Here is a 58,178-nt window from a genome sequence, read left to right as displayed (position 1 = left end):
AATGGGAAATGAAATTGTCCTAGAACATTCGTTAATGAATCGGTCGAATTCTCAGAACTTTCCTTTGAACTGGATCCTTTTAACAATTGCCCCCTTCCCCTTGCGGGTCTATTCTTGAATAGAATTTAAGCGAACAATTTATTTACGACAAATAACACTCACCGTATGCGCAGACTATGTTAGATTGAGTAGAACGCCATGCTATGTTAATTAGCCGAATTAGAATACCAAGAAAAATTAATTTGCGACTGGCGGGTCGGTGGGCGCTTGGGTCGAGACCGAATGGTTAGCTTGTAAGAATTTGCAACTTTCTTGCAAAAGATGGTTAACTTGTAAGAACTTGCAAGTTTCTTGCAAAAGATGGTTGAAAGAACTTGCAAGACGAATGATTAACTTGTAAGGACTTACAAGTCGAATGGCTAACTTGTAAGATTCTTGCACGTTCGTTCCGGTTGAGCTCGTCTCTTATTGGTTAATTCGATTTAACACTCAGTCATTTACCGTAGAAAGCGCATGAGAGTTAGTTGCTCAATTTGGATAACATATTACAATGCAACAAAAGTTGATAAAATGTTTACTTCTTAATTTTATCAACTCAAAAGGCCCTTTTGCAATTCAATTAAGGAAAAGTAGATCTCAATTGGCTTCCATATGTTAGAATTTTCTCAAAATTATGTCGTGGCCCTTCATTTTTTATATCAATTTTTTTATAATTTCAATTCACACTTTTCCAGATTCTATATTTTTGAAGCATCTGTTTGCACTCATTTCTTGCAACGTTTATTGTTTTTTGCTACAATAAAGACCGTAAAGTTATCTGGTAACAACTTATATTCACAGAATTTATGAAAGAAAATATCTAAGTCAAATGGTTAACTTGAAAGAAACCTCTGAGTTGAATGGTTAACTTTCAAGAGCCTTTTAAGTCAAGTGGTCAACTTGTAAGAACTTGCAAGTCGAATGGTAAACTTGTAAGATCTTACAAGTCGAATGGTAAACTTGTAAGAACTTGCAAGTTTTTGGAAGATGCATCGCCTTGTAAGTTTCTGCAGAAACTTGCAAGTTCTTACAAGTTAACCATTCGGCCTCGACCCAGGCGAGCTCCGCCGCGATAACTGACTCGCGATTTCCGGATTACATCCCCCAGCGCACGAGGGGCGTGGCCATGAACAGCGGTCCGGAATTTCGCTCACTAATATTCGGTTATGGCCTAAACTGTAGGCCACCCCTAGTCTAATACCAACGGCTATCTTGCAAGATCTTGCAAGAATCTTGCAAGAGTCTTGTAAGATTACGCACCATCTTGCAAGATCTTGCAAGATTCTTGCAAGATCTTTCAAGATAGCCGTCGGATATGCAAGAATCTTGCAAGATAAGCGTCGATCTTGTAAGATTCTTGCAAGATAGGCGTCGAACTCTTGCAAGACTCTTGCAAGATAAGCGTCGCAGTCTTGCAAGAATCTTGCAAGATAAGCGTCTGATTTTTGCAAGGGTCTTGCAAGATAAGCGACGAATTCTTGCAAGACCCTTGCAAAATGGGTGTCCGGAAATTTAGTCTTAGCTTGAGCGCGGGCCTTTTTGGCTTCTTTGCTGTCTAGACTCTAGACTCGGTGCATTACTATGCTTCAGAAGGAGCGCACCTGATCTCTAGCCACCAAAGAAAAAAATGCCCTAAAGAGCTAAGACTAATGCGCGAAGAGGTCACAAACAAGGGCGGGGGGTTATCGCGCTGTGCAAAAGGGGTCACAAACAGGGGCGGAAATGTAGCCTTAGCTCGATTGTGGGCCTCTTTGGTTTCTTTGATGTCTAGAGTCGGTGTATTACTATGCTCCAGAAGGAGCCACCGAAAAAAAGACCCTAGAGAGCTAAGACTAATGCGCGAAGGGTCACAAACAAGGGCGGGGGTTATCGCGCTGATGAAAGAAAGAGACAAACATATAAATGAACATCTAAATGCACCAGAAAGGGGGCACAGAGAGGGATGATGTTATAGCACTGAAAGAAAGAAACATAAATGAACGTCTAAATGCACAAGAAAGGGGGCAGAGAGAAGGGTGGGGGTTCAAGCGAACGAAAAACGAGCGAGCAAAACAAAAACGAACGAGCGGGAAAGCGAGCGAACACAAAACGAGCGAGCCCAAAGCGAGCGCAACACAGACGAACGAGCGTGAATGCAGGCGAACGAAAAACCAGCGAGCCCAAAGCGAGCGAAACTAAGACGAACGAGCGTGAAAGCAAGTCTCATTTACAGAACAAAAAGTCGATTATAACATTATATAGCATAAGCAGGAACGCTCTGGATGCTTTCTTATGACACTTTTTAGTGCTTACCAAGTGATTCACACTTAGTTTGAACAGAATGAACCATTGAAACGATCATTTATCTTTTTTTGTGGAAACGAGTATTTCAAACACGTTATCGACGGTAAAGTTGATGTGAAACTTTCCGATTAGGCACGAGAGAAAAATAATTTTTAGGCAAAAAAATTTTGGACCCTATTTTTCCTCCTTATTCCATGTGTCAGCTTCAGTAGGAGTGCCTTTAAGCTATAGGAATACTTTAAAAGTGATTAGAAGGTTGATAAAAGTTACCGTTTACGTTTTTCGCCAGGTACATGTTCAATCATTGAAAAACGTTCTAACATCGTAACACAAAACGTATGATTGACTATATTGGAGGGACTATATGTTTTTTCTCTCTCAGTTGAATACTGACAATTGGTTTTTTGTGTCCTTGCTACCTATTAACGATTCAAAAAGAATGGACACACAGAAAAGTCTCATTTACAGAACAAAAAGTCGATTATAACCTTATATAGCATAAGCAGGAATGCTCTGGATGCTTTTTTATGACTCTTTTTAGTGCTTACCAAGTGATTCACACTTAGTGTGAACAGAATGAACCATTGAAACGATCATTGAACTTTTTCTGTGGAAACGAGTATTTCAAACACGTTATCGACGGTAAAGTTGATGTGAAACTTTCCGATTAGGCCCGAGAGAAAAATAATTTTTAAGCAAAAATATTTTGGACCCTATTTTTCTTCCTTATTCCATGTGTTAGCTTCAGTAGGAGTGCCTTTAAGCTATAGGATTTCTCTACAAGTGATTAGAAGGTTGATAAAAGTTACCGTTTACGTTTTTCGCCAGGTAAATGTTCAATCATTGAAAAACGTTATAACATCGTAACACAAAACGTATGATTGACTATATTGGGGGGACTATAAGTTTTTTCTCTCTCAGTTGAATACTGACAATTGGTTTTTTGTTTCCTTGCTACCTATTAACGATTCAGAAAGAATGGACTCACAGAAAAGTCTCATTTACAGAACAAAAAGTCGATTATAACATTATATCGCATAAGCAGGAATGCTCTGGATGCTTTTTTATGACTTTTTTTAGTGCTTACCAAGTGATTCACACTTAGTGTAAACAGAATGAACCATTGAAACGATCATTGATTTTTTTTTGTGGAAACGAGTATTTCAAACACGTTATCGACGGTAAAGTTGATAAGAAACTTTCCGATTAGGCCCGAGAGAAAAATAATTTTTAGGCAAAAAAATTTGGACCCTATTTTTCTTCCTTAATTCGAGTGTTAGCTTCAGTAGGAGTGCCTTTAAGCTAAAGAGTTACTTTACAAGTGAATAGAAGGTTGATAAAAGTGACCGTTTACGTTTTTCGCCAGGTACATGTTCAATCATTGAAAAACGTTCTAACATCGAACACAAAACGTATGATTGACTATATTGGGGGGACTATATGTTTTTTCTCTCTCAGTTGATTACTGACAATTGGTTTTTTGTGTCCTTGCTACCTATTAATGATTCAAAGTGAATGAACTCACAGAAAAGTCTCATTTACAGAACAAAAGTCGATTATAACATTATATAGCATAAGCAGGAACGCTCTGGATGCTTTTTTATGACCCTTTTTAGTGCTTACCAAGGGATTCACACTTAGTGTAAACAGAATGAACCATTGAAACGATCATTGATTTTTTTTTGTGGAAACGAGTATTTCAAACACGTTATCGACGGTAAAGTTGATAAGAAACTTTCCGATTAGGCCCGAGAGAAAAATAATTTTTAGGCAAAAAAATTTGGACCCTATTTTTCTTCCTTAATTCGAGTGTTAGCTTCAGTAGGAGTGCCTTTAAGCTAAAGAGTTACTTTACAAGTGAATAGAAGGTTGATAAAAGTGACCGTTTACGTTTTTCGCCAGGTACATGTTCAATCATTGAAAAACGTTCTAACATCGAACACAAAACGTATGATTGACTATATTGGGGGGACTATATGTTTTTTCTCTCTCAGTTGAATACTGACAATTGGTTTTTTGTGTCCTTGCTACCTATTAATGATTCAAAGTGAATGAACTCACAGAAAAGTCTCATTTACAGAAAAAAAGTCGATTATAACATTATATAGCATAAGCAGGAACGCTCTGGATGCTTTTTTATGACCCTTTTTAGTGCTTACCAAGGGATTCACACTTAGTGTGATCAGAATGAACCATTGAAACGATCATTGAACTTTTCGCCAACCCTTTGACGTCTGCAAACCCTTTTCGCCAACCCTTTTCTCCCTTTGACGTCTGAACTCATATGAGAAGATGATCTTTGAGTTAATGCGACTTTAAAATTTCACTTTTTTGAACATTTTTCGACGTCTATCTTGCAAGATCTTGCAAGTTTTTTGCAAGATGGGCGTCCGGATCTTGCATCTTGCAAGATAAGCGTCATTTGCAAGAATCTTGCAAGATCTTGCAAGATAAGCGTCGGAGTTCGACTAGGGACGTAATATTGTGGTAAAGTGTAGCACTGAAGTGGGGACGATTCTGTACATACACAAAAGGGGGGAGCATTTTCCTTCTATGACAACATTTTCCTTCTATGACAACATTTTCCTTCTATGACATCAAAGATCTTCAAGAGGTAAAGCTATCAGAAAATGTTCAACATATTGCGACACTTTTACATTTAGAATAAAATTATCTATAGTTGTTTTCGACTCGTGAATGTCAAGGCTGTTACAGTAGTGGTCTTTGTAATCTCCACAAGTGGTGGAGAAACCAAAATCATCTGAAAATTAACATACTGATCATTGTAAAAAGTGACATGAACAGAACTACCTTTATACCTACCGGGGTTAAATGGGACCAACAAGTATGGATTATGCTTTTTGTTTCACAAAGTCGTTGAACGAAATTTTAGAGAAGAAACTTTATTTGGTTTCTTAATAACGAAGCTAAGATAGAAACAGCACCTCATTCAACCGCCATTAAGTATTCTAATCAATTTGGTTGTATTTATCGCATGACTATATTATAACTAGTTAGCTGCGGTGTTTACATTTTGCTTACATATACTTGTTCACAAATTGCTCGATAGAGGGCCTACAAATGCTGTTTTAAAACAACTTGCTACTCCTTGTTGAATTGTGCAGAAAAATCTCGCTAACTGCTAGCTCCCTAATCTAACCTAACTAGCCGACATACAAATCAACAGAACAAAAATAAAAACATAGCAGGACAAAACCTGAAATACAATACGAATTGAATGAAAAACTTAGAACTACTGTACCTGACCAGCAGATCAATTGTACAAAGCTTTTTGTTCCAAAAAGAAAAACAATTGGAAATTGGGAAACTGAAATATCCAAACTAAAGAAAAATATAAACACTGCTGAAACTCGTGCATTTTCAATCTTAAGGCTAAAGTTCATTCATGTAAATGTACCCATTTACCCAAGCAGAAGCTTTGAAAGAAGTTTATCGGCCAATAGATATAGAAAAAATTGCAAAATATGAAAAATACTTCAAAAGAATGCAAAAAAAGTTTCTGAATTTCGCTCCAAACCACTGAAATCTTTCACTGGAATCTTCCAATAGCCCCATCTGCAAGAGGTAAAAAATTTTCATTGGCCCATAAAGATCGATAAAACGGTCGATTTTCGGTAAGGAAACCACATCAACATACAAAAAGCGCTCTGGTATGTAAATTAGAAGTTAGCCTCAACGAGAACAGTCTAAAGGCACATAAAAAAAAGCAAATTAGCCAAAATCAATTTACAAAAAAAACAAAAAAAACACTAAGCAACGAGAGACATAAACCAAAATCGGATCTTTTCAACCTTCCCCCCCCCCCCCCTGGTACCTAGTAGAGAATCGCCTCCCCTTCTGTGCTATACTTTACCACGATATTACTTTGCCTACAGTTTATATAGCCGAATAATAGTTTAAGCGCAATTGCGGACCGCTGTTCAAGGCCAAGCCTCTCATGCGCTATGGGATGTAATCTGGAAATCGCGGGTCGCCCGGGTCACCACTTCTTAGTAGTCATACGAGGATCATATATGATATCATACAAATCATAACGTATTTTCTAGTACGATCCTTGCATGACTACTAAGAAATCATATATGACTACTAGGAAATCATATATGAGCCTTGTATGACTACACAGAAATCATATATGATCCTAGTATGAATACCAAGAATCATACATCTATTTTTCATAAAATTCTAACCAGTTATTTCTTCTAAAAATTCATTCGGCAAGGACTCACTTATGTGATCCACCGGCATCACTTTGTGATCCGACAATATCATTTGCAAAGTTGGGCACTAACTAAAAGATTAAGTCCAAATACAAAAATAGATCTGATATTCTCTGAAGCCAGCTTATACCTTTAAAAGTTCATTTATAAAATATTTGAAAAAAAAATTGCAGATAACCTCAAACTCGTTTTCTGAATGTATTTAACGTGGAAATTTAATCAAATATGGTATGTAAATGCAATTTAATAAATTATTTTGTCCTCTGACTACATTATACTGGAATTTGTGGAACCAATCAATATTTTATGTGTCATATATGACCTTGTATGATTTCCAAGAAATTTTTTCAACATCAAAAGAAAATGAAAAATGTACAGTTTTTAGGCTTTGAATTTTTTATATGATCCCTGTATGATTTCTAGGAAATCATATATGCTCCTTGTATGATGTCTAAGAAATCATGCAAAACATATATGACCTTGTATGAATACTAGGAATCATATATGACCTAGTATGACTACTAGGAATTTTGTATGATGAGCAACCCGGGCGGTTATCGCGAAGCCAGTCGGAAATTCTTTTCGCTTTGTATTCCGGTTCGGCTAGTTGCCATACCACGGTGAATTTTATTCTATTCAATTTAACATAGTATGTGCATGCGTGGAAAGTTATTAGTCGTCTCTGATTGGTTAATAAATGGCTCGCTTAAATTCTATTCAAGAATAGCCACCCCTTTTGCAAAAGGGGGGCAATTGTTGAAAAGATCCCCAAAATCTATCATTAATTCGACACAGCGTCATAAACAACGACGTGAGATAGAAATGGATCGGCTAACTTTGAAAATAAAAACTATTGACAAAAGTAACCCTCAATAAAGAACATTAATGGACCAGTTTTAGTCCGCCTGCAACCTTATGCTTTCGCAATGATGGACTTCTTTCGCTCATCTTTGCAATTTTCGAGGGGACTTGTTTTCCATAAACATAAAGTCATCGGCATTGAAACACAGTTACCTCCATTTAAATGTAAACAAAATTCGAGGCAAAGCGCAAGGCAAACGCTATTTCTATTACACTTTTTCCAACAGCTCGCTAATTCACTCATACAATGTGTGAACTGACTCGCTCATTGATAGTACCTTCAAGAAAAAAATAATCGTTAAAAACCATTTCATAAAAACAAACATGTGAATCATCCAGTGTAGACAAAAAAGACTTCCGAAGAAGGGTACTCATTATAAAAACGCTCAAATATTTTGTATTGGTTGAATAAATTGTTGATTTTAAGATGAACTACCCCGCTCATTAGGCACTACACGTCCAATAATACTGATCAATAAATGCCACTTTATACAGAAAAAACGCTCTCCATCACTGAGTACAGACAGATAATGACCTCGAAATAAATATACGCAGTGTCAGTACGCTAGGCTAGTTCTGTATTGTGGGCATAATTGACGGATATTAAGTATGGACTGCCCCGCTCAATGGGTTTAGCACTTTTAAGAAAATTAATCCAAAAATTCTGCTTTACAAGGATAAGACTATCCCGCTCACTGATTTCAGCCACGAAAAAATCCTTATAATGAACTACCAAACTCATTGCCTGTAGTACCACCAAGAACATTTAATCCTAAAATACTACTTCATGAAGATAAGTCTATCCCAATCATTGAGCAGCCACCAAATAACTGTACGCAGCGTCAATGCGTTAAACTATTTCTCAATGGTGTGTATAATTCACAGATAATAAGTATCAGCCATGCCCATCTCATTGGGATTTCTACCTCCAAAATTATTAAACTAACAATCTGCTTCAGAAAGAGAACCCGGGCGTAGACCTGAACTTATGGAAAAGACTTTAAAAGTCTAGTAGGGGGCGGGGGGCAATATTGACTATAATTACACGGTGGAGCTTCCTAGTTAAAGTCGAGCTAATTTCTTTTCATGGGTCGAGCTTAAGTCTTTTCATAACAAAGAAAGTCCAGGTAAGGTCTTTTCATGGGTCCACCATTAGTCACTTCATAACCAACAAAGTCGAGTGAAGGTCTTTTCATGGGTCCACCATTAGTCTTTTCAAAAGTCTATTTTTTTATTAAAATCCGATAATTTTTTTTCTGCTTCTGTACATACAGAAGCAGAGCCGGAGCAAGACTAAATGGCTTTAAACCAGAGCAGTCGCACTTCAGAAACAGTTGGAAAACTGCCAAAACATTAAAATTTTCAGCAAATCTTAAGATAAGGAGATATGGCAGCTCGAGTATATTACCACATTACTTGATTCAATGAAACCAGCTAGCTTAAGTGTATTGGTCCTAATCTCATTAGCCATAACAAAATTTCGGCGTTATTCAGTTTGTTTTCCCCTCCAAATTTATGAAGTATTTAAAAAAAAATAATGCAGGTTTTTTAGGGATTTGTGGTTCTTCTGAATCGTAAAAAGTGAAGTAGTATACACGCTGACTACAGTATATGCAATATTGCACGGAAAATTTGAATGGCAAAAAAGCAGACTTATGAAAAGACCAAAGATGGGCCCATGAAAAGACTTTAACTCGACTTTGTTTGCAAACATTGTGTCGAGCATAAGTCCAGCCCAAATGTTAAGTCGAGCCAAAGTCTTTTGTAAAAATTTGGGTCCAGCTAAAGTCGTTTGCAAAAAGTTGAGTCGAGCTTAAGTCCAGAATGTCTTAAAGTCCAGCTAAACTCTTTTCATAGCTCAAATGAGTGAAGTATGGTCTTTTCATAGTGCATTTTGGTCGAGCATTGTCTTTTCATAAGTCTCTACCTAGACCTGGGAAGACTTTCTCGCTCACCTATTATAGCCTTTAAGAACACCAATAATGTGCAAGAAATGCAATTTCAACTGCTAGTCTTCTATCGGATTCAAGACCCATAAATATTATGTATTAACTGCTCGCTCTCATTAACTGTAGTACATTCAAACTTAAACATGAATAAACACTTTATAGCAAAAAAAGACTATGTCAATCATTGAGATTAGACACTAGAAGGAACACTGCAAATTATGCGTTGGTTGGATAATGCACTGATGTTAGGTTGTACTAACCCGCTCAATGGGTGTAGTACTTTCAAGGAAACTAATCCTAAAATTCTGCTTTACAAACTCAAGATTCTTTCGCTCATTGAGAATAGCCAATAATGTAAAAGCTCCCTTTAAATGTATGAAGGCCAAGTGCTGGTTCTCAAAATATTTGGCAAGCAGTAATTAAATATACTGATAGTTAATTTGGTCTACACTGATCATTCCGTGTAGTATTTTCTGAATTCAATGTTGAGATAAATGAAAAAATTGTTTAAAAAGAATATTTACAAGGATCTCTTTTGCTACGTACATTAGAAATCAAAGCAAACGAGCATTCGCCTAATTGACACTGGACACATTTTGTCCCTTATTAAATGCTCGATTGCCACTTTTCTCTTGAACTGAACATCAAAACTTACAAGAGGTTTTTTTACAAGATGCGTACCAGATATTCGTGGCATTCTTCGAGTAGCCTTTTTATTCAATAACAACATTTTGAAGAAATGATCAGAATTTTCTTCTTCAGGGTGAAAAATTGCAAAATTGTTTAAAACAAGCTATCCCAAAGCCGCTCTCACGCCAGTGTTTCCTCTTTTTTAAAAAAATCAAAAACCTTCCGTATGCCCAATCACATAATCATTTGTCCTTTTTATGCAAAAAAGTGTTTTGAACATCGAGTTGTCACTGGAGTATAACCAGAAACACGAAAATTATGAAACGTTACGAAAATTTGGGATCATATGAAATTTTCGATACAGAAATTCTAAAACTGTGAAATTTTGCAGAAAAACTAGAGCACGTAGTAGGATATGTCAGTTTATTGGAATTTTAAAGTACCCCGGGCAGAGACTTCTTGAAACCCAAAACAGGTTAGAGACTGACTCCCAAAAACACTTCTCTCATGTGCAGCAGAAACTCATGCCAATAGAAAGTTGTTTTAGTTCGAAACAATTGTAATCACAAGCTACAATGCTTCATCAATGGTAAATAATAATTAGGGGGAGACAGTAATTGATATTTAAGAAGTAAACAATCCCGTGTCGAGATATTAGCGCTGTTTCAGCGCATTAATATGTAAAAAGGCACTGGATGTGCTGAAATTGCGTAAAAAATGAGCTGAAATGCGCTGATTTTTCTTAACATTAAAGTTTCAAGCCTAACCATTTATACTATTTGACCAAGCAATTTCAAACAAAATTTTTTTTATTTTAGTTTTTCTCATAATTATTAATAAAAGATTTTTTCATCCGTCTTGCTTTTTTCTGCGGTTTCTCTATATTAATCAAATTTTTAGCAAAATAAGACATCAGGCACTTTAGAGCTCTCAAAATAGCGAAAAAGAATGATAAGGTAAAACTTAAAGCATAAAAACTTATTTTTTTTCTAAATTTTAGACGTGTTTTGCAAATACTTTTTATTATTTTAGCAGAACTAACTATTTCAATATCTTCATGACCGCTGAGATGTAAAAGAACCGGTACAGAAAGAACATCAAATCAACCAAATATATAAACAAAGAGAAAAATTCGAAATCTTATTTTTTATTTTTTTTACGTGTATTCCTTATATTGTCAGAGCAAATCGTTTCAACTTGTTAGAATATTGGTCAAACTATAGTCTTAAACTTAGTGAGAATTAGAAAGAAAGTTTGACTTACCAGATTAGAAAGACAAGCAATATGGTTTTGATCAAAGAAATTATATAAATGAATCGTCAAGAAATGGTGCTGAGAATCAATATTCGGTTCAAATTGGTGAATCTAGATAACTATTATTAGAGTTAGATTAAGTGATGTAAAATCTTCCCAGCATGTATTAAATGATGATGATATCTCCCGAAGTGTGAATGAATTCTCAGAAAAGTGCAAATGCATTCCATTTATGGTTCCCTTTGCGACTGATTTGCAGAAGCAAACCATATTGGGTAACCTTTGCGACCCCCACTATAAATCACGGTGCTAAGATTAGTTTTGTATCTTGACTTTTTCACACTGATAATGGGTATATATACAGCTGATTTTTGAGTCCTTTTTCATCCCCAAATTCAAATCACCATCTTGATCTAATAATCAGATCTCTCCTGTAAATCTCTAAATTCTACTGTAAAATATCATTTTGTTATTCTCTCATATTTGAGAAATTAATTCTTTTACTTAGTTAAAAACGCCTTTTATTCCGCTTGCGAAAGTCCATAACCCAACAGGTTATGGGCCCAGCAATTTTTTAAGTCATAAAATTAATTTCCAAAACAAAACTAATTTGTTGTTGACAGTCATAATCCTTTTCTGCTTAGTACCTTTTTCTTTTCACAACCGTTTTGCCTGCTCAAACTTCAATGGATCAACAGACAGTGAAGCTGCTGACCTACACAGGAAAGGCACAGGACTTTCCAATCTGGAGCACAAGATTTGTGGCGATGATGCAGACGAAGGGACTCTACAAATCACTACTGGGGACAGAGGAGCAACCCAATGAGCCTGCGCCACTGGCCAATGGGGCAAACAATGATGAGAAGAAGAACCACAAGGTGCTGAAGGATGCATATGAGAAGGAAGTTGCAGACATCAAGGAGAAACGGAACAATGTGTGGTGCCATCTGGCACTGACTCTAGATGCAACAACCTCATGCTGATGAGACATGACTGTGTGGGAGATGATGGCATTGGAGATGGAGCAAAGGCTTGGAAGCTTTTGCAAGAGAGATTTCAGAGTGTGGAGACGCCGACAGTGGTGACTTTAGTGGCACAGCTTGCTCGACTGCAGCTCGAGGATTCTGAGGATTTGGACAGCTTCTTCATCAGAGGACAGGAGTTGCTCACAAGGCTACAAGAAGCAGGGGAAGCAGTCTCAGAGACCCTCTTCAACGCCTTGGTCCTCAATGGTCTGCCAATGAGGTATGAAAGTTTTGTAATACAGGAAAGCTTCAACCCGGCAACGAACTTCACAGAGTTGAGGAAAAGGCTGCAGAACTTTCATGAGAGCACGGTGCAGAGACACAAGGGACAAAGTGGTTCAGTGGCACTGGCAGTGAAGCGTGACTTCAAGAAGGGACCCAAGAAAGGAAACTGCTTTGTGTGTGGGATCCCTGGACACTTTGCCAAGGACTGCAGGAAGAAGGAGACAGCACAATGCAGCAAGTGTGGTGAGAAGGGTCACCTAGACAGGGCATGCAAGAGACAAAGAGATGGAGGCAAACATGAGTCAGTGGCAATGGTCCAACATTGGCTACACCAGACGAGGAATGCTGGGCAGTTCTTACCCAGTGGAAGACAGCAGGCATGCTAGTGGACAGTGGTTGTGCAGATCACATAGTGACGAACATCGATGCGTTTCTGGACTTTGTGCCCATTCAATCAGTGGTCAGAAATCCCAACGGAGAGGCTTCCAGAGTGGTAGGCAGAGGCTGTGTGAGGATCAGCATACGCTCAAACAAAGGGGAATTCCAATGCGAACTCAAAAATGATCTGTGTGTGCCGGACTATTCTTCAAACCTCCTATCAGTCTCAAGATGCACGGAGTGGGGACATAGCTTCACTTTCGAGAGAGGAAACAGCTGCATGAAACTCCAGAAGGGAACTCGGGTAAAACTAACACAAGAAAATAATTTGTTTTACTTACCCTGCAGCGTTCTAGAATTCAAGATGAGTTCCAACAGCGTGAAACTTGACAGTGCAAGGAAGTGGCACAGACGATTGGGTCATTTGAATCAAGCAGATGTGGTCAGGAATGCACCAGAGACAGTGGGGGAACTCGATGATGTATGCAATGTGTGTGCATTGGCCAAGATCACAAAGACTCCAGTACCAAGAGTGGCAGAGACCCAAGCAGAAGAGAAGCTGGAGAGGGTGTTCACAGACGTGATGGGACCTTTCAGAGTAGAGTCACTGTCAGGGTTCCGGTTCTGCATTGTGTTTGCAGACCAGTACACGAAGTTTGTGTTTGTGGACTTGCTTAAGCCAAAGAGTGAAGCACTGGCCAGCCTGAAGAAATTTGTTCTCAGTGTGGGGACGCCCAAGAAGCTGAGGCAAGACAATGCGAAGGAGTTTCTCTCAGAGCAGTTCGAGACGTACTGCTTAGATGCAGGCATTCTACAGGAGAAGACCATACCAGAGACGCCACAACAGAATGGGTTAGCTGAGAGGTGCAACAGGACACTGCTGGAGATGGCAAGATGTTTGCTCATTGACTCAGGACTTCCAAAGATGATGTGGGGAGCAGCAATTCTTCACGCAGCAAGGATCAGAAACTTGGTTGTGAGACGAGGAGAAGAAAAATGCCCAGCAGAGCTGATGAGAGGTATAAAACCTAAGCTTTCAATTATTAAATTATCTATTTTTGGTTGCACAGTCTTCATGAGGAAGAGGGACAGAGAAGTCAGCAAACTTGAACCCAAGGCACTGGAAGGAAAGTTTGTGGGTTACACTGAAGGAGAAAACGGATACCTGGTGTACATACCCAACACACGCAAGGTGATGGCAGTTCGAGATGTGATCATCAAGGAGTCTGAAGTGGGCTCAATCCCTGACAACAAAGAAACGGCGGACCTACTAGATGATGGGTTGGAACTGGGAATCTGGCACCCAGATGATGGTCATCAAGACGATGACAACAGAGAACGACAGGACACATCTACTGCAATAAAGGAGGAGTGGCATGACGCAGGGAGCGTGAATACACAAGAAACAACACTGAGACAAGAGGCCTCGGATGTTGAAGAAACAGCACTAGATGAAGGATATAATGCAACAAGAGGGAGTCACAGAGACTCAGAGTCACTAGAAGACAGTGACACAGAAGACTTCTCACAGTTAGAGACAGTTGGCTTCAATGAAGATTCACTGGAACACGCGGACAGAGCAGAGCCCAGACGAGGGACACGAGCAAGGAATGTTCCGCAATTTTTTGGAGAAGTCAGGACCCATCTTGCTGTGACTGAGGGCGACTATGTGGAACCCAAAACAGTCTACGAAGCCAAGCAAGGTGACGATTGGGACCAGTGGCACCGGGCAATGAAGGACGAGGTCAAGGCACTCCAAGACAACGAGACTTGGAACCTAGTGAGACCACCCACAGACAGGGACGTCATACCGGGCAAATGGGTTTACAAAGTGAAATTGGGACCCAGTGGTCAAGTGGACAAATACAAAGCGCGCTATGTGGCGAAAGGCTTCAAACAAGTGGAAGGACTGGACTACTTTGAGACTTTTGCGCCTACCTGCAAACCAGAGACATTCAGGATTCTACTTCAACTATCAGCGAAGCAGGGCCATGTGATGCACCAATTTGATGTCAAGACTGCTTTCCTGCACTCACCAATCGAGGAAGAAGTGTATCTGGAACAGCCACAGGAGTTTGTAAAACGCGGATCAGATGGGGAGAAGTTAGTATGTCGACTAAATAAATCAATTTATGGTTTGAAACAGGCTGCTAACAACTGGTACAAAGAGCTGGCAAACTTCCTACTGAGACAGGGGTTCACCAGAAGCAGGAACGATCACTGCTTGTTCGTAAGATCAGAAGCAGAGTATCACACCTTCATCTTGGTCTGGGTTGACGACATCATAGTAGCATCAGGAAGTATGACAGTGGTCTCTGATGTCAAGAAGGTACTAGAAGCAACCCTTCACATGGAAGACAGAGGGAGACTACACTGGTTTCTGGGTCTAAGATTCAGACGAGAAGAGGGCAAAGTCACAGTCGACCAAGAACGCTACATAGAAACAATGCTTGAGCGGTTTCAAATTGATCAATGCAAACCCTCAAGAACTCCAGCTGATTTGAATTTGAAACTTCAGACAGCACAGAACGGAGACGAAGAAGTGGACCAGAGGATCTGCAGAAGTTTGGTTCGATCACTTCTGTATCTGGCCAAACAGACGAGGCCAGATATCATGTTCACAGTCAACATTCTGTCCAGACACATGAATGCACCTACCAATCAACACTGGATGTGCGGAAAACGACTTCTGCGATATCTTCAAGGTTCAAAAGGTTTAAAACTTACCTACACAAAAGAGGCTAGTTATGATTTAGTGGGGGAAAGTGATGCAGACTGGTCTGGAGACGTGAACGACAGAAAATCAACAACGGGCTATTACTTCAAGCTCAACGGACGTGGCGCAGCACTCAGCTGGGGTGTCAAGAAGCAGGCCACAGTTGCTCTTTCTTCATCAGAAGCAGAATATCAGGGCATGGCAGCAGCAGTTCAAGAAGCACTCTACCTGAAACAACTTCTAGAGGATTTTGGCATCCAACAGAAACGTCCAATAGCAATTGGAGAAGACAACCAAAGTTGTATCAGACTCTGCCAAAACCCAGTCATGCACAAAAGGAGCAAGCACATCGAAACAAAGTTTCACTTCATCCGGGACAAGACGGAGGATGGGACTATTTCAATTCATTACGTCCCTACAGACAAAATGGCAGCGGACATCTTCACAAAGTCCTTACCCGTTTCGAAAGTGGAAACATTCAGAGCAGTTTTGATGGGAACAGACTCTACGCAATCAGCTCAAGTCTGAGTGGGGGTGTTAGAATATTGTTCAAACTATAGTCTTAAACTTAGTGAGAATTAGAAAGAAAGTTTGACTTACCAGATTAGAAAGACAAGCAATATGATTTTGATCAAAGAAATTATATAAATGAATCGTCAAGAAATGGTGCTGAGAATCAATATTCGGTTCAAATTGGTGAATCTAGATAACTATTATTAGAGTTAGATTAAGTGATGTAAAATCTTCCCAGCATGTATTAAATGATGATGATATCTCCCGAAGTGTGAATGAATTCTCAGAAAAGTGCAAATGCATTCCATTTATGGTTCCCTTTGCGACTGATTTGCAGAAGCAAACCATATTGGGTAACCTTTGCGACCCCCACTATAAATCACGGTGCTAAGATTAGTTTTGTATCTTGACTTTTTCACACTGATAATGGGTATATATACAGCTGATTTTTGAGTCCTTTTTCATCCCCAAATTCAAATCACCATCTTGATCTAATAATCAGATCTCTCCTGTAAATCTCTAAATTCTACTGTAAAATATCATTTTGTTATTCTCTCATATTTGAGAAATTAATTCTTTTACTTAGTTAAAAACGCCTTTTATTCCGCTTGCGAAAGTCCATAACCCAACACAACTAATCCCAACTAGTATAATGAAATACACAAGAATTTGAGCGCTAGAAAGTTCATGGATCGCAAAAGTTGGCAAACATAATACAAATGTTCATATTTTTTTAGAAAATTTGAGGAATTAGTTTTCACTTCGCTGTATTTTAAAACTGCTCTTCGAAGTATTCTTATCCAGTTTGTGTGCGTTTCTGTAAATAAAAACGTCGAACGCAGAATAAGTTGTAAACAACACTTTGCCTCTGTTTTGGATGTTTTTTCTCCAATAATTGTAGAAAATGCTGAAACTGCAAAAATCACACTTTGATAACTGGATGAAAGGCACCCTTTTTAACCAATATATTTGTCAGACACTTTTAAATATTTTGCACGTATTAATAAGGCCCATCACAAACATCGCCCTCTGATATCTATATTTGGAAAGATTAATGTCTTAAAATGTTATGACGAAACTATATGCAACGCATCAATATTAGTCAGGGTATGAACTCACGAAACTCTGGACATACTCGAAACGCAGAAAGAACGCACGGAACATCTTGAACGCACAAAAGTCTGGACATAGGCACTTTTGAAGGCACAAAAGTCTGGATATGCGAACGTTGCAACGCGCAAAGAACGTCGCCTGAGTTTGTAAGTTTTATATTTTTAAGGCCATGAGTTGTTTCAGGATGCAAAGAACGTAAACCTGAGCAACTTGAAGCCGACTATTCGACGTTGAAACTTTTTTTCCAAATTGAAAGCGGTAGAAATTATTTGAGTTACCATCACAAAGGTACTTAAAGCGCTTAAATTACGAATGGGAATATAGCGATATAAACCAATTAAAGGAAGCTCAATTCCTGAAATTAGGTCAGATGTTTAATAAAAAGAGGCCTCGATTTAGGCGCTCGCACTCCTAGTTGTTGATCAAATATCGGAACACGTCTTTTGCTAATTATTTAGGAAAATTTGAAACAAATTTCGCTGAGCTTGGTGATTTAATATCCTCGTCAGATTTAGAGCCTTCTGAGGAAACACAAATTAATTTTAATTGGTTTGCTGCTCAGACTCTTGTTTTTCTAACAAGTTTTGACTGATGTATACATAATCAATGTTGCAACAAAAATCGATAGTGTAGACACAACTATTAAAAGTGACTCTCTTCATCTTTGTTTTCTTCAACGCAATGAGCTTGGCGCTTAAAAGAAAGCAAACTCACATAAGAAGGCGTCTTTCAATAAGCTAAATTTATTTTTAGTTGTAGCACAGAAAAAAATTTACAAAACTCCTCTAGATAACAGTTTTTCCATCATTTCAGTTCTTTTTGTGCCGAGCGCAATTTCTATGCGCATTTTTCAAACCTTTGGGAGTGGGTGTTTTTCACATGCAGCAAACACAAAAACTCGCATTTGTTTCCTGTTTTGTTTTCGCCTCGTTTTAGGCTTTTGAGAAGGCAGGCCTTTTTTGCCTTAAACGTGTTTACCTATACAGTATATTTTCTACCTTTTTAAAATGTTAATGTTTACGGGTAAAAATGCTGCTGTTTTATTTTGTTGTCTCTTATTTTGACTGGTGCAGTAATATTATGCGCTTTGAATAGAAAAAGGTGTTTTCCGGGATGAAAATTAGCACCTATCAAGATTTTTGTCTTTGTTGCAAAGGTAAGTGCAAATCTCATTAGCTAATGAAATTCTTCATTCGATCAAACATTAATTAATCAGGCTGTTTCCATATTTTATACCGTGCAATTTCATTAAACAAGAGCCTTACTGTCGTTATTCTACAATGAAAAAGATTCTGACCTGTTAACGGAATGACCAATAATTAAGATCGTATTTGCAAAATATTTTGAGATTCATTACAATTGTGGGTTCTGCGTAATCACAGGGAAAGAGCGTTAGGACGCAGCACCCTGTTCTCAGCTGCCCTTTCGCAATCAGCTTTGTTTTTTTTGCATTCAAAAGTTTCAGGTGTCATCATTGAAGATAAGATTCGTTAAAATGTTGTTAATCTAAAGCTAAGATTACGTGAGAGCTCATACTTAACTGGACAGCTTCGTGCAGGTAGGGAATAGAACTCTCAAGCATTAGCTTTTGAGACACAAAACTTACTGCCCGACTATCAAGCCATATTAACATTTATTAGAGTTATTAATGCTGCTGCGCCTTAGTTGAGAAGAGTGAACAACAACGGCGTAAGAAATGTTGCGTTTGTTAGGTTTTGAACGTCGATATGATAGGAAAACGACGATATCATCAGTCTAGGGTGTTGGAAAGCTTCGGTCTGTTCAGTTTTGAAAAGTTGAGCTGAGTTTGGAAATGCAAGAAATTTTGTTTTGTTTTGTTTAAAAAAGTTCGCATGTTTGGTTTCAAACGTGGGAAAACTGTCGATAAATTAAGTCGAAATTGTAAGGAATTGTCGTATTTTACAGACTAATTTAAGTTCACCTTTTATAATGTAGGCAAACGTAACAATAGGGCTCTATTCGCAAGAGTTCGCACATTTTTTCACGCAGAAAATACTTTGAGAATGTGCAAATTCTTCTTTGGCATGATGACAAAAAGTGGGACAAGGATAAATTTATTATTTGTTTTTGAATTTTAAAAGTGTAGCATTGAATTTTGGAATGTTGATGGGGATTCCGTTTTTCATTTCACAATCACGGATTGTGGAATGGGATATGGGAAATATAGGAAATGGAATGCAGGAACATTTTCCCGCTTTAATTTCAAGATCTGATGGTTTAAGTTGAAATTGGTTCTGCGCCCTGCTCCTTGGTCGAGACAAACATTCATGACAAACATTTTGCGAACAAAGTGTCCCCCCTCGTTGGGTGACCTTCACTATGAATACCATTTCCATCTACTTGGTGAGATGACATTCTTCAGTTTCTAATGACATTGATTTTTGAGTCTTATGAAAGTGGATTTCTTGCAATTACCGTTTAGGCCGTCCCTCTCATACGGGTCACTGAGAGTGCTTGAGCCAATTAACTGTTCGCTAGTGATAAAACAACTGACTGACTCAAAACCTAGTTGCACATTTTTAAAGCCTAATTCGCGACTTTTCTGCATGCTTTGATCATACTTAATCTCTTCGGCATTTGCATTACCAAAACGACACCTCCTCGCCGAATCTGAAACATCATTGGGTAAGGCCACAGAAAAAAGTTATGGTAATGTCGAATTTAGCTTATTTTCCGTCAGACTAAACCAGAACACGTCGACTAGAAATGGGCAAAAGGGGCAAAGTTTATTAAAACATTGCTTTTTTTAAAAAGAATTAAAGAACTGATTAGAAACATTACGCATCAAATGAAATCAACGAGAGAGGCTTTTATACCTCAATAGAGAGCTACTGAGGCCTCTCATTAACCTGGATATGTCATACGACTACAAAAAAAACGATAAGTACAGGCAAAAACTAAAAATTTGCAGGAAAAAAATATGCACGAAAACGATGTCCCCGCAATCAATTAAATATTAAGCTGATCAATAAAAACAAAAAAATATTCGTCTGCAATTTTGAAGGTAACAAAATTTGTAAATCAAATGACGCCCAATATTGTGATGCTGTGAAAAGAGAACAAAAACTTACAAAAAAGGGGCAAATAAGCAAAAGTCACGAAAACTGGTTTTATGAAAACTGGTTGTACCAAGAAGAAAGACCATTTGAGAAAAATAAAACCGTTATGAGGAGCAAATGGTCTTTCATTAGATAATAGATGTCATTTGTATATAGAGATGCTCAGCTACGATTTAACAGAAATAAAATTGGCAGATCTCAAAAATTTATCTCTGTTTTTATTTAAACAAATATTTTCAAAATTCATAGCCAACAAAATCTTTCGACTGAAAGAGTAGACAGTTTGTCTTGGAACTACTCGGGAAAAAAATTGCAACTGTTATTAATGAGAATAAATCTTAAGACTGTAAAATAACACTAAATAAAAGCTGACCTAATAAATTTCACAAACAACTTTACGAAACCAGAGTTTTGAAGCCACTAAATTTATAAGATATTAGCCGCGAGAAAATAACATCTTCATTTGCGTCTCCGTTAACCATCATAACTTCTTTTTGTATAACGACTATGACAAAATGACAACAAAAAAAATGACAACAAAAACTGAAAAGTATCTAAACTTCACAAAATTCTTCTGAAACGAATTGTCTAAGTCCTGAAGACATAATTTAAAACGTTTAAAAAACAGAAAAATATTTGTTTGATTTAAAAAAAACATTAAAAAGAGCTTCAAATGATGAGGCTAATTTACAAAAATGATGCAACATTGTAAAATACAAAAAAAACGCAAACCAGAACAAAAAAGGATAAGTTGAAGAATACTAATACTCTTTTTTCACAAATTTAATTCGAAAGTCAAAACAAGCATTAGATATTTACCGATATCAGTTATTATATTCATTTGTTTATATATAGTTGGCCACTGAGACCTTTAGTTACACAATATCTGACATATGACAACAAAAAATAACAACAAATAATGAAAAAACTATATCAATTTCTGCAAGAGAACAGTGTCGCACTCTTTCAAACCATATGTTTTGAAAACAAAAAACTTGTTCAGTTTCAAATGTTGTTAAGTTTTTTTGAGTTAGATTTTTAAATAAAGTTACAATTTACAAAAAAAAAACAAAAACAACAGCAAAAATGGAAAATTATGCACAAAAATCAGATAATTTGGTATGAAAACTCGTAGTAACAAAAGCAAGAAAACCTTCAGTCCAAACAATCGGCCAAAAAATTAGTTTATTTTCTATACGGAGAAAAGATTGACCTGTAGTTATTGAGAATAAACAAATTGTTGGCTAAAATAATATAAAAAGTTGACAAGTTCAAAATTTCATAGAAATTTCCCTAAAACAAATACATTCAATAACATAAGAGACATTAGGTAACAACCGAAAGAACAAAAAAACGTTTCACTTGCACCTCTTGAGGAAGAAATTTAGATCTTTGAGTGGTTAAACTTAAAAATCAGACTGTCAAAAGAATAACAATTGAAGGCAGAAGACAAGAACTCAGTTAAATCTTACTAAAACTCTTCCTCAAAAACCCTTTGTTCATTGAAAACAAACTGTATCTACATTGGGCCTCAAATTGGCGTAAATTGGAACTGTCACTAACAGAGCCGTGAAAAAAAAATATTACCTGTAATTAACATTAAAAAAGCAAAAGCAAAATATTTTGAAAAAAGGCAGCATCAAAAAAAAACAATACAGCCTCTGATTGTAAGAATCTATCATATTGTCAAACCTCTCCCTGATTTTAACGCGCGCCGAGCAAACCGACCAAGTGTTCTAAGTGTTTGCGAATTAGACTAATTGATTTGTGGAATTCTTCAAATATTGAAATAAAGATGCATTTTGTATATACCAATTGTTGCGTGGAATTCTTCAGATGCTAAAAAAAAACGATGCATTTTGTATAATTATCGAGTTAAATCTGCAAAAAAAGGCAAAGTTATAATTCCAGAAGACTTCATACGACGCCTAATTGAAACTAGTGCTCTTTTTGAGATTAGGGAGTCTGTTTTAAGGTTTTTAGGTCACTAAGTCTGGCAAACTTTAACAAAGTGGACCAAAAAATTATATTTTGTGCCATTTTCGATGAAAAAAAATTGAATTTCGAAAAGTTTATCAAAACTTTTAGCCAAAAAAACCTCAATCAAACAATTCAGCAACGCTCTTCTATCTCTTACGGTAACAACAACATTCTGCCGTTAAAAATTTTAACTTACTTTGAACTATAGCGAAATTGTGCCAAATTTTAGCAAAATTTACTGAAAATGAGAACAAAAACAGTCGAATGTTCACAATACGTTAAACCTCGATAACTCCCTGTAAAAAAAACCGAAAATCGAAAAAATCTTTTTAATTCCGTATTCTACGCTGGACGGGCTTTTCAATGATACCACTCACAATTCACTACGATGAATATATCGATCGGCCAAAATTGACTGAACAAAAAGAACCCAGTTGAGTATATAGTTCCTCCTCCCCACTAAAGTGGGGGTCGGAACAAATAAATGTCTCTAGGCCGCGAGAAACTCTCAGGAATCAAGATCTTAGGAAAGCACACGGATGACAAGTTCGCAATTCAATGAGTCGATAACATTCTCTTACCCGATCATGACTTTATATCATGTCGCCGCGACCGTAGCGAGTTACAAAGTGATCACCAGATGTGCCAAATGTTCCATGCTGGTAATACGGACTCTTTTTGCCATCAAAAAATGCACCGCTTATTCTGTTATTCAAAGCTGTTCTGAAATCATCTGGCATGAATTGCCCGTACTGAGCCCCCAGAGACCATCAGGCCTGATTCAGAAAAAAATCAGGCAAGGTCCCAGGCTTGATTCAGAGTCTGATCACGTCAAATACAAGGCTGCTAAGAGAACACTCCAGAGTTGATCTCTGAGGTTTCTTTTAACAGAGAAAAATCAAGTCTTTGGTCTCTCTGCCAAGAGAAGGTCCAAGTCTTGGGTCACTCTGTGCAGAGTACAACCAAGACTTGGTGACTTCTTGGCAGGCAAGACACAAGACTTGGGATTTCTTTTGGCAGAAAGGATCCAAGACTTGATTTTTTCTGGACAGAGGGTTAGAATGGTGCATTTTCTAGGTTCATGGGCACTTTTAACATCAGTTTGAGTACATGTAGACTTAAGAACGGAATAGAACGCCAAGAATAGTTTTGAGTCAACGAACGAGAGAGTAAGCGAACCTTTTCCTTATTTTAATTTTGGGTTTCAATTAAAGTTGCGAAAGTGACATCATCAATGGTTTCGAAGAATTGCAAGATCTCACTGAGGATCGTTAGGGTAAACGATGTTATCTAATAGTTGTTCCCTTCGGTCTTGTTGACTAGTTTACGCAAGCCTGCTGCTACAAAACTTTACAATTGCAGCACCCAATAATTGAAGTCCACATCCTCTGTTTCTTGTAACCCCGTTATCCACCGCTTTAATTTCCTTTGGTTACCATCGCTCACATTTTTACCTCTGGGTGGCATTTATCGGGGCTAAATTGTCAGTTTGACTCACAATTAACTGTTAACTATCTTTTCCTGTCTGCTAAAATCGAATATCAACTAAACGCAAGGGCAATGCGAATTGTTTGTATTGCTTGAATGCAGGTAATAAATTTTTGTCCGGCTCGTGTTTGAATAAATAAGCTCAACAAATAAAACTTTGGCGGTCTACAAAAATGCGAACAGATATTGAATCAACAAATTTCACTTCTAATTTATGCAAAAAGCAATCTCAAGCAGAACTCTTTAATGGCAAATTAGATGATAGATGTTTTATTTTTAGTGATTTTGAACTACCCGATAATTATTAAAACACGGCTTACGAAGTTTTACCTTGAATATTTTAGTTCGAAGTTGTAAACATTTCTTCTTTCACTAGGTTGCAAATCTACCCTGACCTCACCTCCGCCTCCCCTCCCCCCCCCCCCCCGCCTCGAAGAGAAGTAACTCAATTTGAAATTATCCCCTTATTTGTAGACTTTTCGTTTGAATTTGGAATCGGTGGCGCTCTTGACTTTGGAGAATGCTACGGACGAGGCCGCGCATTGCTCAAAGCCAGATCTCACAAAATCCGCAGAGCACTTGGTGACCTTTTTGGACTGGAAGTTCTATCAGGCGCATTTTTTATCAACCAGATTCAAGCTAACTCAAAATGGACATGGAACTTTATCAATAGGCGGGTCTCAGCTCAAATTTCAAGTACGAGTGACGAATCAACAACATGCAGCGACCTGGATTCTCTTGGAGTGCTGATGGTAGTTTTGAAAACGATGCTCTCGATATTATTTATGACCTTCTACGTGGTCACAATTGTATTTTCATTCATTATTGTTGCAGATATGAAAGAGGTTATCTGTATGGAGAAAAGTCAGGACAATCAATTGACAGCAGAAAGTAAGTTGATCCTTCAATGCAAAGTGACTTTTTAATATGCATGATACGAGCGGCTGTCAAATATTAGGTTAATTTGTAAATATCCGTGAGCGTTTATTGCATTCAGATCATGCGTTTATGTTAAATACCCGGCAAAAATGCCGAAATTGCTACTCATTTCGTAGTGTCTCAGCAATTCTGATAGATAATTGACAAAATGGGCAGGGTGATTGGTTTGTGCGGACAGGCTATTCTGCCGGAACCTCAAAGAAACTGCTTCTACTGTTAGATCTCTTTCCAGAGTCTTGCAGGACTATTGTTTTGAGTTGCAACTCCAAGAAGATGCGTGAAAGCTAGAGCCTAGCAGGATATGAGGTCTTTTTGTGCTTGTGTTGCGAAATAATCAACAATACCGAGATAAGTTAACCTCAAATTAACACATATCAAAAGATATCCTAGAGAATCTCTCCCAGCTGTCGTGCGCGATCTCAGAAGATTCTAACTACATAATACTAGTACAATATTTTTTAAAATCACCTAATCTGGCAAAAATTGACCGTTCAAACTCTTTATAGCATTGATCTCAAACTGCTGATCATATGTATCTCTCAAATGCTCCAGGTATATCAAATTTTAAAAAACATCAGTGTGAAAAACATGCTTAGCTGTGTTATCCCTTAGATTACTATTTTTAATAACAAACCCATCATGTTGTTTATATCAATTAGCATGCTGCAACACAATGCATAGCCTTCTTGTATAAAATTGGTTCTTTGCGGAATCAGTAGGTCTTAAAAAATTTAAGTAAGGGCTTTGGTTCTAAAGGTGCATTTGGTACAAGACAGATTAATGACTAACATTTCAAACAGTCATATTTTTAATGAGTGGTTTGCACAATGATTACATCAGAGACTATGCATAAAATTTCGCTCAACTTGCATTATTCATGTAATATCTTGTGACATCTTGTAACATATCGGGCAAAGTCGGAAGGTTTTGGGGCTAAGAAAACACTAAGAAGAATTAAGTTCGGGGAATGGCTGTAAAAACTGCATCTGATGTTAACAGCTATGTAAAACAAGGAGGCTCGGTAATGTGCATTCGCACATTAAGTTCCGACCCCGCTCATCTACATTTTTCACTTAATTGTCTACCAAATGAGGAAAAGATAGAAAAAACTAACATATCAACATGTCGTTCAACAAACTACTAAAAGAAAAAAAATCTACTCTAGAGGTCCTATGAGACCTCTGGCTACCATAATATGACTACCAGAAAAGACAGCAATAAAAATCAAATGGTTACAAATATTATTTATGACCAAAACTCTTTGTCCATTTTTTGAAAACCACTAATAACCAAATCAAAATGGCATCAGATAAAATTTATAATCAGAAGATTAACCGGCTTTTTCTTGGAACAAAACGTGGGACTCTTCCTCAATGCGACTTGGCGACAAGTCGACTAGAAATAAGCAAAAGGCGCAAAGTTTATTAAAACCTTGCTTTTTTAAAGAATTAAATTCGAACTGATTAAAAACATAACGCATCAAACGAAATCATTGAGAGAGTCTTATATACCACAATAGAGAGCGACTGAGGCCTTTCATTTTCCAAGATAAGTCATACGTCTACAAAAAAAAACGCCAAACACGGGCAAAAACTAAAAATTTGCACGAAAAATTATGCACGAAAACGATGTCCCCCCAATCAATTAAATATTAAGCTGATCACTAAAAACAATAAAAACCTCCAATGTCATTTTTTGAAGGTTACAAAATTTTTAAATTAAATGACGCCCATTATTGTGACACTGTGAAAAGAGAACAAGAACCTACAAAAAAGGGGCATATATGCAAAAATCACGAAAGTTGGTTTTATGAAAATTGGTTGTTCCAAGAAGAAAGACCATTTGGAGAAAAAAAACATAAAAGATACTAAATAAAAGATACTAAATCATAAGACTATAAAATAATAATAAATTTAAGCTGAACTAATAGGTTTCACAAACAACTTTACGAAACCACAGTTTTGAAGCCATTAAATTTATAAGATATTTACCGCAAGAATATAGTATCTTCACTTCTGTCTCCCTATACTATCATAACTTCTTTTTGTAAAACGACTTTTACACAATGACGACAAAAAGAACCACAAAAACTCAAAAGTATCTAAACTTCACAAAATTCTTCTGAAACAAATCGTCTAAGCCCTGAAGACATCATTTAAAACGGTTAAGCAACAGGAAAATTTTTGTTTGATTCAGCAAAACATGAAAAAGAGTAGACATTTTCTCTTGCAACTACTCGGAAATTTAATTGCGATTGTTATGAAAGATACTAAATCATAAGACTATAAAATAATAATAAATTTAAGCTGAACTAATAAGTTTCACAAACAACTTTACGAAACCACAGTTTTGAAGCCATTAAATCTATAAGATATTTACCGCAAGAATATAGTATCTTCACTTCTGTCTCCCTATACTATCATAACTTCTTTTTGTAAAACGACTTTTACACAATGACGACAAAAAGAACCACAAAAACTCAAAAGTATCTAAACTTCACAAAATTCTTCTGAAACAAATCGTCTAAGCCCTGAAGACATCATTTAAAACGGTTAAGCAACAGGAAAATTTTTGTTTGATTCAGCAAAACATGAAAAAGAGTAGACATTTTCTCTTGCAACTACTCGGAAAATTAATTGCGATTGTTATAAAAGATACTAAATCATAAGACTATAAAATAATAATAAATTTAAGCTGAACTAATAAGTTTCACAAACAACTTTACGAAACCACAGTTTTGAAGCCATTAAATTTATAAGATATTTACCGCAAGAATATAGTATCTTCACTTCTGTCTCCCTATAATATCATAACTTCTTTTTGTAAAACGACTTTTACACAATGACGACAAAAAGAACCACAAAAACTCAAAAGTATCTAAACTTCACAAAATTCTTCTGAAACAAATCGTCTAAGCCCTGAAGACATCATTTAAAACGGTTAAGCAACAGGAAAATTTTTGTTTGATTCAGCAAAACATGAAAAAGAGTAGACATTTTCTCTTGCAACTACTCGGAAATTTAATTGCGATTGTTATGAAAGATACTAAATCATAAGACTATAAAATAATAATAAATTTAAGCTGAACTAATAAGTTTCACAAACAACTTTACGAAACCACAGTTTTGAAGCCATTAAATCTATAAGATATTTACCGCAAGAATATAGTATCTTCACTTCTGTCTCCCTATACTATCATAACTTCTTTTTGTAAAACAACTTTTACACAATGACGACAAAAAGAACCACAAAAACTCAAAAGTATCTAAACTTCACAAAATTCTTCCGAAACAAATCGTCTAAGCCCTGAAGACATCATTTAAAACGGTTAAGCAACAGGAAAATTTTTGTTTGATTCAGCAAAACATGAAAAAGAGTAGACATTTTCTCTTGCAACTACTCGGAAAATTAATTGCGATTGTTATAAAAGATACTAAATCATAAGACTATAAAATAATAATAAATTTAAGCTGAACTAATAAGTTTCACAAACAACTTTACGAAACCACAGTTTTGAAGCCATTAAATTTATAAGATATTTACCGCAAGAATATAGTATCTTCACTTCTGTCTCCCTATAATATCATAACTTCTTTTTGTAAAACGACTTTTACACAATGACGACAAAAAGAACCACAAAAACTCAAAAGTATCTAAACTTCACAAAATTCTTCTGAAACAAATCGTCTAAGCCCTGAAGACATCATTTAAAACGGTTAAGCAACAGGAAAATTTTTGTTTGATTCAGCAAAACATGAAAAAGAGTAGACATTTTCTCTTGCAACTACTCGGAAATTTAATTGCGATTGTTATGAAAGATACTAAATCATAAGACTATAAAATAATAATAAATTTAAGCTGAACTAATAAGTTTCACAAACAACTTTACGAAACCACAGTTTTGAAGCCATTAAATCTATAAGATATTTACCGCAAGAATATAGTATCTTCACTTCTGTCTCCCTATACTATCATAACTTCTTTTTGTAAAACGACTTTTACACAATGACGACAAAAAGAACCACAAAAACTCAAAAGTATCTAAACTTCACAAAATTCTTCTGAAACAAATCGTCTAAGCCCTGAAGACATCATTTAAAACGGTTAAGCAACAGGAAAATTTTTGTTTGATTCAGCAAAACATGAAAAAGAGTTCTAAATAATGAGGATGATTTACGAAAATGGAACAACATTGTATAATACGAAAACCAGAACAAAATAGGATAAGTTGAAGAATACTATTACTTTTTTTTTAAATTAAATTCGAAAGTCAAACCAACCATTAGCTATTTACCACTATCTATTATTAAGTTCGTTTATTTATCTAAAGTTGGCCACTGAGACCTGTAATTGCACAAAATTTGGCATATGACAACAAAAATTAACAACAAATGTAGGGCAAAAAAAACTAACAATTTTTGTAAGTGAACGGTGTCGCAGCCCTTAAAAACATATGTTATGAAAACAAAAAATAAGTTCAATTTCAAATGTTAAAGAACTTTGTTCAGTTACATTGTTAACTAATGTTACAATTTACAAAAAAAAAAACAAAAAACAACAGCAGAATGGGAAATGATGCACAAAAATCAGAAAAATTTGTATGAAAACTCGTAGTATCAAAAGCAAGAAAACCTTCTGTTGAAATAATCGGCCACAAAGTTAGGTGTATTCCTTACGGAGGAAATATTAACCCGTACTTACTGAGAATAAACAAAATGTTGACTAAAATAATTTAAAAAATTGACAAGTTAAAAAAATCACAGAAATTTCCTTAAAACAAATACATTCAATAACATAAGAGACATTAGGTAACAACCGAATGAATAGAAAAGAATCACGTCCACCTCTTGAGGAAGAAATTTAAACCTTTGAGTGGTAAAACTTAAAAATCAGACTGCCAAAAGAATAACAATTGGGGGCAAAAGACAAGAATTCAGTTAAATTTTACAAAAACTCTTCCTCAAAGCCATAAAAACCCTTTGGTTCTCTGAAAAAAGGTATCTACACTCAACCTTAAGTTTACTTTAATTGAAGCTGTCATTAACGGAGCCCTGAAAAAATATCGTCAGTTAATAACATTAAAAGAACAAAAGCAAAATATTTTGAAAAAAGGCAACATCAGAATAAAAACCAAAAAGTCTCTGATTCTAAAAATCCAAGATTTTGTCGCACGCCCACCAAACCAACCAAGTGTGCCAAGTGGTTGCAAAATTGACAATTGTTGCGTGGATTTCTTCAAATATTAAAAAAAGAGCGATGCATTTTGTATTATCGAGTTAAATCTCCAAAAACTAGCAAAGTTTTAATTCCAGAAGACTTTTATACGGCGTCTAATTGCAACTAGCGCTCTTTCTGTGGTTAGGGACTCTGTTCTAAGGTTTCTAGGTCACTAAGTCTGGCAAAATTTTTACAAAGTGGACCAATATAGCAAATTTTGTGCCATTTTTGATGAACAAATTTGAATTTTGAAAATTGTATCAAAAGTTTTAGCCAAAAAAAACTTCAATCAAACAATTCCGCAATGCTCTTCCATCTCTATCGGTATCAACAAAACTCTGCCGTTAAAAATTTTAACTTACTTTGAGCTATATTAGCGAAAATGTGCCAAAAATTAGCAAAAATTCCTGAAAATGTGAACAAAAACAATCGAATGTTCACAAAACTTTAAACCTCGATAACTCCCTGCAAAAACCGAAAATCGAAAAAATCTTTTTAATTCCGTATTCTACGCTGGACGGTCTTTTCAGCGATACGACTCACAATTCTCTACGATGAATATATCGATCGGCCTAAATTGACTGAACAAAAAAAACCCAGTTGAGTATATAGTTCCTCCTCCCCAGTAAAGTGGGGGTCGGAACAATAAACCTTTGTTACTTCTGTTTGACTGGTTAAGCATATGTAATAAAAAAGATTTAAAATTTGATGCAAAAATAATCAATCAAATCATTTTGATTTGAAACTTTTTACGAAAAAAGCAGTTGTCATTTATGCGCAATGAACATATCATACAGAGAATATAACCAACACAGGCTCTGGAAGCTCAGCTAAAACGCAGTAACAAAAAATTGTTAATATTTTGAGAGTTTTTAGGAGCATACTGTCTCTCTGCATTAAGTGCCCAATCAATGTCTGCAAAATGGAGTAAACGTACTCGATTTTGTTGGGCGTTTTCACGACACATCTTTTAAGATTAGAGTTTTAAATGTGTGCGGAAACGGGTGATACAGAACTAATTTAATTTAAATTTGCTTCAAATTTGTATATAAGTGCTCTGACTTTTCAGAAAGCGAGTTTTCGGGACAAGCATCGCAACTTGGAACAATCTTTCGTCACTCATTTTTATGTTATAAGACCATATTTCCCACACTATGAGTAACTCATTTCCATGTCATCATTTCCCACGGTTACATTATCTAAATACTTAATTGAAAGAAAGCCCAATCAGAGATTACTTTCAGAAGTTTCAATCTCGATACTATTATTGTATTAAGAAAACAATAAGCGGTTTTACAATTAGCCACAACACCGTTCATAAGAATGACTGAATCCTTGATTTGGGTGTCAAATAAGTATTGATAAAATTTCGGCAAATATTTTAGTCACATTGCACGCTCAGAATGGTGGGATTGGGTTACATGAATATTCGTGACAAAATGGAAGCTTTTTCCATTTTAAGTGACTTATTTTTCCACGTTTTGTGCAACTAAATTCCATCTTTGCATGTTGTGTATGAATGGTGAAAATTAGGCACTTGTTTTTGTCACTCGATTTCATAAAACGCAAAATTTATTGAAATTTTCGCTTTTTTGGACATTGACCACGTAATGTGGAAGTTAAAAAAAATGCTTACTGTGATACTGTAGCAAAAAAACGAAGACCTCAAAATAGCCTGAAACTGTTTTTGTTAAAGTTTTTTCATAAATTTTGTATCGAGCTTTTTACAGTCGGTCATTGATTTTGATCATGGATAGCGTGTTTTTGCAGCCATGATTAATTGCAAACGTTCACAATACTATTTTTACTTTTATAGCTTTCATGAAAATTTTGTGAAAGAGATCCTAATATTCGGACTGAGAGCTATACAAATTTTTCAGAGGCATAATACCATTTTCCGAGAAAAGCTGTTTTTTTAAACTAAATTCTTTTTCTGAACCTCGTTTAGGTAAATTAAGAGAATTTCAGAGTTTTATTTAATTTTTATGAGATGATGTTTTCCGTTTATACGAGAATCAATGTTCAGAGCAAATGTAAATCTTCGTCATAAATCTTTGAGGATTAAACAGAAGCTGCAAATTTAAGTTGGAAACTTTTGTTGTTGAAGATAATCTGCGGTTCAATGACACTGCTTAAAACCAGGCGTTCAGCTCACTAACTAATTTTGTTTTCTTTTGTTTTCAGCTACAACAAATATCACATCTGACGCCACACTCACCGATGTCATCACAGTCGCAGAGGATCACTCAAACTATCACAACCACACTGACCTCCCCAATGAAGATACTAACAACGTTGATCCAAAGATCGTAGACTGTCGAAATTTACCCTCGGAACGTATGTTTCTAGCATACACTTCATTTGCTCTGTTCGCTGTAATTGTGATTATTATTTCACAGATAAAAGTTGTCAGAACTGCTGTCTATGATTTTGTGACCGGAACTGCGATTATAAGTTTGGACTTATTTCCAAAACATCTGTGGCACTGGATGTTCATTGCTCAAATTTTGTTTTTTGTTATCCAGTTTCTGGCTACCATGGCTTTCATTCCACTCGAATATGATACAAATATTGAGGTTGCAATGCACTTCGACTTCCTTTTCTGGACGTTTTTCGCTTTGTTGAACCTCCTCGTGTTCTCGTGTTTCGGTTCCTTTGAGGTTCTGGGAGTAACCTTGAGCGACGTGGACAGATTGACTCACTTCTTTCGGTCGTGTGTGATCACCTTTGGATTGATTTGCGTCAACTCGAGAGGACTGGCTTGTGTGGATCAGCATCCAAACACATGCAACCATCCTGTGAGTGAAATTAGCGTGATCTAGCTTTCATTCCTAGATCCAAACCTCAGAATTTATGAATTGAACGATACCCCCAAAACTTTTCATCTCTAGTCTTTGCCCGGGTCGAGTTTTGGTCAAAAAATAATAAGATTAGCGGTAAATAGCGGTGAAAAAAAAACTTTCACCGCATCCACAGGATTTCTTACAAAAAAGAAACTCCCTTACACGGGTTCGAACCTCTCACCTCCTGCATGTAAACAACTTCTTATTCCACTTCGCCATCTGACAGATACGTCAATGCTATTTCTGTGAATTTAAAATTAGCGTGGTGAATATTTCTAAGATTTGCAATATTAGCGGTGAAAATTTTTTTACCGCATTGTGCTGGTAGCGGAAAAAAATTTTTCTCACCGCATTCTGATGGTAGCGGTGAAAAAAAAATTTACGGCTCAAAAGTCTTTTTTCACCGCATTTATCGCATTGAAGGCAAATCATATACTTTTATTAGTGGCGTGATAGCCGAGAGGTAAGGTGTGTGATTCACACAGCAAGGATTGAGAGTTCAATCCCCTGCCTCCGTGAAGCTATCTTTGTAAGGATGAGCTCTTACTTAAACATAGCTACAGCTAACAGTCTGAAATGTGGGGAAAAATAAGAAAAAGGGCAGCTGTGGCCTGATGCTGTTCCGCTGCAATTACGCAGGAACAAATTCTTTATTTATATGTATTTACTCAATTTCACAGCAAATCTTACATCTTTTAGCGATTTTTAGCAGTGACACCTCAACCCGGGTGAGTTTGGTTTTAAAAATTGAGTCCAAAATAAAAATTGAGTCTAAAATTACCTTAACAATACTTAGAGTGTGAAATTGGAAAACAACGTAGAAATTACAATTCCCACACTTTTTCTTGTATCAAATTAAGAGATATTTACGGAAAACTGACCAAGGACCCACCAAACTTTTCAATTTTAAGTCATACAATGTTGAAAAAAATTTTAAAACCACATTTAACTGCACGGCATCGACAGGAAACTATACGACTATGATCAGACAAAAACAATTGATCAGCTGGAAGTATGAACCGTGTGATGCCGATGAAAAACGTCCATAATCAGATGCTTAGACGATGAGTTAGATCCGATTACTCAAAGTTGTGGTGATTTTTGTGAATTAGTGCTACCGTGATTCGACTTAACAAACGAAAAAATACGCACAGTTACTCTTCGGCAATCCGGGACAGCGGGAAAATGCGCAAAAATGATCAGACTACAAAATAATACATGTTGAATTTCGTCTGCCCAATTATAATTGCTTCTATTTATGTCACTTTTTCTACAAAAGTTACTGAAATTAGTCAGTAAGGAAATTGCGATTGAAATTCCTGATAGGCGGGTCTTTTGTCACGAGATTCTAACTTTATAGCTTGGCTTGTATTAACTTGAGGCCTATGCTGATAAGTTACCTGAGTTTGAGATAGTTAGCGCGTGGTATTAAAGTAAGCAAAATGGAAGACAAATTTTGTGGTTTAAAAAAATGGCTTCATGATCACTCCCCCCAGCCCCCCCCCCCCCCCCCCAATACGTTATGCACCCCCTCCACCCCCCCCCCCTCAGTAGTTAGTACGTTATGGACCCCCCCCCCCCCCCAGTAAACGTGCCACTACAGAGCAAATCATTATGTAAAAATATGTCACGTGCTCCTGGGGGTGCAAATATTATACAACCACTAAGCTGGGGGGGGGGGGCACAAAAGGAAAAGATCTATATGCACATAGCGAGTCCATCTTGTGGGCAATCGAAATAGTTACCGGACAAAATGTGGCAAAATGTGTGTTCCTGGCCGTTTATGGGAGAATATGCCACCCCAACCAATAATTGTCAAATAGTTTTCAACCACCTCGCCTCGTTATATTTAATTAAAACATTTTGATTTAATTGATTGACTATGTCATCAACTGTTGCTCCAAATGATTGATATACACATTCTCCAAGGATATCCGGAGACCCCCAGTCACCAATTTCAACGTGCCGAATATTAGAATTAGCTATATCTTAAAACTTTTCTTTGTTTCAGAGTGGAATAGTCCTCTTCTCTTTGTCGTTGTTCGCGGCAATTGTGGTCTTCATGTTCAGCCTGACTGAAATCGGCGTTTTCATGCTTAGCGGAGCCTCATCTAACTCATGCTGCAATTTCAAGTCACCTCAAACAAACAACAACAATAACCATCCAATTGGCACTACAAATAACAGTAACTACGCTACCAACATCCACGCGTACACCGCATCTGTGGTTCAAGGTCAAACTAACGTGCCCGAAGGCCATCAAAGTTCACAAGCGTCTCTATCTAATGGAGCTGTTAGTTTCAGCACTGCTGCAGAAGCTGTGTCGGTTTCCAATCCCTTCACAAATGGTGATACTGATCAGCAATTGTCAACAATTGCTGATGTTGACAATTCGTACGTCATGGCTAATCGCAACCTCAGATTGAGCTAGACGAAACACTCAATAATCCATTTTTAAATTTGTTTTAACTCACAGCTCCGCAATAGTTACAAAAGAACTATTTTGCTTTCATAGCTCGACAGACAACTACACTATGGTACCAAAAAGCTACAAAACCCCCAAAATTTTTGAAAAGTCCCAATAAACAATTATAAATCATCATTTTGAGTTCAAATCAGTTTTTCAGTAACGCGTCTTTATGTAATAGCTTTTCTAATAATCTAGTAAGCGCATTGCGTCGTTTTTATACAAATTTCGAAAGACAACTGCGTCCATGTCGTTCCAGATTTTCGACAGCTTTTCCTCTAACTTCTCCCAATAACTGGCTGCTTTTGATAATCTCTACTTCAAAATTGCGCACATAAATTTTCAGTTGGCTTCATATCGGTCCTATGTGCTAGCAGTTCCAGAACCTCACACTCTTCCTCTTTGTAGAAATATTTAGCAACCTTTGGTTTATGTACCTTATGTGTATCACACGAGCTATCTTAAGTTACAAACAAAGATCTCGGAAACGCCATATTTTTGCGTAATTTTGCAGAAAACTTCCAAGTAATCTAAAATTTTTGGCTCGTTTGGATATCTACCGAGTTTTTTCCGTCCATATGATTATCTGATTGTGACGCACCCCCAAAAATTAAAGTTATCTCCTGTCCGAATTCAAAATTTTCGGGTCTTTATAACGAATCTTGTTCCAATTCTTCCGAGAACTGGTACAACTCCGTGTAGATGCCTCAAAACATTTACTTTTTCGAGGACGTTTTTGTGCACCAAAATTAAAGATTATGCTGAGTTAAACTTAAAATTTTGTCCATAGAACTTTGACATTTCGAGTCGTACCAACTTAGCGAACAGCAAAAGAAGAATGGAGTTGGACAGTTTTTTTTCAGCCAAAGACGAAAAAATCAGAATGAAGCTTTTTAAACCTCACGTTTTCACAAAATTTTCAATACCTTGGCGGATATCGAGCCTGTCTACCAAATGTTGCGTTTAAGGTGCGCAATTTTTGCTCTACGTAGCTTTTTGGTAAAATAGTGTATCAAAATTGAGCTGCGTTTTTGAAAAATAATTTGACGTAATTAAACAGCCCAACCAAACTTTTTGCAGATACGCTTTAATTCAATTTAAAATTGGCTCATATAGGCAATTAAAAGTTTTTGTTTATCTGAATGTTTATTATTCTCGCCCGAAATTAGTGTTCTATTTTTTCCTTTATATAGCTATGCTACTGAAATTCTATTTAGTCATTATTATTTCACATTCAATTTCGTGTTCCCGTTTTACTTGTAAATTTAAAAAATAAAGCGGACCACAAGATCATTTCTCCGCCGCTAAAGTTTTCAGAATTCTTGAAACTCCAAACCTATTTAAACTCGTCAAAAAGTTTTTTTTCAAAGAAAAAGTGATAATTTTAGTTTTATTATGTCAGCATTATTGAAGGGTTTACATCTAGAAAAGGATTTTTTTTCTACGAAGCAGCAATAGCAAAACTTCAACGTTTTTTGGTAAATTATTCAACACGATCACATTGAAAATATACTTCATCTCACAACCTCAGCCAGGTTGAGGTGCCAGACCGAAAGTCGATATGTCAAGACCGTCCCAGACGGAAAGTGTCTATGTCCAGACGCACCCAGACAGAAAGTGCCTATGTCCAGAATATCGTGCGTTCAAAATTTTTCGTGCGTTCATCGTGGGTTCAAAAGTCCTCATATCCAGACTTTCGTGCGTTCAAAATTGCCTATGACCATACTTTCGTACGTTCCAAAGGAAAATTCGTGCGCTCCAAAATTTATAAATTGTGCGTTCATGTCCAGACTATTGTGCGTTCAGAAGACCTTATATCCAGACTTTCGTGCGTTAAAAATTCCCTATGTCCGGACTTTCGTGCGTTCCAAAGGAAAATTCGTGCGCTCCAAAAATGATAAATTGTGAGTTCATGTCCAGACTATCGTGCGTTCAAAAGACCTTATGTCCAGACTTTCGTGCGTTCAAAATTGCCTATGTCCAGACTATCGTGCGTTCAAAATTTTTCGCGCGTTCATCGTGCGTTTAAAAGACCTCATGTCCAGACTATCGTGCGTTCAAAAGACCTTATGTCCAGACTTTCGTGCGTTCAAAATTGCCTATGTCCAGACTATCGTGCGTTCAAAATTTTTCGCGCGTTCATCGTGCGTTCAAAAGTCCTCATGTCCAGACTTTCGTGCGTTCAAAATTGCCTATGACCATACTTTCGTACGTTCCAAAGGAAAATTCGTGCGCTCCAAAATTTATAAATTGTTCGTTCATGTCCAGACTATTGTGCGCTCAGAAGACCTTATATCCAGACTTTCGTGCGTTAAAAATTCCCTATGTCCACACTTTCGTGCCTTCCAAAGGAAAATTTGTGCGCTCCAAAAATGATAAATTGTGAGTTCATGTCCAGACTATCTTGCGTTCAAAAGACCTTATGTCCAGACTTTCGTGCGTCCAAAATTGCCTATGTCCAGACTATCGTGCGTTCAAAATTTTTCGCGCGTTTATCGTGCGTTTAAAAGTCCTCATGTCCAGACTATCGTGCGTTCAAAAGTCCTCATGTCCAGACTTTCGTGCGTTCAAAATTGCCTATGTCCAGACTTTCGTGCGTTCCAAAGGAAAATTCGTGCACCCCAAAATTGATAAATTGTGCGTTCATGTCCAGACTATTGTGCGTTCAGAATACCTTATGTCCAGACTTTCGTGCGTTAAAAATTGCCTATGTCCAGACTTTCGTGCGTTCCAAAGGAAAATTCGTGCGCTCCAAAACTGATAATTTGTGCGTTCATGTCCAGACTATCGTTCGTTCAAAAGACCTTATGTCCAGACTTTCGTGCGTTCAAAATTGCATATGTCCAGACTATCGTGCGTTCAAAATTGCATATGTCCAGACTATAGTGCGTTTATTTGTTTTCCAGAATGTAATTTTGAACGCACGACTCCACCTTGTGCGTTCGTCTTGGTCTGGACATATCGACTTTTGGTCTGGCACCTCAACCTGGAAAGTTTTTTTAACATTGAACTCGTCCAAACACGCGTAAACTAGTCCATATGATGGGCTACCGACCATTGCTCATCATAGAGGCCCAAATCGACAACACAAACCACACTTGTCTGTAATAATGCACGGCATTTTGAGCATTTGACCACGACTCATGGACCATGGCCACGCTTTTACGGCCCATGAGACTTGATATGGAACTGACACAACCAAATAAAATGTCGAGAACGAAATTTAACGTTGACAAAATATAAAGATTATCTGTTTGCCGCTTTAATGTCTATGACATTGAAAAAATCTCTATCAATGCGGAATACAAAAATAAGCTATGGTTTCTACGCTGGCTTTCAGTTAGGTAAGAGGATAATTTTTGAAACCCTTCCAGTATATATAACAATTTTATTTCTAGAATCAATTTTGTTTCGTTCCCCGTTTTAGACCTATAGATACGATTTTGTTTCGCTACCTCGTATGATAGTATAAAATATAGCTCGGTGTACCTGTGAGGCAAAAAAATTAGCTGCTCAGTAGGCAGGAGGCAAAACAGGCGAGTAGTAAGAGAATCTGCCATATGCTATAGGGGGGGGTCCGAACCCCCCCTACAAGACTTTTTACCACCGAAGAACTGATTTTTTCTTTGTGAAATAAAGTTTTTTGGCTAAGTTTCGCCAGCCTGTAAGAATTTCTTGGATTAAGCAGTCTGGCGAAACTTATCCAAAAAACTTTATTTCACAAAGAGAAAATCAGTTTTTCGATGGTAAAAGTCTTGTAGTGCGTTGGGTTCGGACCCCCGCCCCGACAAGCAAATGGCAGATTTCCGCTGTTGCAATATTCGCTGTATATAGAATTAGGTGTTACCTAAGTTTTGGACTCTCACTAATTGTTTTTTGTGAAAACATAGAAAATTGTATATAAGACACCAGAAGCTTAAAATTTTCAAAAGTTTTTTCAAAAATTTTTCAAAATTTTTCAAAGTCCTAAAATTGTCTGAAAAGGATTTTGCGCTATGAAAGAGCACTCAAAAGTGATTTTTTGTTGACTTCACTTTTTTCACCTATGCAGTTGGAGGGGGCGAAACATAGAAAATTTTTAATTTTTCGAGAAAAAAAATCCAAAAAATTTTGAAGTCTTAAAATGATATGAAAAACAATTTGATTAACAATATTTTATTCTTTGTAACTCTGATATTTTTCTCGTGAGATTTTATAATTCAAAATGCAAAACAAATACCAACTCAATCAGCGTCAGAGTTTCTAGAAACAAAATTTTTGCTTTCATTGAAGAGATTTCTGTTTACATTAGCAGTTTTCTTCCTTCGTTTGCCAATCCTTGTTAAAGTAGCACTGTCACTGCTGCTAGAAGAGTTATCCCGGCTTTCCTCAGCTTCGTTGAGAATGAAGGGGTTACTGATTTCATTACTAGAGTCATCAGATTGATCAGATAGGTTTGAAAAGTCGACAACATCATTCAACTCCTCATTCGAATACGATGGTTGATGAAAGCCGGGGTCAGGTGTTTCCCAGGCCAGTACCTCCTCACCTTCGGGAAGTTCGAACAAATTGTACGGTTCATTCAATTCCGTATCACAATCAGTTTTTACGCACATTTTTTTCGTAATGTACTCATCCCTCAACGAAAAGTGTCCAAATGGCAGCGGAGTTTTTCGATCAGAGCTGATATAACTTTTGTCATCATATGCGCTTAGCGCAATTTTGTTTACACAAACAGTTTGTAATTGATGTTCGTCGGTATTAAACTTGATATTTTCCACTCTCACCCGGTCTCCGGTTTCTAATGTCTTTTTTTTACATCTCATGGTTCAATTTGGCGTGAGCGTATTCCTTGGTTCCTTTTGCGGTCATTTTTGGTTTGGCCGTTAGCAACGAGAATAGAGTACAGTTTTGGCTTAAGGGCACAAAACTCTTGTATTGGTGTTCCTGCAAGTTCATCTTTGAATTTTAGAACAACTTTTTCGTTTGATCTATCATAGAGTTTGTGATCTGTTGGAAAATTTGAGAAGTCAAAATGTCTTTTGAGATCCAAATTTTTTTCCAAGTCGTCATAGAAGTTTTTAGTTTTAAGCTTGTAAATGAAAGAGTCTGTATCTGAATACAACAACACACACTCGGTTTGTTTTTTCATTACATTGTAGTGGAACTCAAGCATGAAGAGCTTCGAAAGCTCTAAAATGCTAGCACCAACAATTGTTGATTTGTTCCACAGGATAGACTGCTTTTTCTTAGTTATCAGAGTCAAGTTTTCGTCTAAGATTTTGATTAACGAAAAATTGCCTTCAGATGTTGCTTTCAGAAGTTCCTCTTCCGTTCTGACAAATGAAACTGACACTCGGTTTCGCACACTTTCACAAAATTTTCCAAAGGTCGAATTTGACATTAGTTTATAGAAATCTTGGTCAAACTTTGTGGACGCTGATTGTCGCTTTTGCGTGTTGAGTGCAATGTAGCTTGAAAGCCACTTTGATTGTTGGAATTTTACAGCTTGATGAACCTTGGTAATTTTGATGCCGTTGTTAACTTAAAACTTTAGGTTACGATAGTGGAGCACATAGTTTTCCTTGAGGTGGAAGGTCTGTCTCAGCTTTTTGGCTTTTGATGCAGTCAATTTAAGTGTGTTTCTTAGAGAAGTTTGAAATTCACTCAATTCTAGGGGATCGATTGATTCCTTGTCTGGTACGAGTGGATAGTCTGCATGTTTATCATGTAGTTCCTCAGGGTACACCAAATCGACTTCAACCAGGAAACCAATATCCCCCTCATCTTTAGTCTGTAATATTTCTTCTAATGAAATGTCCTCAACGAGCTCAAAATCCTTGAGTGGCAATGGGTATTGGAGCATGATGCCACCATAGAGATTATTTGCATCAATGTAGATTATTGATGAAACATCTTTCGACTCATCAAAATACGGCAACATGAGGATGTTGGCAACCTCCTGTCTTGAGCTAAAGACAGAAGACAACCCTCCACGCATCATCCTTTTTTTGTCATGTCAAGTATTTTTCGATCAGTCAGGAGCTCAAGTTCTGATGCACAAACTTTTAAACAGGCACTTCCTGATAGGTTTTCGCTGCTCGTCGGTATAGCCCCGATAGAAATGGTCTAGGAGAGAAAATTTTGTGTCGGGTAAACTTTGTACCAGTTTATCTAAGCTACAAGGCATGAACTTGAAGCTGTCGATAAAACGAAGGTACTCGTACACTGGAACTTCGTCACGCTTGAGTTTTCGCGTTTCAATGAAAACGCCGAAATTGAGTGCAATAAACTTCTCATCATTGGTTGGTATGACTTCGATTTTTGTCGATTGTGAGGCTGAGTGTAAGGATTTCACAATATGATGTAAATCATAATTCATCATATTGTGGGCAATCACTGGATAGTAGTTTAACGTTTTTCGCTTAGGCTTACACTCGCTGTGTGCATACCTGATGAATTGTCCGTTGAAGTAGTAACAGTGGTCTAAAACCTTTTCGTTATCAGTGTTGAAATCAACATTACAAATCCAACACTTTGACCATGTGTCTCTTGGAGGGCTTGTCCCGAGAAAACGTGGAAATTCCGCTTTTGCTTATAGAAATATTTTGCAAGTTTCTCTATTTTTGTTACAAAGCGTTCCATACAATCGGGTCCAGTGTATAAATCAAAATTCAGGGGCTCAGGGTTATCACGCTCAACAAAAATCATGCAATAACTGCATGGAAGGTGTTGTTCTATTGTAGAGGTGCTTGAAATAGTTGGGTTGTTTTTTACCGTTGCAAATGGCACGACCAGAGATTCCAGATCCAGATACACAACAAAAGGTGAAAACCACCTTGCCGCATAGTTCTCGAATTTTACCTTGTTTTTGTCGAGTGTAGGCATTGTTATTTGTACTGATTCGTTTTCCATGCATACCTTTTGATGTGAAGTGAGTAGTTCTAATGATGAACATACATGAAAACAATTCCGACACAGCTCGTTCCTATCACGATACTCCCTTCCTTTGACTTTCGCGATAAGTTTTAATAAATTGATAATGAGTACGTAGTGGTAGGTGTGCTCGTTTTGTAGGAGCAACAAGTTCAGAACCAAGTGAAATTCTCTTCTTTTTGACACCCTCAGGGGTAGTAGCTGTTTCTTGTCATAACTAAAGCAGAAATTTTTTTACGGTTTTCAGGAAGATTATAAAAAAAGAATTTTTTGATATTAGATAAGGGAGTTTTTAATCAAAGTGTTTTTTTCTTAGTAAGCAAAAGTGGTATAATTTAAAAATATTATTACTTGATCACATTGACTTGCACTTCATGGAGATCCTCGAACTTTGATATGTCATGCAGACTCATTGGCATTTCAAAATTACCTTTTGGCATCTTGGCTGATGGGTTCTCCTTGCTGTATGTAAGCACATTTGTCCTGGGTCTGAAGCACGGTGCTGGCGGTTTCAGTTTTTTCTTTTTTGTAAACTAAGTGGTATCCAGCTGTGTAACAGTATAGGAAGCAGTTGTGATCTCTTTGATTGTGTATGCTCAGCAAATTCGAATCCCTTCTCAACGGATGTTCTTCATGAAAAGGTATGTAGCTGCTACCGCGCACTGCAACGCAGTTGACCAGTTTCAGGGTTACCTTGTATATAGAGAGCAGCTGCCAGCCACTTCCATAGCTTGAGAAGGTTACAAGCTTAGACACTATCTTGTTAATGAGAGATACGTTGCTTTCATCTTAAATCCCTGAATGATACACAGTCACTGTTTCTGTGTTGAAGTAGACGCTCACTTTTTCCACTTCTTCCTCTAAAGGCTTCCGAAGTGTCATTTCCACGTTTACTTGAAGTTTTTGGGGGAATTTTTGTGCGTGTTTTTGGATAATTCTTGGCACTTCATCACGTCTTCTGAACATGTATTCTAAAATGTCCAAATCATTCTCCCCCGGTTGAAATTCATAGTAGTTTACACCACAGCTGATTGAACTCACAGTGGGTCTTGTCAAGTCAATCTCATCTTCTTCCATGTCCAATATTGGCATGCCATGTTCGTTATTAACGGGTTCCGCATAGTTTAGTTTTGTTTTTGAAAACTTACACGACAAGTGTAACACACTTTCAAAATAGGCTGCTGGTGAGAAATATGAGAATGTTTGAGCAGCGTAGGCAAGTTTCGTACTTTCTCAGAGCAATGAAAACAGCGAAACGTTGGTACATCCGGAAAAATTTTATGGATGTTCTTCAAATGCTTATTAAGAGACCGTCGATTACAGAGTTGTGCTGAACAGTGGGGACATTGTATCGCCATGTGTTGCAAATTACTCGTTTTTGAACTTAAACGCATTTTTCAAACTGGCAAAAATTTTAACAACTATATTTCGAGAAAAAAAAATGAAATCGATTAAGGTAGGACAAAAATTTACTGAAAAATATCAGAGGACTTATGAGAAAAATTAATTTAGTTGTTGTGTTGCAAGAAATGATTTTTGAGAAATTGTTTCAGTTATAGCTTGAAGAAGTTATCAACTTGACAGAATGAAACTAAATTAGAAAATGTAATAACTGAGGACGGTGGTGGGTATGGGTTCTTCGAATGTCAGAATACAGAAAATTAACATTTGCCGCGCGCAAATATTTCAGTGTACAACTTTTAAACTGTATGTGTTGTTTGGTAAATAGACACTTACCAATATTGAAACGCAACTCTCTTTCTTTGTATAGATATTTAGGTATGCAACAAAACCAAATTGACACAGTTTTGTGAATTCAAACTGTGATTTTTATAGCTGAAACATATGAGAAAGTAAATTTTGTTGCTTTCATTCGGCGCTAAAGTTTTAAAGAAAGTTGAGGGAAAGGCTTATGGAATTCATTCAAGATTTTTACTTGAACGCTCCAGGTTAACAATGTTCGTTTATTTTGAATGTTTTTTGGATCCATATTTCGACAGGTTAACCTAAATTAAATCTGTTTAAACTGGAAAACTTACTGATAACCTACTACAGACCATGAAAATAATTAAAACTGTTTTTTTTTAAATTGAAAGCTCAAACAATTTAATTTTTAGACAACAGCAATCAAAGTGAGTTGGGAAAAATCAAGAACTTGCGTATAAGTAATTAAAAAAAAATAATGAAACAACAGCGTAGAAAATGGGCTGTGAAAATTGAACGAGAAATTGCTAACAAGCTTTTTTTAATTATTATTGTGAATTTCGAATTTATTTACAAGAGAGTTGATCAGAGTTTATGAAAAGTTCTCTAGGACTTGCTGAATTTCTTCTCTTTCTCTGTGCTTTCGATACGCGTGGAGTTTCCTCGTTTAGTGGACATTTATCATGTTCTGGTGTGATAACTCCCTCTTCTGGTCGCCTGTTTTCTAAGGGTGTCTCGAAATTTACCCCGGAAAGGTTGTTCAAAAGAGTACTTGCACTTTGCTGATCGCTGATTTTTTTGTCCCACAATTTTGAGAAAAGTGACGCACTGCTCTCAAATGGTGATACAGTAGGACTAGGATTTCTCACCGGTGTGGCACATGGTGTTGGCTCAAAAGGTGATTCGGGTGATCGTGCTAGACCCCAGAGATCAGCCAAATTGTCGCAAGCTTCAACTACACCGAGTTGATTTTCAAAGAATGGTACCATATCGCAATCATAAGTTTTTTCACGTTCTCGGGTAAATCAAGAATGTTGTATGAGCAAAGATTATCCGGGACTTTAGATGGTGGAAGAATGCCTCCAGAAGTAAAATATTTTTGTCTCCGTGTGTGTCTGTCGTTGGTTTTTCAGGTAACTTGGCCATAAAGTTGACAAATATTTTCGGGAGCAGGCAATGGTTGAGGGTGTTCCATTCACCTTTCTCGTTGTACCGCTTCTGCTGGACAACTACTATGAAGTTCTCATGATGTGTTTGATACACCAGTGTTCGTTCTCAAGATTTTTCATCTTCTGTGAGGACATAATAAGACATTTTTGAGAGGTTTTTGAGGTTTTAAACAAAAAGCAGAAAAGTTAAGCAGCAAGTATAATTTTTTCTTAAATTGAATCGCCTTGCAAAGTTGAAAAATGAAAAAGAAAAAATTAAATATACAAATTCCAAAAGCAAATTGCTAAATTTGTCTTTGCATGCAAGCGCAGTTTTTGAATTTAAATTTTTGTCATACTCTTATAGAACTTCAAGAAAGTATAATACTTTTATTTAAAAGTTCCACTTCCAAATATAGTCTACTGACACACCCCAGGTTACAGATAATACTACCTTACAATAAAAATTTATCTATTCAACAAACGTGAAACTATGGGTTTCAGGCGCTATTTTCAGGCTAGAATATAACAAAGAACGCAATGACAATCTCGTTGTTTAGTGGAAATACTTTAGAAATACTAGTGCTTGACTCATGACAGTTTACAGTTACTGTTTCTGTAAGCTAAATGTACAGCTAACATGTAGGTAAACGTTATATTTCACACATTCTTATCAGTTAAAGAATTCTATTTTTAACTCACAGATTTGTGTGTTTGTACGTGTTCAAAATCAATCAGGTTGTTTGTTGAAAATACTACAGAGATACATGTGTCTGACTCATGGCACTTTGCTATTACTGTTTCTGTTAGATAAAAATGAAGTTTAACATGTAGCTACCATGTAGTTAAACGTTATATTTTACACATTTTTCTTATCAGATGAAGAATTCTATTTTTAGCTCGCACGAGTGTGTGTGTGTGTGTGTGTGTGTGTGTGTGTGTGTGTGTGTGTGTGTTCAAATTTGGTTTCCAGAGAAATTCATTGGTATCTCATTTTCAATTGAAAACAGTTTGACACAATAAGCTGGGCAAAGAATTGTACAATGCCATTTACAGCTGAGAAAGACGTCGAGTTTGGAGACGCTGATTTTGACGTGTCCAAAAGCGAAAAATTTTTGGTTAGAGCAACGATCAAGACTTATGAAAAGACTGGAAGTTACGTCTTTTTAAAATTATTCAAAAAAGCTGAACGCGATTATGAATTTCAACAAAGAATAACACTAACGCTTCAAGAGTTTGAAAAATTGGCCAAAAAATCTCCAAAATTCGATCTGCCGCTAACAGTTCTAATAATAATGATATAACAGCTAAAGCACCGCCAGCAAAGAAACAAAAGTTGAAGCAAAAAGACGACGAGCAAGAACTATCTGAGTAAAAGATTTGTTTTAACAAAATGGTGGAGTAGTAGATAAAACAGGGAAACCAGCCACCAGCAAAATTTGTTCCTTTTCTCCTAACGCTAATCGCGCACGTCGAATGGAACAAATTTTACTGCTTGCTGGTTTCCCTGTTTTATCTACTACTGTATATTCACTCTATATTCACTTCTTATACAATTAAAAACTATCCTTTCTTGTCTCACTTAGTGCAAACCACTAGTACAGAGTTAAGCTGGTAACTAGCCATTATCAGACGGATAGTTCGGGTTCTATCCCCACCGACTCCGGTGGACGTATCCCAGTACTAGTATAAAACTAACAAGCACGTAAAACCAACTTGCGAAAATGAACTTGAATAAAAAAGAAAACTTGAACAAAAAAAATGAAAATATTAAAATAATTAAAATTTTCTTATATTCCCCTAATCAATATTTAACCAATCTAAAACTAAAACTTCCTGTCTCACTTGGCGTAGTGGTTAAATCATCGAGTCTAGTTAAGTTGCTTTTAAAGCAAACGGAAGGTTTGGGTTCCTTCCTCACTGACTCCAGTGAACGTCCCCCGATAGGCGATGCCGCCTTTCAGGATTCTGATGAAAAAAAAACTATGAAACTAAGTGAGATAAAAAAAACAAAAAAAAACCAAATTCACAGTTCTTAAAAAGGATGACCCCTGCTGTGAGACTGTATATGGCACACACTGTGATGGATATACAGCCAAAAACACTGAGATCGGTGGAAACACAGTGATAAGTGTTTTTTTTCAATGTAACTTGCGAAAATTGGGGACGCCTCTGCGGGGATCGGTGTAAGGACCTTCAATCTTGGTCCCCCAACCGCTTCACGGATAACTTGTACACAAAACCGGCGTAACTCTAAACTTTTATGTTAAATCTTTCAGCATATTCCTTGAATCTATCTTTGGTGAGTGTATATCTATATCTATGTAAATAAATACATAATCTACACTTAAAATTTTTAAATCTAAATCCACTGATGTGTTGATTTTCTTTACACATAATACAAGTTATATATAGACTAGGATCATTATAATGTATATTCATATGATTAATATAATCTCTATTCTTAAAGTAACCTTTACAGATATAACATCCAAATAAACTATCTAAACATTTATCACAACATTTTCTCCATGATTTATCTTTACAATCACTACATTTTACTGATGTAGACATTTTCAATTTGTATGTTTTCAAAAATGAAATTTTTGTCTATAAAAATAGAGATGTCTAAAGTAGAAAACGTAAACTTTTGTTATATTTGTGATTTGGCCTTTGAAACAAGGAAACAATTTGCCAAACATAATTTAAGTGATGAAAACTTAAATATGGCAAGAAAAGAGTATGAGGATGAAGTGGAAGATCCACAAAGCGGCTTCTCCGATGAAATCTTGGAGAGGGTGTATAATCCGGATGAAGATTACTATGTTTTCAAACCCAAAGATAATACTAAGGATATTATTAGAACTGAAGCTAAAACTAAAACTAAACCTAAAACCGTAGACAACATCTACACCAGAATTAAGTATGAATGTAAAGAATGTCATGAAGAATTTAGGAATAAAATAGCTCTAACTACTCATTCATATAGTCATAATCGCAAGTATTTAGAAAACACTGAATACTTTGATATAAATTCTAGCCAGAACATGAAGGAATTTTATATTACTGATAAAGCTGGAAATTACATTGATGATATAGATGAAGCCATTAATAACTCATTAGAAGGAATTAAAAACTGTTACCAGTATAGAAAAGTTAAGAGTTTTAAATATAAGATTACAGTCGAGTGTGATTATAAGAAGAGAACCAAAGTAGAAGTTAAAATTGCAAAAATATTCTTCAATACTGACTATATTAATAATAACGCAATTTATGAAAATGGAGACTTCACTCAATGGCTAAACTTCGAAAAGGAAACATATGAAGGTTATGGTTATGATTTCGAGTTTCTTGGAATAAGAAGTATTCAGTTGAACATTGAACCAACTAAAGCATCTATTGGTACCCATATAGAATTACCAGCTGATCTCAAAAACTCTAAATCGATATTGAATATACGAAGTTATAAATACAATTGCTTGCAACTAACTATTACCGCTTGGCTATATCCTGCCACGCACCATACAACTCGAGAAAGTAAATATGTAGATAAACTTATTGAGCCAAGACAAAAACATGAAGATGACTTCGGATATATATTAAGAATACAGAAATTATATAATATTAATATTTGGTTATACACACCTTGTGGTGGGGGTAAAGTAGAATTGTTTAAACCAGTGGATGACTTTAATAAAGATAGAAAAGATGTAAGAATACTAGTTTGGAGTAATGGACAAATAGAACACTGTGCTCTAATTAAAAACATAGAAACCTTGTTAGATCGACCAAATAGAATGAATCACAAATTCTATTACTGTGATAGATGTACATATTGGTTTGATTCAAAAATTAAATATGACAAACATGAATGCAACAACTCATTCAAACCAGAGATTGTTTGTCCTAAGAAAAAACATATTACTTTTATAAATGAACACAAACGTCAGAATATAAAAAATACTATAACTGCCGATATAGAATGTTGCATTGTTGAAGTCTCAACTAATGATTGTAAATATGTAATAGCTGAACATATTCCAATAGCTGTGGGTTACACCTGGCAAAGTAACTTCAAGCACTACTTCGGTCTTGATTGTATCAAAAGATTTGCTAGAGATCTATTAGAGATAGAAACAGAAAACAATTTCAAACATAATGAAAAGATGATATTCACAGAAGAAGATAAATTATACCATGAAACTAATAACACTTGTCATATCTGCAGCAAAACATGTATTAATCCGCGAAGCGGTTACACCGATAAAGTAAGAGATCATTGTCATGAAACTGGTAAATATAGATGACCAGCATGTAAGATATGTAATCTGTGGTATAAACAACAAAATTTCATTCCTGTAATATTCCATAATGGCTCTGGCTATGACTTCAACTTACTATACAGTGAACTCTTCAAACAGAATAATGATAAAAGAAAAGTAGATAACATACCACTAGCTGCTGGTAAGTCTAAGATGTTTAGCATTGGTTGTCTCAAATTCTTAGATAGTTATAACTTCTTAGCTATGCCTCTAGATCAAATGGCAAAGATATATGGATGTAACACTAAAACATTATATCCATATGAATACTTTGGTTTAGATGATTGGGGAAGGGCCTCCGGCCTTGGTTCCCCAACCACGACAAAGTCGTATGACAGCGAACCTGCCAATGGTAGCAAAGCTACCTACCAAGAAGTTATAGGTAATCTAAAAATAGAAGACTTCAAATCCTCACTACATAATAAATTACCAACACAAGAAGAAGTAGAAAACTTTAATAATGAAAACAGTCATAAAACTGGTAAAGATCTAACTATAGAGTATTTACAGAAAGATGTGGAAATATTAGACTACTGCATGAATGAATATGTTAAATTAAGCATGAAAGAATTCAAGCTCAATCCACTACATTACGTTAGTCTCCCAGGTTATAGTTTTGATTGTTGGTTAATGTCAAGTGGTGTTACACTAGATACATTGCAAGATAAACAAATGTTAGATGATTTTGTTGGAGCAAAGAGAGGTGGTATATGTGGAATAATGGGTGATGGATATATTAATAATCGGCGAAGGTCCATCAGGGAACCTGCTTCGCAGATATGGTACATAGACGCAAACAACCTATATGGTTATGCAATGATGCAAAAGTTACCTTATAAGGATTTTGAGTTTATTACTACAACTACTCTAGATCCGCCAAGCGGGTTCCTCGATGTAATATTGAATACTCCAGATGATAGTGATCATGGTTACTATATAATTTGTGATATTGATTATACTAAAGAATGTAAAGAGAGAACAGAACAGTTAGCACTAATGCCTAATAAGAGAAAGATCAATGATAATGAATTAGGTTACAGAGAAAGAGATGGAGGCAAGGCAAGATCCGCGAAGCGGTTACACCGATCAGAGAAATTAATCTTAGACCAAAACAACAAAACAGAATATATGGTTCATTATAGGATGTTAAAGTTCTATGTTAAGATGGGAGTAAAAGTAACAAAAATACATAGAGTAATTAAATTTAAACAAGACTACATATGTAGAGATTATATACAAAACAATACTAACAAAAGAGCAACAGCTAAAACTGAAGCAGAAAAGGATGTAAGCAAATTAATGAATAACTCACTATATGGAAGAATGTGTATGAATCCTCTGCATTTCTTTCAAAGCAAGTTCTTGCATGATGAAGAAAAAATAATGAAAAGTGTAAGTAAACCAACATTTAAGAATATAACTAGATATAGAGATTATAGCCAAATAGAATATATAAAGAAAAAAAATAGAATATAGCTCACCTGTATATGTGGGAGTAACAATACTCGAACTAAGCAAATTACACATGTATGATGCATTCTATAATATTCTACAACCATCCCTCAAAGATCTAACACTTCACTATATGGATACAGACAGTTTTGTATTAAGTTATAGCGAAGGTAAAGTTAGTGATGAGCATATGGATCTATCCAATCTCGAAAAACCAATCAAGACAAATAATAAAGTCCCCGGCAAGTTTAAGCACGAGCTTGGGAGTAGGATTATTGAGGAATTTATAGTCTTAACACCTAAGACTTATAGTTTGGTTACCCATGGGCAGAGCCCGTTTAAAGATAGCCCAAAGAATACTAAAGAAAAAGAAATAAAGAAGCATAATAATGCTAAACATGAAGAGTATTATGATGCATTAATGAATAATATACAGAGAACAGTAGATGAATGTAGAATACAAAAAGTTGGTAATAACATGACAACAACAAAAACAACTAAGATTAGTTTAAATATATTTGATGATAAAAGGTTTTATGTAAATAACATTAAAAGCTATCCTCACGATGAGAATCTATATCTATTCAAAAGAGATCTAGTAAATAAAATCTGTGAAGCAGATTTAAATTTAAACAAAGACCTACTTATCTGTGAAACAGCTTCGCTGATAAATAATATTAAAGAGCTAACCATTAATGATGATAGAAAGTTAATCCTTGCTGCAATTACCCTATATAATGATTTATTATAATTATAAAAAATGACTAAATTAGATAAACTTATAGAATTAAACAATCTAGAAAAACAAAACAGAAGAAATAGATTAGACGATAAATTTAAACAACAAGAGTATTATGGTGAAATAGAAGAGTTATTTGATCCTTTAACTAAAACACTAAATGCAAACAATGAACAGAATCTAGCATTAAGTGAACAAACATTAAGAGCAATAGATTGGCAAAATCAAGAGTTAGATAAAAAAAACTAAGATGATCAGTGAAACTGCTTCGCAGATTGGTGGAACTGCTTCGCAGATCGAGCAAGCTGGTTACCAGTTTAATGAAACTGCTTCCAAGATGGGTGAAACGTTAAAGCAAACTCAAGAAATAGCACCAGTTTTTGTTGATACAAAGATAGCCAAGAATCTTCATAAAATGGGGACTCAAACTAATCCTCAATTAAAATTAAATCTTGTAGATTTGCCTACTAGAAGACACAAAATGAATGGTGTTGATATAACCCTAGAGCAGGGTGCATTTTTAGTTAGGGATAATATATACGAATTCTCAGAAGGATTTATTGAATTTCTCACTAACCCAAATGTAACATATAACGATGATATCGAAGAAGATGAAAACAAAATTAAAAGGTTTTTAAAGTATATTAGATATGATTTAGGAAAAGGGGATAAGAAAAGCGCTAGATATAGAACAATAAAACGTATAATGGAAGTAAGAGATGATATATTTGGCAGAGGGTTAAATACCAACCAACAAAGTTGCCACCACTACGTGGATCAGGGAACCTGCTTTGCAGATCCAAATAATTTAGTAGAAAGATTAGAATTATTAATTCTAGAAACAAAAGCTGGTCATGACGGATTATATGATGAAATGCTAGATATATCTAAGCAACTATTATCTATGAATATTATTAATCAAGAACAACTAGATAATTTTGTTTTTAATTATGTTAAATAAAGGGTAAACCTGACTACACGCATAATGATGGATAAACAACAACAACTCCTAGCTAAAGAAGTATTTAGTCCTCAAATAACAAAGTTTAGAAGGGTAAGAATAATACCATTATATAAAGATGAAACATGGTCAGCTGATTTAGTTGATAAGTCATCTTTAAGTAAATACAATAATAATTATAAGTTTATATTAACAGTTATAGATATATTCACAAAATATGCATGGCCTATTCCATTAAAGAATAAATCTGGTTTATCTATAACTAATGGCTTTAAATTAGTATTAGGGGAAAATCCACAAGGAGGCTCTCAACCTAGAAAACCAGAAAAGTTATGGGTAGATAGAGGTAGTGAGTTTTACAATAAAACATTTAAATCTTTACTTAAAGAATATGGAACCGGCAAAGCCGCTTCAGGGATCAGTGAAACTGCTTCGCAGATAGAACTATATTCTACTTATAGTGATTTAAAAGCTGTGTTTATAGAGAGATTCAATAGAACATTATTACACATAATAAATAAACCTATGTTCATCAATGGTGATGGTAATTGGGTAAATATATTAAATGATGCAGTCTTAACATATAACAATAACATTCATTCAACAATTAATATGACACCAGTTGATGCTTCTAATAATCCTGATAAGGTTAAATACACTTTTAATTTTAAGAATATTAAGCCAAAATTTAAAGTTGGTGATTATGTTAGAAACGCAGATAAACGTAATATCTTCTCTAAAGGTTACACTTCTAATTGGAATAGAGAACTGTTTAAAGTTAATGAAGTTCTAAAAACACAACCACCAACATATAAAATAGAAGATATTAATGGAGAGATAATAGAAGGTAAATATTACGAACAGGAATTATTAAAATCCGAGTTTGACTTTGAATCTAATAATGAAGTTTTAGAATCATTAAATATAGATATTTCTTAATATAAATAAGGACAAGAAATAGATTTAACCAGGCTAAAAATCAATCAGGGAACTCACTTCTCGGATTAACATCAACAAACAACCTAACACTAAGTAAGGCTCGTGGGTTATTCCTAGAAGATAATGATAATATTGACATGAAGGATACCTATAAAATTACAAATGCACATCCTCCGTTAGATGAAAAGGATGTGGTTAATAAAGAGTATTGTGACAACAACTTATTATCCTCTTCTAATAAAATAGAAATTTTAAGTAGAAACATAACTGAACTAAGAAAAGGTGATTTTGATAAAGTTACAACTAAAACATTACAACTAAATGAAACACAAGTTAATGAAAATCTAATTAAAGAATTCATTAAATCAGCAAATGAAGTCACAAATGTTGTTAACTTTTGTAATAAAGTTGCTGCTGATACTATCTCCAAACATAATCAATTAAAACAAGAGATTGATAATAATAAGTTTAATCAGAATGTTACCAACATACATTTAGATGATATGTTTACTAATGGTCTAAGGGAAATGAAAGAATACAATAAATCTCTTAGAGGTGTTATAGTAATATATATAATTTCTATACTTTTACGAAGTAAGTTACTTGATAATAAAGAGAAAGACAGACTTGAGATGCATTATGGATTTAAACAAGAAGATATAACGAAAGAAATAGAAAGTTTTTTCACTAATGAAAATGACCAATCTACGAAGTAGTTTCACTGATCCAACAGCACCGAGTGAGAGCTTACTGTATCCAGATTTCTCATCAGTATCGGAACGGTTGATGCGCGAAGCTGCTGCTGTCAATGAACAGCAGATAAATGAAAAGATTCAAGCTAATAATAAATTTAACAATAATATTAACATTATAAAAGATATTAGAAATTATTATGAAACTGAAACTAATAATTATAATAAGAAGTTAAGTAGATATAAAAATTATATTAACGTAGCTGAGATAACAGAAATACTATTATCATCAATTGCAACAACAGCAACAACAACATCAGTTGCATTAACAGGTATAGGATTACCTTATTCTATACCCACAGCTTTTGCTACAGCAACTGTTTGTGGTTCATTATCAAAAACAATTAATACTAAAATAAGAAATAAAATTATAAAGTATTCACAAATGTATATTCTAGCTAAACAGTTTAGTGATAAATTTAATAAACTATATACTAAATCAATGAATGATAATAAAATAGATAATGATGAATATAATGAATTAGTCAAGGTATATGAGGATTATAAGAAGAACAAGAAAAATAAATTAAGTGTTTTTTTAAACTAAAGTTATTAGTTTTTAGTAATAACAATGTCTTTAGTAATAAAAATATTAGTATAAATATATACCGATAATCATAATAATAAACATAAACATAAATATAATCATAATCAAATAATTATCTTTTCTTTGTACCTAAGTATAAACCTCTTCCTTTTTGTACTACCTTTATACCTTCACCAGTAGTTGCAAATTTAATTAAATCAGGTGTGGCTGATAAAGCAGCTCTAGGGTTTCTAGATGCCGCTGCAGTTCCTATTTTACTTGCAATCTCTAATGCTCTTATTGGATTATTAGCAACTTTCTTTCCAAAGTTAACTGTAGCTCTACCAACACTTTTAAAGAAATCTTTCAATCCCTCTGCTTCTATTGTTGCATCAGATACTGTCATTGATTTATTCCTTCCACATTTAGTGCAGGATCCTCTTAACATTTTAGTACCTTTTGGTGTAATAGCTCCTCTTATGTTATTAGTGCCACTATAATGTCTGCCACCAACACAATATGAATTGGTTTTGAACTTATTTAAAAGACTCATTTCTATATATAAAAAATAATGGAAGTTAAAAAGTATAATCCTTTTGTTGTTATGAATAAGTCTACGGGTTTCACCCGCGAGCGAAGCTCGAAATCTAAGCCTAAGACAAAGCCTAAGACTGAGTCTAAGCCTACGGGCTCTGCCCGCGAGCGAAGCTCGAAGACTAAACTTGAAGCTAGAGGTTTGTCTCTAGAGAATAAAAAGAAACTAGATACTATTTATGCTACAGGTTTTGTTAAGACTAGTAGGAAACAATGATAAGGACTTTAATTATAATTATAATTATATCTATTATATGATAAGCCTCTGGCTATTAGTCTCTACGAGACTATATCAACCATCTTATTACCATCACTACTAACACTAATAACCTTTCTAGTTAATACTAATGCATGACATATAACATCGGCAACTGCAGCACTAAATTTAAAATTAAGTTGTATTGGTTGTGGACCTATATGATCAGTTTGATATCTAGTATCAAATACATATATTCTATAACTACTTTTGAATGTTCTATGATTTATATACGGTTTTATATTATATGGTAGCCCATTATAATCTTTATTAAAGCTAACAATCTCTTTAGAAGCCTCATTATAATTATTGGTACCATAATTAATATTCATTCTATCTTCAGGATAAAACTCACTACCAATCTTACAATAACATTTAGTAACATTCATTATATGAAATGTACTTGCATCATGAGTTTGTTCATTAACATTATTATTTTCAAAACCAACTATTATATATTGTGGTCTTTCCATACCACTTTCCATACCTAAATCAAACAAGAAGTTAGTAGCATTAGGTACGTTCTTATAAAATGTCTTTCTTTCATAATAACTGAAGTCTATATTATTCTTTTTATTTAATCCTTTCTGTACAATAATTCTATTATCATTACTAGGATCAATACTAGACACACACCATGATATATCTCTAATTTCTATATTACCATCATTAGCTACTGCATCAGCACCAGCATTAATTCTATATAGAGCTCTATCATTATTATTTCTTTTTAATATTACTTTAAATCCTAAACCATATATAATCTTTTTTAAATCATTCACAAAACCAAATAGATCACTCATCTTAACCATCATATACATATGACCTCGTTCGGCAGCAGCATGATCACCTTTAAGTTGACTATCTCTATTACCTTGATTTCTAACGAAACCACACTCATATTCATCATCAGTACTAGTTAATAACTTATACATCAATAGATTAGGATGACAATGATCTATATATTCAATGGTCCTACCACAACTAGTTTCAAGTTTAACTGAACTAAACAATGCCATCATACCATAATTAACTAATCTAATATTAGCATTATTAGCAAATACACCCCCAGCATCATCTGATACAACAAACTCTATCTCTAGATATGAATCGTGTATATTTAAATGATTCTCTTCTCTATTGAGTATAATATTAATGTTAGTATTGATTGTATTCATTGTTGCCAGATTATTTGGTTTATACTTTATAATCTTACTTTTGTGTATATCATTATTATAACCATAAGTTGCATCCAAATTAAAATCCATTTTTATTAGATAAAAAATGACTGATAACTTAATCTTATGGGAACTACAAAAGATACATGATGCTTTAACTAAAACTAAAGAAGAACACACACTTAACTTTAGAATGATAAAGCCAACAGAAAAGTTTAACTTTAGTGAACCTATACTTAATAAAACAAAATTAGGTTTAATTAGATTATCAGTTTATAACTCACTGTTTAATGTGAATAGAATGAACAATCAACTCATATATGATACCCAAGGTGAAACATGGTCAAATACCCGTCTTTTAGGTACTACACCAGGTGCATATGAATTATATGAAATAGCAGAATTAATAAAAGAAGAAGCTAATGGTAATGTTATAATAGAAATTGATAAGAATACAATGAAAAGTTTAATGGAAGTAAAACAAGGTGCAATTAACTTTGACATAGAAAATTCAATAGCCCCATTACTAGGATTTAGAAAAATAGTTTATAATAAAGGTAAATATACATCTCAGAAAATTGTTGATATTATGGGTTTTAGTAATATTAACATTCATTGTAATGTGATATCTGGTGTTAAAGATAATGGTAAGGATACAGACATATTATATACTTTTAATCTAACTGAACCACCAGGTTACTTGATAAATATTATACCAACTAATATCTTATATCAAAATGTAACTAAAGATAGAATAGAATATATAGAGTTTCATATTAAAGATGAGCATGGAAGACCTATAGACTTTAATGGTGATGTATTAAGTTTTACTTTACATCTAATATAGTTAGCAGACCGAAGGTCTGTTTGATTTAGTTACAGACTTAGACTTAGACTTTACTTAGACTTAGGCTTAGACATAGTCATAGATTTAGACTTAGACTTAGACTTACACTTAAACTAAACTACAAAACTCTCCGATCCCAATTAATTCTTAGTTTACCATTAATATTTTTATTTTTAGTTATATCAATGACAATGTAATTATAAGGCTCTTTCCATACCTTATTACATATATTAGCAAAATCATTATAACTAAGTTCCACATTATTAAAGAAATCTTGATATATAGATATGAGGGCTTTACCTCTCTGTTCAAATAAAATAAAAAGATTTCAGTTCTCTCTAACACTCTGCCTATCCAGAGAGAACAGGTTTTGATTAAGATATATCATATTACAATTATTATGTCTACCCCTACAAAAGTATTCATTAATAACTGGTTCTTTGGCTCTAACATCATCGAATATCATTAGTTTCTTTAAGTCTTTGGGTAGTTTATCAGGAGATGGTAAATCTTTTATATCTTTAATAAATTCAACATCTGCTTTTGGGTTTATTCTTTCTATACCATGGTACTGATCACCAGTAGGTCCAATGATATATAGCTTATC

The 58,178-nt window shown here is 35.4% G+C and overlaps 1 protein-coding gene across 1 annotated transcript; it reads left to right on the top strand.

Annotated features, from left to right (window-relative positions):
• The first annotated feature begins 18,181 nt into the window (after window positions 1-18,181).
• Window positions 18,182-35,343, top strand: LOC142337022 (uncharacterized). The gene is made up of 4 exons (XM_075386055.1): window positions 18,182-18,380; window positions 24,247-24,663; window positions 32,113-32,726; window positions 34,783-35,343. The coding sequence occupies exons 1-4, from the start codon at window positions 18,338-18,340 to the stop codon at window positions 35,200-35,202; spliced, it is 1,494 nt and encodes a 497-aa protein (XP_075242170.1). The 5' UTR covers window positions 18,182-18,337; the 3' UTR covers window positions 35,203-35,343.
• The last annotated feature ends 22,835 nt before the right edge of the window (window positions 35,344-58,178 follow it).

Source organism: Convolutriloba macropyga, chromosome 3, assembly GCF_964194025.1.
Source record: "Convolutriloba macropyga chromosome 3, txConMacr16.3, whole genome shotgun sequence".
Lineage (NCBI taxonomy): Eukaryota > Metazoa > Xenacoelomorpha > Acoela > Convolutidae > Convolutriloba > Convolutriloba macropyga.
This window is presented reverse-complemented; position numbering and strand designations above follow the sequence as displayed.

Bases quoted from the DNA above. Each gene is read 5' to 3' on its own strand.
- LOC142337022 (XM_075386055.1), top strand. From the start codon at position 18,338: ATGAAAATTAGCACCTATCAAGATTTTTGTCTTTGTTGCAAAG. The intron at 24,664-32,112 runs GTAAGTTGATCC...TTTTGTTTTCAG, and splicing joins CAATCAATTGACAGCAGAAA to CTACAACAAATATCACATCT. The intron at 32,727-34,782 runs GTGAGTGAAATT...TCTTTGTTTCAG, and splicing joins CAAACACATGCAACCATCCT to AGTGGAATAGTCCTCTTCTC.